This window comes from Callospermophilus lateralis, chromosome 8 (genome assembly GCF_048772815.1).
Source record: "Callospermophilus lateralis isolate mCalLat2 chromosome 8, mCalLat2.hap1, whole genome shotgun sequence".
NCBI classification, from domain to species: Eukaryota; Metazoa; Chordata; class Mammalia; order Rodentia; family Sciuridae; genus Callospermophilus; species Callospermophilus lateralis.
This window is the reverse complement of record NC_135312.1, coordinates 78245285-78317373: the sequence shown is the minus strand read 5'-3', so window position 1 is coordinate 78317373 and position 72089 is coordinate 78245285. Positions and strand designations below refer to the sequence as shown.

General features: G+C 31.9%; 2 pseudogenes; one reads left to right on the top strand and one right to left on the bottom strand.

The window, feature by feature from the left end:
* Positions 1–16117: 16117 nt before the first annotated feature.
* LOC143405729 (adiponectin receptor protein 1 pseudogene) lies at positions 16118–47793 on the bottom strand (annotated as a pseudogene).
* Positions 47794–54959: 7166 nt separating this feature from the next.
* LOC143642058 (swi5-dependent recombination DNA repair protein 1 homolog pseudogene) lies at positions 54960–55740 on the top strand (annotated as a pseudogene).
* The last annotated feature ends 16349 nt before the right edge of the window (positions 55741–72089 follow it).

The following is a 72089-nucleotide window of genomic DNA, read 5'->3' as shown; positions in this document are numbered from 1 at the left end:
TCAAATTGCTTGAATTGAAAACACCTTTGGATATGATTTACACACATTAATTCATGTTGCATGTAGCCCTATCTTTGCGGAATCATGACTAAGTAAGCTAATATGTACATGTTTAAATCATGATTCATATGTTTTAATGAAACATATATTTTCTTATAAATAAAGTAATTGACATGCTGAATCCATGAAAAATTAATTTGTCTTTTTTCTTTTTTTGTATTGGGGATTGAATCCAGGGGTACTTAACCACTAAGGCTACATCCCCAACCCTTTTGTGTTTTATTTAAACACAGGGTCTTGCTAAGTTGCTTAGGGCCTCTCTAAATTGCTGAGGCTGGCTTTGAACTATCAATCCTCCTGCCTCAACCTTCAGAACTTATAAAATTATAGGTTTACACCACTATGCCCGGATAATTTGTCTTTTTTTTCTAATAAAGGTAATACATGCTAAGTAAATTTTATTTTATGTTTTTTTTTGTAGCTGTCTATGAGAAAAAAAAAATCATGCATGTGACTTTACTAACCTTGAAATTATATGGTATTTAGAATTATAAGAACTATATTCAAAATTCAAATCTCCAACCAACTACTCATGACAATTTACATAATTTCTCTGAATTTTAGTTTGCACATTTGTAATATAAAGATAGATTAGTACAACTGTGCCAAAGCGAAAATATGAATCTCAATAGTATATTTGACAATGTTTTATAAATGTATGCATTTATGTAAATTTTACTAGTAATTGTTCAATTGGTGTGTTTCAATGCATTTGAGATCTCTATAAATATTTTTTATTGTCTGCATATGACTAAGCACTAAAATAATTGAAAGTAGACTGTAGTATAAATGATGATTGAAAAAGCCCATTTCCTACACAACATTTTGGGTGGGACTATAATATTTCTTTATCAGATTAGAAGTTTTAATGATATAAATTTGCTTTCTGACATGCTGTTGATCATATCCATCATCTTGTCAAAATCGTATTATTCCTAAATAATTCCTGGATTGTGACATTATTCCTAACGGAAAGTAAAGTATATTTTAATTTCATTTATTTTAAGGTTTTAGGAAATTCATCTTATTGAGAAAAAACCAAACTACCTGTTTTCTTGAAACAAAGAACAGTACCATAAGTTTTACCAAGAAATATGAATAATGTGAATATGACTGTGTAATACCATGATTCTCCATAGCTATCTCTAAACATCACTGAATTATAATTCTCAATTTATATTCACAGCATTCATTTCTGTCATTGACCTTTTTATAGAGAACAGGTTTTACTTTCACTCAATGTATCCAGAACACAAAATAATTTCTGTCAAATCATAGTCATTAGATACATAGATTGAAAGGATGCATGGATAAATTCCATGCATATTTGGGAATAATCAACTTTGCATGCTGAAATAATGAAAAAAAATAAAAAGCTATTGATGGTTTTTTGCTATTGGCAATTGAGGCAAATATCCAAATATGCATGGAAGATGACCTAAAAGAAGGTAGTCAAACTAGCAATAGATAAAAAGATGTATAAAGGAAGAGACTATTGAGATAAAGAAAAGAATCCCAGTTTTGGAACTATACTTATGCTATTTTCTAAATTTAGAGGAGACAAAATCTTTTTCTTGCCCTATCTAAAATATTTATATTGTATAAAGAGAAATTAAAAGTTTCCTTATTGTATTAAGATCTCTTCCCATACAAAGGTTACACCTATTGAAATGTTGATTTCATTTCTGGGTATACTTTCACTACTAAAAAAGAAATATTATAATTTTAGTATCTAAAGGCATTTTAAAGTGTCTAATGTGTGCCAGATAATTATTAAAATTCAAGTCATTGTTTTTCTGAATTTTTAACATTAAGCAAAATAAAATTATAAAAAATATCACTGAATATTAGTGGCCTTTGGCTTCTTATGCTTTTAGAAAATCTATTACTTAGCTTATCATCTAAAAACCTCAAATAATTAAAATATATATGCTCTACATCAAATGCAGGCTACAGTGACCAACTTGTTGATGGTAATATTGATGAAAAAATATATTTTAAAAGTTACATTTATTTGTGTTTTGTTTCAGATTTTGAATTTTTTTTTTAAAGAAAACTTTTCTAAGTTTCTGAGAGGCAACAGTAAAAAATATTTAAGCCCCATTGATTTACTAAGAAAAGTCATATCACCTAAGGTAAACAAAGGAAAACAAATAACCAGCAAAGTAGAAACAAATAATTATTGAATTTATTTCAGTTACCTTACATACCACACACGCTTGTTTTAGGTCCCTGAAATTCTATAATTCTTTCCTGGGGACACACACACAGAAACAGAATCTGTAATCAGTTGGAAATGTATGTTTCCACCAAACTTCCATCAAATTGTGGCCTACTGCACATGTTTAAGGAATTATATGTTGATAAAGTATTTTTAAATTAAGCAAGTTAGTAAATAAATATGAGAATTACAATTCACTGATTTTAATCAACTTTTTTTATAATTATCAGATTTGTGTTCTATTCTATGTAGACTACTGAAATTCATTTATGTAAAGAAATTTTCTCATTAAAGTGCTTTGAGATGAACTGCATATTCCAAACAACCCAATATTTAGAATTTGTTAGAGGAATCACCCAGTTGAAAAATTGGCCTGACTTTTTACTGTCACATAACTTCCTTTTTGCTATTTATCCACATGTTCATTAGTTGGGATATACTCCTATATACTTACTGTCCCGTTTCCCTCAGAAGTTCTTAAGCGTTGCCTAAATCTTACATGGTATTTGATGAAAACTTTTTAAAGAACCACAGCAACCATTAGCCAATATGAAATCTTGGAAGAAGGCCATATACTCCTTCATGGTCTGGGGATATACTTGTTTAGTGAGGCTGACAGGACCCTGCACTCAATCATTATCTGAAACCCTCACAACAGGACAAAAGCTTCAAATCCTGGAAATTAGATATGTAAAAAAATTGCTGTATGTCATAAAATGGTAGGTTTTATACAAGTGTACATTGTCTTAGTAAAAATAGAAAATACTTATTTTCACTGATACATAGAAAAACCAAGAACTATTAGAAATGCCAAATATAAGAATTATGTAATATAGACTTCATTTTTAATGTACCTTATTTTAACTTCACTCATAGAGGAAAGATTTATAAAAATATATGCTATTATGATTTGGATATGAGGTTCCCCCTTGGAGCTCTTGTGTTAATTCAGAAATGTTCTGACATATGAGTGGTAATTATAAATAGGTAAGGCATAACTGGAGGACGTAAGAGGAAGCATGACTTTGGGATTTATATTTTGCCCCTAGTGCCTCAGTCTGTCTCTAATTCCTGGCTGTCATGTAGTGAGAGGCTTTCTAATACCTCACTCCTTGGCCATAATCATCTGCCTCACCTTGGGCCCAGAGAAATGGAGCTGGCTGACCACTGACTGAAACTCTGAAACTGTAAACTCAATATAACTTTTTTTTCTTCTAAGTTGTTACTGTCAGGAATTTTGGTCACAGCAACAAAAACCTAAGTAACACAAAAACTGGTACCAAGAAGTGGGGTCATTGCTGATTAATCTTACCACATGGTTCATAAGTTTTTAGAATTGGTTTGTGAGAGAGGTTTGGCAATATTTGTAAATGAAAAGTATATGATAATGCTGAAAGGAGAACTTAATGGGCAGTTCTGGTGGGAACTCAGAAGAGCAGAATTCTGATAGGAATGTGAATAATAAAGACTGCACGTATAGTTTCAGAGGGAAATGGGAACTCTTGGGAATTACACTAGGGGCAATTCATTCTGTATTCTGGCAAAGAGTTTTCCCATGTCCTGAGGCTTTATATGAGTCTAAATTTAAAAATGATGGGCCAATTAATCTGACAGAAGAAATTTCAAAGCAGCCCAGAATTTAGGCAATGGCATCAATATTGCTATTGATTTTAGCCAAGTTTACAATGAGAATCTGAAGCAGTAGCAGAACACAGGGATTTTTGAAACTTGTAATTTGGCCCTAAATTTGTGAATAAAACTGAGGCCCAGGAAGGTACAGTTTTTGAAGAAATTATAGACACTAAAGAAACGTAAAGTACTTCACATAGAGACAATAGAAAAGATGAGGGTATCACAAGAATTAGTAACACCATAACCATTGCAGGCTCAAGGGTGTAAAAGTAAAAATTTCTTTAAGAAGAGACTGCGAGAACATGCTACCCACAGAGGGGGCCTAGGAAGGCCTTAGGTGTAAAGCCTCCTAAAACTTTAAAAATATATCCCAAAATATTGTCTCCTCTTTTCTCTGATATTCAGAAACTGTAAATAGAAAGTTAAAAAGTAAGACAATGAAACAATGCTTATCTGATGTACGTATGTGTAGTATTTACTTGAAAAATAATGATATACCCAGAAATTATGAGAAACCATGCACTGATAAAAATTTATTTGGATATATTTATTTATTTTAATCTTTATTTTATTTTATGTGGAGCTGAGGATCGAACCCAGTGCCCCACGCATGCCAGGCGAGCGCGTTACCGCTTGAGTCACATTTCCAGCCCTGGATATAGTTATTACATCCAAATAAGAACAACTGAAAAGATCACTCAGGAAAAGGTAAATATGGTGGATTAGTAGTGAAAAAAGAAAGAGAAAGAGAACTAAAATGTGTCTATGGGGATGTAAAATATACTGGAAACACCAGAATAAGATATGCAATCTTTTTAAAATCATATATTAAGCTTAATTCTATGAATCTACATTCTTGTACCTATATTTAGGAAATGTGTAGGAATCTCAGATAAGATATAAAAGAGAGATAAGCATGTTACTTGTTATAAGGTTGGTTGAAATTATATTTAATTCTTGTCATTGTTCTTTAAAGAAAATGAAGCCAAAAATATTTAAATTGGCATTACTAATTTATTCTAAATAATAATAAATAAAAATAACATATAGCAAATGTCTAAACATATTAAAACTAACAAATGAAAGTAGAAATAATAAAAGTAGATGACAAAAATAATATTAATAGGATTAAGCCACCTGTAAAATGTCACACTACTGACAGGTATGCTTAGAGACTTCAGATATGCAAAGTAAACAGAATGTGAGGTCATATCCAAGATTTATGGAAGTTTTACAGAAGCTCATAAATTAATCTTGAAAATATCTAAAACATGGGCCACAAGAAAATACAATGAAATAAATGATGTTTTCAAAAAATTATTTAGTTTTTTGGAAATTTAAAATTATTATTTTCTTTCTTCATAATCCTTTGATTTGTTAACATTTGTTTACCATTGTTTATATATAGTATAGTGTGAGTAGGAGGGGAAAAGGTTCACCTTTAAATTAAATAAAGATGAAAATGTTTAATTCAAAGCATTTACTATTCTTCCTCATATGGATTTCAATGTAAAATTAAATGTATGCCTGTTTATAGGGAGAAAATAGCTCAAATTTTCTTAACTCCAAATGATATGAAAAAAATTAAAATAAATTTGATTTTTTTAAAGAAGTAGTAAAATTTTATTCTAAAAGTGAAACTAGAAGAATTTCACCATTTTAATTCTAAGCTTATATTGTCACTAACACTTGTTAATGTTGTTCTCAATTTTTATTTCATGTTTCATATTTTGTGGTATTTTCTGCAATAAAATACTGTACTGATAATATTTTAATGAAATAATATATTTTTTACACTTAGACATAAGATCATTTTTTTCTCATTTTAAAAAGGTAAACCTCATAGGGATTCTTTGGTATAAACATTTAATATCAATGTTACAAGTAAAGAGCACAACCCTCAAAAAATTAAACAACATTTATCAGAAATACCGTGCATCAATCTTCCAGGGCATAGTTATGACATAAAGTTAAATGCCCTAGAATTCTACTTTGACTTGATCACTTACTGGCTATTTGACTTTGGGAAGTTATTTAAAATTTGGTTCTTTTATATGTTAAAAAAAAAAAAAAAAAGGCTTAATAGTGTGTTAGTCAACTTTGTATCACTATGACCAAAATACTTGAAAATACTAACTTAGAGTAAGACAAATTTGTTTTGGGCTCAAAATTTCAGAGGCTGAATCCATGGTCAGCCAACCCCATTGCTCTGGGCCCAGGAATGAGGCATCACATCATGGAAGAAGGTAATGACAGAGGAAATCTTAGCTCATAGCAGGCAGGAAACAGAAAAAGGAAGAAGTCTTAGGAAAGACAAACCCTTCCAGAACATGATTCCAGTGACATACCTCCTTCAACCTTGCCCCAACCTATCTACAGTGACCTCCGATTATTACATCCAAATCAGGAGGAATTAATTAGGTTATAGCTTTTATAAACTAATCATTTTATTTCTGACCATTCCAACATCAATAAATTACAATAGTAATAGTTAAAACTTTAGTGTTGACACGCTTTTGAATTCTAACAGGCAGGCAAAGTACAGTACAGGTTATTACTGCCCAGTATCCAAAACTGCTCATTTGATTCATTTACTTAGTCATTCATTCATTTACAAAAGATTTTCTTAACCCCTTCTTCCATGTATGAAAGTGTTTCATGAGTTTTGAATACACTGATAAATAGAAAACAATTTCTGTCCTCTGGGAGTTTATATTTCGTGATTTTTCTGGCTAAAATTATAAAAGCCTCTGAATACATCTAGTATCTCAGTGGGAAAAAACCACATATGTTTATAGATTCTAAGTGTCCTTTTCGACTGAATAAAACATTTCTTCAATAATCAAATTAGATTATTTCTAACAGTAGATTTTAAGTAAAGGTTGAATATATAAGTATTTATTTTCATTTATTAAATATCTCATTAAATTCTGTGAATCTGCTTTTATTATTTTTGACCCTTTTAAAAAGGTTTTTTACTTCTTTCTTTGATCCTCTGACTTGTTAGTGTACACAGATTAAATGATCAAAAATTTAAATAATTCATAGGACAGCTAATGTTTTAAGAATTATAGTAGTTTTGACAATGTACAATGACTAATAACTGTTTTATTCTAACCATTTGTATTTTTCATCAAACTTACTACCTATTGAGCTGAAAAGAAAGAACAGGGAGAAGATAAATCTAACATTTGATTTTTAAATTCCTACTGTCTTCCTGATAACATAATGTCCTGCAATTTACACACACACACACACACAAAAAAAAAAAAAAAAAAAAAAAAAAAAAACAGAGCAGATACATTAATTAAAGAGGAAAAATTAAGAGTAATTTGGATATCAGAGAAAGGTCTTTACTCATCATCTGTCTGACAGAATAGTTGATTATTTTATTACAAAAATTTGATTATGGACAATTACTAGAGAAAATCAGTGTTTTCATTGTATGTATGAGCCATAAAAATGAAAGAGAAATTAAAACATAAATATAACTGATATACTTGTAGGAGTAACTAAGATTTACATTTAGTTAAACCTAGTTTTCAGTCAGTTATGGAACTCCTATTTCGTGTAGTTAAACACTATGCCAGGCTAAGCACTTTGATTGTATGATCTTTATTTACCTATGGATTGAGAATGTAAAAATTATTTAAATCTAACTGACCAGAAAAAAAGTCATGATATCAATTCAGAAGCAATGATTTTCTGCTAAAAAGTACTTGTTTTCTAATATGTGCTTCTTTATCCATCGGGATATTGACCAATGATTTTCATACAACTTTCCATTGCCCTTTTGTCCAAATACCAAAGAAATCAAGATCCTAAACAGTCTTAAGCATCAGCCTCATCAATCATTTTGACAGCCATTGGCTGGATCAGGGACCCATAAAACCTTGCAATATGGATGAAAAAACAACTCAGTAGAAAACTGTTGAAACTGAAAAGTTACCATCATTCTTACAATGTCTACCTACTTGAATTTTCATGCTTGAACAGAAAAGAGAGAAAGAAATCAGATCATACAATGACAGGTAAGAAATGAATACCTAACTTTAAAAATGATTTTCCTTTCTCAAATATGTTTTGAGAATGTTTAATTTTTTCTTCATTATTTGGATGCTTACATAATATGTTCTTTAATTTCTTACTCGAGTTCTTCTGCAATGATGAATGACAAGCAATTCTTTCAAAACAACTTTCATTTCATTACCTCCTAATGAAACTTCTCTTTGAGGTTTACAAACTGCATAACTAAAAAGTAATTTTAACTCATAAAACATAAAGAAACTACCTCGGCTCTTTTGTTTGTACATGTATACTTATATGTATGTATTATTTGGGGGGGGTTGCTTTTGTTTTTGTTATTTGAATGATTGATTTGATTTATAAAGAAACAGGACCTTTTAAATAAATGGATGTAATAAACATTTGGTATTTGAATAATTATGTGTTTTAAAAGTTTGTCTTTTGTAACTGACCTATGAACCAGACTACTTGTGAGATAATGTTGGCCTTGTATACCTGATATAAAAGTCAACTGAAATGGTGAAATTATCAGAAGAAGATACATTTGTCTAAACCAATAACAAAAAACTTAAAAAAAGAAAAAAAAAACTATTTTTGGTTTCCTGGAAAATTTTGTACCCATTATCTCTTAAAAATTTACTTAATTTATTATTTCAAATGAGGAAAATTTTAGATTGCATTTCTCTCAACAATTATTGTATTATAATTATTTGTGACAAAACATCTAAAGCATTTTTTCCACTTAATATTTTTTTATAGTCTAAAACTATTTTTTAGCTGACATTAGTTGTGACATTTTTTCATAGAAAAAAATAATCTACTTAAAATATCAAAACTTATAGTCACTTTGAGATCACTTTAAGGTGATCAATTTTAATAATTATCCAACTTATTAAATTTATCTGCAATATCAGACCAAGCTCTGTATTGGGAGCTATTTTTAGTTTATGAATAAGATTTTGCTGGAGAAATTCTGATTTTTTTATGTTCATGCTACATAATGTTTAACTCTGCAGCAAGTAATTTTGCTTTAAAAATCTCATGAAAGAGTTTGAAATCATATATTTTAACAATGAGAAAATATATTAAATATTCTGGTAAGGTAAGGAAAGATTGTGAAAGTTTTTAAAATGATAATTTCCTAGCATACAATTTTTAAAAATATCCAAGAATAAAAATAGGACAAAATAATACGTTTAACTGTCATAGTAGAGGAAGAAATTTTGGTTTGGGTGCTTATTTTAATTAAGGTTTCTTTGATATTACTGAAATTATAAAATTGATATTTTTTGTGGGAGACACACAATACTTTCTAGGTTCAGTCATTGCTTATGATCTTTTTCTCTCCTTTTTTAAATATTTAATTTTTAGTTGTAGTATTACAGGAAGGCATTGCACCTTTATTTTTTTATGTATTCTTATGTGGTTCCGAGGATCAAACCCAGGGCCTCCCCGTGTTAGGCAAGCGCTCTACCGCTGAGCCACAACCCCAGCCTCTGATCTTTTTCTCTTATATGTCCTACCAAGCTCTGACTCTCTCGAAAATATTGATCTGAAAAGAGACTTCTCAAGGACAGTGACCTCATAAACTACAAAATATCCTCCAAATAATTAAACACTTTTGCTTTTGTACAAATGAAAACTTTAATCTGTCAGCTGAATTAGATACTGTTATATAAACAAAAGAAACATTGGATTCCTCAAAGAAGTTCACCACAACTATGCATTTTCCACTTACAATAAAAACACATAATACCTTTTATTTCTGTAGCTTTATTTTCCAAAAATCTTCACTTGTAGTTATATTTGAACCAGAATAATATTAGAGTATGACACTTCTTTGGTGAATGCTTAATGAAAATTCAGGCTCAGTAAAAGATTTAAAATTTAGGAGCACATAAAGAAATTCAATTCATAAATAAGTTGAAAGGTATGCTGCAGTTACAAAAGGTAAAAATTATTCTAGAGTCACCCTTGAATATAATTAGTATATCTAATTTTTGAACAGAATGGACTATACTATTCTGAAACCCTACTCACACATAGGTTTTCAGCTCTGTGAAAAACACACCATTGGATATATAAATCTTAACTGAAAGCATAAATATTTAAGAAAAGAGTAATGTAGAATTGTTTTATATACTTCAATGTTAAAGTAATTCACTTGGTTTTTATTTACTTCGTAAGTGATCACATAATCACTTTCTACTTAATTTTGATATGATACTTAACAATATAAACAACCAAATTAGCTCATTTATGTCCATGATTTCAATTATTAAGTAGAATTGATTTGCAAGCACTTATGAGTTTAGGGAAATCTTAAAGCATTTGACCAGCTTACAAAATACTAGAAACTGAGTGTTACTTTTTTTATTTATTATTATCTGGATTTATTATTTGACTGATTAATATTTATCTTTTTTTAACAAAGAAGCATTAAAAACTCACACAAATGACACTTTTTGATTTTTTTAAAATTGTTTTTAGTTGTAGATGGACACGATACCTTTATTTTATTTATTTTATTTATTTGTTTCCTCACATGTGCTAGGCAAGCACTCTATCACTGAGCTAAAACACCAGCCCCTGTGATTCTTGTATATAATAATGAATTACCTCAAGAAAGAATATTTAAATATAGACACTATTGTTGATGAATTCATCTGTTTATTCATTTAAAATAATTTTCCATGTACTTAAAATGAGTTACTGTGACCACCAAAATTCCTTATTTCCTTGTGGAATTCGATGTTTAACAAAAATATACAGAACCACTTAAATGGGATATATATGCATTGAGATGTTTGTGTTCATCTGAATTGGTTATTTCAACACATGATAGGCATTTGAAACACTGAAGAAGAAACATAGCCCTGTTAATTAGAAACCCTGTACACAGGACTTGAATTCTGGTCCTCATGCTCATGAATTGTTTGAACTTTGGACAAAGTACTTGACCCACTTACATTTTTGTTTCAAAATACAGTTTTTTTTCATATTAAATAATTTTTAAAGGAAAGCTCACATTTAAGCATGTGGGTTTTTCTCTTTAAACTTTTGATTCTGTTCCTGTCATCAAATGCAGGATAATTTTATTACCCTCAGTGTGTTAAAACCACAAGCTTAGAAACAATTACTGAACCATTTTACAAGTGAAAAATAAGAAAATTTCTTCTGGCTGATTCTACTCCTGAAGAGACCCAGATATGGTTTTCTGATTTCCACTCAGCAATCACATTAAATTCTTTGAACACAGGAGTCTCCACAAAGACTTGGAATTATTCTTTTTTTCACTAAATTAATTCCATTTGACCATTTTCCTTTGAGTTTCAGACCCAAAATGTGAGTAAAATGCAACATATTAAAGTAATATTAATAAAATTGTGCTTTAAATAAGTTAAAAATATATAATGTGGAGCAATTTGAAGTACTGTCTTATAGGTTTAAAAAGTATTTCAAAAATATTTTTTAAATGACCAGAATTTAACCAGTTTCCTAGGAAATTTTCTATAAAACTTACATGGTCTAAATGCTGATGCAGATGATGAAATGAACAGAAAAGAATGCTTCATGAAATTAGCCAGATCATTGGAAAGGTACAGAGAAATATAGTAATTTAAAATAGGACAAAGTGACTTCACTAAGAAGATTTAGCATTATCTAGCACAAGAAAAAGCCAAATTTCTACTGTTCTATTTTAGACTGCCTGATTATACTCAAATTGCCCATTTATTGTGGTTAAATATTGAAATGCAAAGAAAACATCTTTAAAAAATTGAATAATGTCTGTTTTTCCTATTCAGTATAATAAAAAAAGAATCCAGAAAATTTGAATGAGAAAAATATATTACCGCAATCGTGAAAAATATTTATTTAAAATTTTAAACTTCTCTCAATTAAAAATGAAATTTTTTTTAATCTTTACCACTTTCCCCAGCTCTGTGATTTGCAAGGTAGATGGTCCCTTTCCTACCATCACCTGAATGTGATAAAGGTAGATGCAATAAACAAGGGTATTTAGGAAAGAATATGTCCCTATAAAATTAATATCAGGTTAAATATAGATAGAACAGACATTTCTACATTTCTTGTACTTATACTTATGTCAAATTAATCCTAATGTTATGTACAACTAATATGTAACAATAAGAAATGAAAAAATGGAAACAGGTTAAAAATAATGTCTCATATTTGAGAACCAGTCAGAAGTATCTAAAATGTAGTTCTAATGTATTTTACAATATTTAATTCATGAGCAAACAAGAAACACTAAAGAACATGATTTTAATGTTAGATAAAACTAGGTTCTCTTTAGAAAGATTACTTTGGTATAATTTTTTTTGTTCATATGAAAAATAGCATTTCTTCAGAGCTTTTAAGTATATTTAAGTATGTATTTTTGGTGTACACTACAATATTCATTTTTAAATTTTAATTTTTTTAGATATACATGATGATAGAGTGTATTTTAACATATTATACATATATGGAGTAAAACTTATCCTAATTAGGATCCAATTCTTCTGGTTGTACATGATGTGGAGGTTCACTGGTCATGTACTCATATGTGAACATAGAAAAGTTATGTCAGGTTCAATACATATATACAATGTGTAATTATCAAATCAAGGTTTTGAATACAACTATTACCACAGATACACATGATTTTGGGGGGTTGGGAATATTCAAAATCCTCTCTACCAGCTATTTTGAAATATTCTATTAATTTTTATGAACAATAAGTATCCTATTGTGCTATAAAGCATTAGAAGATACTTTTCCTATCCAACTGCCCTTTTGTTAAATATTCTCTCTTCATCCGGCCTTCTCCAATACCAAAGTACATTTGAAGACAATCTGCTAAGTAATATTCTGACTGAAGATTTTTTTGTGAATATTTTTATGATAAAAATATTATGAATGGTGTTGAAAAGAAGGGTACTTTTATTTAAGTGTGTATTTTAAATGGCAGTTAGTTCAACAGTCTTGTTTATTACTCAAGAGTTATCACTTAAGATTGTTGTCATGATATCCTAATCTTGTTTAATAGGCTTTTCAAGACAAGATAAATAAAAGTGCTTATTTGTATTATTTATGAATTTCCATTCCATAAATAAAACTATATGGTCAGTTTTGAGCTAGCTGTATCATGTCAGTGGAGCTGTGATAAGTCAGCCATCTTAATTGGATTCTAGTTTTGCAGTGCAAATGGACTCCAGCAACTTATTTGTGAAAACTGGAAACTAGAATTTAGCACAGATTTAAACATTGAGAAGCAATGTGATTTTGTTTAGAATTTTTAATTTTCACAAAAGGAAACATTGATCCCAGTGTGGTGGTGCACCTGTAATCCCAAGGGCTCTGGTGGCTGAGGCAGGAGGATCATGAGTTCAAAGGCAGCCTCAGCAAAGGACAGGTGCTAAGCAACTCAGTGAGATCCTGTCTCTAAATAAAATACAAAATAGGGCTGGGAATGTGGCTCAGTGGTCGAGTGCCCTGAGTTCAATTCATACTATCCCCCCAAAAAGAAACATTTATTTGTCAATGTCAGGAGAAAACGGATACTCATGGGGAAATGATTATAGTTCATATCAACTATATATCTCAAGAAATTAACACACACTTAGAAAATAGTCTGCTGTGCTCTCTAAGCAACACATCTAACATTATTTCAGAAAGGGCTTTTTCTTTCAAAGCTTTGGTACACATTTGGCATCTTTAGATATGTCATTGTTAATATTCTTATTTTTTCCCAGTATTTCTAATAACTGGGAAAAATTGTAATTTCTATTATCTCCTTCCCAAAATTGAGGATGTCCAATTTCCTAATTACACAGTTTCCATAATGATATTAAATTTCCCATCATGGAACTGGTGAACTTACTTCCTGTTTTAATTTGACCACGTACTGCAAAAAAAAAACAAACAAACAAACAAACAAAAAACCATTAATAGAAGTGGGAATTTGAAGCTTATTTGGCATGCATATCATTTATGTTTATGCATGCTCCCTGACTTATTTATGTCCTGTCATTCTCCTTATTTATTGTACTGCTCTGTCAATATCTTGTTCTTCTCAATTTATTTGTTTTCAAACAGTAAATTCTCTGTTTTATTTTTGTCTTTATAAAAGCTAAAGCTAGATGAGAACTAAATGAAGTTAGTTCTGCATCTATCATTTCATTTTACTTCCAAATTGATTTTATTGGTAATATAATTTTATGATGTCATTATTTTTTTTACTGTGTTGAAGGCAAATTAATTCTCTAAATTATTTTAGGGATTTTTTTATACTTTGGAAATCTTACTGCTAACTATTTAGGTTTTTTTTGGCATTTGATAAGATCTCAATAAGATCTCATTATTTAAATGAAGAAATATATACCCCTTTTTCAGGTCAGGGATATTTGAGTATGCCATATTTTTCACTATAATTCCTCCTTAAAATCATTGTTTTCTGGAACTCTAACTATATATGTAATATCTACTTTCCATTTGTAGATTTTATTTTAAAAAATTTTAGTTTTATCTATGTTTCTTTTATGTCCTCAGAGGTTTCCTTATCTTGATTTCCCAGAAAATTAGGTTCTCAACAATAATAGAGGCTTTATCTACCTCTTTTCTAGTATTCAGCACTTTAATTAAGCACTTTGTTTCTCAATGAACTTATTTAAAAATTTTCTCTATGTATTTTTCTTTGTCTGCTTATTCTTTGTTTTTAGTGATCCACTCTTAAAATATATAGAAATATACTGTCAACTCTATTTAAGGCTACTGATTATTAGCTTTAAATTTATACTTGCTTTGGCTCATTTTCTATATTTCCTAATAGTATGCATTCACATATCGTGCCATAGACATTCCATTTAATGAATTAATTTGACCTCATTTCTACTCTTATTTTTGTGATTTCATAGAACTGTTATCAGGGATAACTCTGAAGTCCACAGTTAACTCCTCATGTGGTACATGTTCCAATCACCTCTCCCAAAGTTTGGTGTATTAATATAGTAACTTGTTCAATTCACAGTGCCATTTTTTGAAATAATCTACTCTCCTCCATTCTAATTTCCTAGAGCAATTATTCTTCCTTTCTGAAGTTATTCTGATATGTAGCTACTCTCCTTGCTCCAATTTCTTACCTGGCAACAATAGTCTTCACATTGCCACTGGTGGCTTTCCCTGCATGGGTTTGATTATGTCTCTTAGATGATTAAAACTTATTTTTTTCCCTCTTTCCATGTTATAATGCAATTTTATTCACTGCAGAACTTAAGACCGTTTATAATGCAGTCCACGCAAAATTCCCTGAACTTATAGCAATCATGGGCTTCCTCCATGCTAGGTTCCAACTACACCATGCAGCTTTACTCATCAATATCTCATCAATACCATACTCCACATGTATGTATACAATTTACATCTTTTTTTGCTGTACTTTCTTTTATTATCATCATAATCTTTGCATCAAGATACATAGCAATGATAGCAGGTTTCTTTTTAAAGTTTAGTATTAAATATTAAATATCTTTCCCCAGTTTAATTTTACATTACTCTGCCAAGAAAAAAAAATTAAAACTCAAGTTATTTGAAGCCTGGACACACTTCCATGATTAGCTGGGCTATGTAAAAGTTGGTGTCTTATTCTTCCTGCTACATAAGCAGATCTAGGCCCTAGAAAGATGGGACCAGTGTGCTACAAAAATGAATGGCCTGTTATAAGCCAGGTTACAACGTAAGGACAGGGGTATGAGAGGGACATGTTCTTTCAGGAAAAAAAAAGAAAAAAGAAAAAGAAAGAAAAGAAAAGAAAACAATTTCTGAAGAGTCCCAGTCCATAATTTTTTCCTAAAATGGTTGAAGGAACAGGTAAGATCTCAAAATGAGCTTCAAATACTGTCTCTGTGAATGAATGGTGGTTGTCTTGCTGAGGAGGGTGACTGTTGAGGAGGGGGATGACTGTGTTGACCATCCACACCCTCCCCAGCTAGGGGAATGGGAATGGAAAGTTTATTGCCCAGTGGCTGTGAACGCGAGCTGAAGCTTAACTGGTACTGAATTCTCTAAGAAGTTTCTTCTAGAAACAGACAATTCAGACTCTTTCTCTCACTTCAGCAAAGAAGTTATTTTTAAAAGCACTTGGGAAGTTCCTCCTCCACCTCAAGGTGGGAAGGTTCAGAGAAGGAAGTCATCAGTACAGCCACCTTCTAGGCCATAATGGAATTCCTGAAGGTTGGAGACCCCCTAGAAGTGGACAACGGCTGCGGCCACCACCAGGATGTGGAAATTCTGATGGGACTGGAACCATGTGTCAGACTTTCCCGGAAAGAAGCACTCAGGAATCTGAGCAGCATAAAGGCCAGCTCCGGTGATGTACATCACAGCCATGAGGAAGAGCCAGCCCATCTGGCCCACTGTGGTGGCCTTGATGAAGCCCTCAGCAATAGTAAAGTGCATGCTGGGCACAACACCACTCAAGCCAAGTCCTAGGAACACTCCTGCTCTTGTTTGCTGGTGCTTAGGAGTGGCAAACCAGTCCCACTGTGCCACAATGATGTCAGAGATGCCCAGGACACGGATGATGGAGAGGTAGATGAGCCGAGGCTGTGGGGAGCAGTAGAAGGAGTAATAGAGCCAGGGGACAAAGCTCCCCATAATCAGTAGAGCAATCCCTGAATAGTTCAGTTTGGAAAAAGTCTAGGAGACTTTCTCTGAATGACAGTAAATGGTATGGAAGAGCCAGGAGAAGCTGAGGCAGAGCACTGTACCCAAAAATCACATGCCAAAAACCACTTTCTCCTGAAGAAGGGCATGAAGTACATATTTGGTCTAACCATGGTCAAGATTCCCAAAAAGAGAAATAGCACGAAACCAAGCAAATGGGTCCAGATGTTGCCATTTTCTGTGTGGATGCGGAAGATGCTCTTGAAGCAAGCACAAAAGGAGGGTATGGGTGGTCTGTGGCCATGTAGCAGATAGTCACTTTCCTTCAGCCAGTCAGGAAGTACATCATATGGGATGACCCTTCAACACCCCTCCCAGACCTTATATATGAACTCCTCCATCTTCTCCATGGCATGGTGGGCCTGCAGGGGAAGTGTTAGTACCCATAGCTCATTTTTACTTTTTTATTATATGTTTTGTTCATTATTTATCCAAGAAATAGTAAAAAAAATCATGCTTTTTAATGAAAACTTTTCCCATATTAATTGTACTTACTCCTCTTCTTTTTAGAGATGTAAGTTTCTTCATGTAAAATCCAATTGTGATGTTCCTCTAAAGTTGCAAGTATACTAGAAAGAACATCAGTGTATTGAAAATTACTTATAACTTAATTTCAATCCCACTCCTCTTTTCCAGTTATGTGACCTTGGAAAAGACCTTTAACAACTTAGGAAATTAATATTTTCTTTCGCATATAGAAGTATTTATTGTTTTTAAATACTAAGTCACCATTGAACACATTTTTTTTTCTGATTAAAAGAATTTCTGGCATATCAAGATCCATAGTAATCATTTTGTGTGTGTGTGTCTGTGTGTGTGTGTGTGTGTAGTGCTAGAGGGTTGAACCCAGGGTCTTGTACATGAGAGGCAAGCACTCTACCAACTGAGCTATATCCCCAGCCCATCATAGTAATTAATTATAATTTTAAAAGATGAATATTAAATGTATGTATGAAGTAGAAAAAATCAGTTTAACTTTTTTTTTTTTTGGCTAAGAGTAATTTTGCAGAATAAACCATTAACTCCATAATTCAAAAGAGAAATTGAAGGGATTATAAATTAAGTTTTTTATTAAGCTGTTAGGAGCAGATAATAAAATGCAATGTATTTCTTGGTGTTGTATCAAAGAACTATGTATAGGCACAATGAGAATGTAAACGTGGAAATTCATGCATTCTTTGCTAGTTATTTCTTTCGGCAACTATATTCCCAACTGTAATACTTCAAAAATTAAATACCCTATGGCAAATCAAACTAAGAAGGATCATCTGTTTCCTTGGGGAGCGTAGGTGTCTATATTACCTGATGTTCTGTTTCATCCTCCCCATATAAAAGAAAAGGTATGGCACTTATTGACTCTATTTTAAATGGATTCAGGATGTAGAATTATATTAAAGGCCAAGAACACACACAAAGCAGTGATTGAAGCACAGAGTGCATTTATTGCTTTATGGAAACAGACTGTAGGTAGAAAGTAGTCAAACTCAGTTATAGTCATCATGTCATATGATAAGCTGTCCTTTCTGTAATATTCTATTAAGTCTGATAATATTCTATCAAAAATAGTTTTAGAGCATTTGACATTATTCATTGTGAACTTCTTTATTTAGGGACATATGAACATGAAAATGTAAAGCCATACACAAGGTCACTGTATTCCTTGTATAAAATGTCACTAGTAGCCTGTTTTTTCAGCATCTATTATGGAAATCTGTGCATCAGTATGTCTAGAAACCTAAGAGGAAAACAGAACTTGTTCTCTACTATGGAGATTATAGATAAGCATAAATGGGTCAAAACAGTCACATACCCCCCGCCCCGGGTTTATATTTACTCCCTTTCTAGCATTACAAAATCATCATCCTTAGTTATAGTTATTACCCTAAAGAGCAGACTGTACATGATATGTTTTACATAGACAGAATTCAAATTAAACTTTTTTAGGAAATGAGGTTTTGATATTTCATTTTCTGTAACAGGAGACAGTAATAAAGCATCTTCCCGGAAGTTCCCTAAACAAAATTCATCAAAGAAAACTGTGAGTGGCTATCTCAAAGAAATATCTAAAAAACAACCTGTAAGTCTCTTCTGTTCTTTACCCATTAGTAAATTAGATTCATTAGACTCAATTAGATTCATTGGATTGATAATTACTGCTTTGAAAACTACAGTTTGGCCTTGAGTAATTATAGCTTTAGAGCAAAGATTAGTGATGACTGGCGGTTGGGAAGGGAGGACATCAGAATAAGTTTAGGGAACTGACAACATGTGGCCAAGTCTTGCATAAAAAGTAACTGGCATAGCTGCCAAAGTGAGCAAAAACTGAGGCATGTGGGCGGAATGAAAGAGACCAAAGTTGAAAGATAGCTAGGATTAATATTTGCTCAATTTAATTTTTTATACCTTTATTTTATTTATGTTTTCTTCCTTCTTTCCTTCCTTCCTTCCTTCCTTTCTTTCTTTCTTTCTTTCTTTCTTTCTTTCTTTCTTTCTTTCTTTCTTTCTTTCTTTCATGGTGCTGAATATTGAACCCAGTGTCTTGCACATGCTAAGGGAGTGCTCTACTGTTGAGCCACAACCCCAGCCCCTTTTAATTTTTGACTAGAAATACTGAATGGAATTTGTTTTAAATTTTGATTGAGAGGTCCACTCTCAATATCTACCTTTTATTTTTTTAACTCAAAATAATGCTCACTTATGGATTTTTGTATCCACTGAACTAGTTTATATACAATTTTATCCACTATAAACACATGGGAATCTATCCATTCAAATGAAATTTGAATTTGAATGAAATTGAATTCAAATGAAATTTGGCTGCACATTAAATATAGATAAAGTAGGAGAAGGTTTTACAACTAATACATTTCATGAAACAGTAGATCTCTTAGGAAAAACAATGAAAAACTTTGTGAAGATTAATACATAAGGCAAAAATAAGACAATAAAAAAAATTCATGAAAGAAAGACTGATAGTAAAATTGTTTCTTATATCTAGATGTCTCAGAATTCTGGTGAGTACCTGAAAACTTTTAGGGGAAACATTCTTGTGTAATATGAACTAAAGTTGCTATACTTATCACTAAATTAATTTTATTTTTTAAAAATCTGTATAACTTTCAAGTAAGGCCTTTTGAGTTCTGATTGAATTCTTTTCCCCATCAAGTTTTTTATTAAAGAACTGAAGCACCAGACTCACTTTATAGTTGCTGGGAAGAATCATTGTCAACAGGAAGAATTTATAGTCTGTTCTTGTTTGACCTAAAGAATATTAGTTTGCAATTATTTTTATAACTATGTAGACATTGTAAATACATTTTGTCTTCAAGATCCTATCTCCTACTGTGATAATCACTACGATTGTACCAGATATATGGAGAAATTGTACCATATATATGGAGAAACTTTTATATTACTAATAGTAGTTGGACATTCAATATCTATTCCAAAAACCATTTTAGTGAATGGGTATACCCCACATGCAATATAGGTAAGTCTATGTCCAAATCTTTACAACACTAATATCAAATGTCACCATATATACAAATACTTAATTTTCAGTATATTGATCATATATTCTCCATACAAAAGTACTTGTGGTGCTTATTCATGATGATTGAAAATGTAGTAGGATAACAATAGAAAGCTAATTCAGGCTGGCATTATATGTCAGGATAAAGGCAACATTATATGGGGATTTAAACTCTTGTCTGGGGTATCATTTCAAGCTGCCAGTTGAGGCAGGTGCATATATATAAGACACAGTATAGAAATGACTTCCAATCAAGTTCCTAAGGGGCTAATATTATAGCCATTGAACTTGGCCATGATTTTACTTTGGATGTTATCTGAAAAATAGATTGGTTTATGTCCCTTACAACTAAAGAGGAGCCATCCACAAAGCCAATAACTAGAGAAATGAAAACAGTATATTCACCTTTAATTCAGAGAGGAAATTCAAGTGAAACCAACAATATGACAGACACTAAAGGGACAGAGAGAGACAGACAGACAGAAACACACAGGGAGAAAAAAGGGAGAGAATAATAACTCTTATTTACCAAATTTTGTTTTATCTGCTAAACTGCAGAACTAGGGTGTACTTTTAAATACTAACTCTACGAATCCTCAGATCATCATCATTTCTACTGTTAGCATGATAAAAACAAGGCACAGGTAATTTAATAGCTACCCAAGGTCACTGTGCTAATAAGTGACTGAACCAGGAAATAACAAGAGGCCATCTGATTCCAAATGCCTTCCCTGTATCAGCCAGGCTACAATATATGTGTTTAATGACATTTATCCAAAATATTCCTTTTTATTTTTCCCAAAGCAAATATAAAAAGAAGAAAAATAAAACATTTTCTGCACTCATTCTCTTTTGTTGTAAGTTTATTTTTCACAATATAGTTAAAATTTGGTTTTAAATACAATTCTTTAAAATTTAAATTTCTTTTATTTTCATATACAGCTAACAAATAATACAAATTACATAGTGTTTATAAACACAGATAAGGTCAGAGTCTAATAAAAGAAATATAATGTTTAGTTATTTTTTTCTCAATACTTAAAAGTAGTAATAAAATCCTATGGTAATTATGATATAGAAGAGAAGATAGAGTGAATGCTTTACAGTTAATGAGTGATTGAGTTCAATATGGCTGAAGAATGAATCCCATACATCTCTTATTTGTGAAAGTGTCTGAAACAGAGATTACATTTACAACAGACACTGCTGTGTCACCCAGAGTCTTAATTGTAACAGTATAATGATCTGGTTATTCCATCCATTTGTAGTTTCAAATTGCTGAATTTAAATAATTCATGAAGCAAATATTACCTGAATATGTGCAAGGTGAAAAAAATCACATTCTAACTGTATAGCAAAGAAAAAAGGAAAAAGAAGAAATTTAAGTTCTCAAAGCAATTGCAGTTTTCAGGAGGAAATTAATATTTAGTTAATGAATAAATGGACACAAGAAACTTAGAATGGTTCAATATTTCCTCTGAAGATAGTATGTTAAATATGTGCAGGGTATAGATTCCATGGTTAATATTTTGCAAATGTGAAATATGTTTTATTCCCATTTCCATGGAGATTTCAGGTTCTATAGATTTCAAACCCAATTTTGCAAAATGTGAAAGAGGTTCAAAGAAAAATGAAGGACTCTTGTATATAGTAATCCAGTTACACCAGTTACAAGAACTACATGTCTTCATCATATTTTTTATGGTAAATTTTACAGTTCAGTTTTCTCAGGAAATAAACTCTAAAGATTAGTATAAAGCACACAATTATTGAATATTCTCAGGGTTAATTTCTATGATTAATTTTAAAAGAACCAGTGATGGTAAATCTATTTTTTACAGAGAAACATTCTTGTGAAACATGAACTGTAAATAAGTTTTTATACTTGTCTGTACATTAATTATATAATAAGATTGAATAATTTTCTAATCAAGTCATCTGATTATCATTGAATAATTTTTCCTCAAATATGTCTGTTAAAGAACTGAATATCTCTTACCTCACAGTTTTTGGGAAGAACAACTCTGGAGAAACTTTCAGGTCTTTGTCTACATGATCCTAGGTTGTGCCTACCTTGAAGGAAGAACCAGTCTAATGAGAAGAGGCTGACCCAACATGTGGAATTTAGGGCCTTGAAGCTATATTGTCCCAAATATCTAATTTCTAACTCAAATTAAAATTAAAGCTCATCTAAGATTCCATATTAAAGAATATTTTTAAATAATAGTTTTCTTTTTAAAGGGATCTATAAGCTTGAATAGAATGCTATGATTATTAATCATACAAGTTTCTTAGAAACTGGAAACATTTGGCAAAAATTTAAAATAACTTTAAAATTTAAAAATTCAAAAAGTTATAATAACTCTGATAGTAAGTATTGTTCCATTGAATGGAAGAGGATGATCAGCTCTGAGGGGTATAAATGTCTACTGTCTAATTTACACTTAGCAGAATTTTCTGGTGGAAAAGGCAGTAAAAAATGTCTATCAGTAGCCAGAAATCATCTTATTCCTCACTTGACAAAGTGGCTGGTTCATTTATTTAAGAGCATTCTGTTGCTTTCAACAAAGGTATCCCTCTGTAAGAATCCGATGTCCCTAAATTTCTCAGAGTGAAACTAAGTTATTATTAGAAACATTCCAATAATTACCAGAAAATAAAAACCTTAGAAGCAGGGTCACTAACATTATCTTAGTCCTAATAAATATTCTTGTCAAAATGAATATTTTAATAAACTTTGTTTCATCTTAAGAATTATCATTAAAGATGGATGTATATGCCTATTTTTTGAGCATATGAACAGAAATTGAACTAGTGCTGCAATAATGATTTTCATCTTTACTTTTTCCATGACTCAGCAAATCATCTTAGTTTTATCACTAGCACATATCTGCTAAGCTTACAGTAATCCTTTTTTTATAATGAGTGTTCCCATGGGGTAATTACTGCATAATGCTTTCTTATTATAGTGTTGATTCTAATCTCACAGTAACCTTAGAAATTCAGTCCCATGATAATAAGGGATTTCATTTCACTCTTTGGTTGTTAACTTTCCTCTCAGTAAATGCCTTTCTCCTTTCAGCTATATACATTTAATTTAAAATATTGATATGAAATTTTTCTGAAGACGTTTGAGAAAAGGAAAAAATCTTTTTACAAATCCATGTCTTCAAAATTCAAGACAACTGACTATGCTATATTACTATTGCACATGCATTGCCAGATAACTGTGATGTATTCCATCAATGGGAATGGTATATAATTTAATTTAATAGTATATTGAATTTCTTCTATTTAAAAGTCTTCAAATCACACACTTCTGTATTTTTTTTTGCTTTTTATTTTTTATGATGTATGGACATTTTTTTTCTTTTTTTTATTGGTTGTTCAAAACATTACAAAGCTCTTGACATATCATATTTCATACATTAGATTCAAGTGGGTTATGAACTCCCATTTTTACCCCAAATACAGATTGCAGAATCACATTGGTTACACATCCACAATTTTACATAATGCCCTATTAGTAACTGTTGTATTCTGCTACCTTTCCTATCCTCTACTATCCCCCCTCCTCTCCCCTCCCATCTTCTCTCTCTAGCCCATCTACTGTAATTCATTTCTCTCCTTGTTTATTTTCCCATTTCCCTCACAACCTCTTATATGTAATTTTGTATAGCAATGAGGGTCTCCCTCCATTTCCATGCAATTTCCCTTTTCTCTCCCTTTCCCTCCCACCTCATGTCTCTGTTTAATGTAAATCTTTTCTTCCTGCTCTTCCTCCCTGCTCTGTTCTTAGTTGCTCTCATTATAACAAAGAAGACATTTGGCATTTGTTTTTTAGGGATTGGCTAGCTTCACTAAGCATAATCTGCTCTAGTGCCATCCATTTCCCTGCAAATTCCATGATTTTGTCATTTTTTAGTGCTGCGTAATACTCCATGGTGTATAAATGCCACATTTTTTTTTTTTATCCATTCATCTATTGAAGGGCATCTGGGTTGGTTCCACAGTCTAGCTATTGTGAATTGTGCTGCTATGAACACCGATGTGGCAGTATCCTTGTAGTAAGCTCTTTTAAGGTCTTCAGGGAATAGTCCGAGAAGGGCAATAGCTGTGTCAAATGGTGGTTCCATTCCCAGCTTTCCCAGGAATCTCCATACTGCTTTCCAAATTGGCTGCACCAATTTGCAATCCCACCAGCAATGTACAAGAGTACTCTTTTCCCCACATCCTTGCCAGCACTTATTGTTGTTTGACTTCATAATGGCTGCTGAAAAAATGCTCACCATCTCTAGCAGTCAGAAAGATACCATCTCACTTCTATATTTTTAAAGGCACTAAGAGAAGAAAAGCTTCATTGTTTCTGGAAATAGGCAACATAGCCATGAGTTGCCTTACCTATTTTCAGAGGATTGTGAAACTAGTTTAATATGTTTTAAGTCACCAAGAACCTGGGGATGCTTGATATATTAGCCAATTCCATTTCCTTTTTCCCTTTATGTGTATAGGATCCGGGAATCATGAGGAAAAAAAATAAAATTAGTCTTTTTAGATATATTAAATAATATAGTAGGCAATACATCATTTTAAAAATAATCCTTTGATGACATGAAGTAAGACTGTTTCATTAAGCAGTATTTAAAAAATATATTTCCAATTGTTTTGTGTATCTAAAGTTATCCCTCTTAATTGCCATAACAGTAAATGTTTTTACCCATCACTGACACATTAAAATTTTAGGGTTTATACATAACATTACCTTTTTCATTTCTTTCATATTACATGTCTTAAGAAATGTTTTAAAACAGTTTAAAAGAAATGACAGACTACTAAATTAGACTATTAAAACATAATTAGAAATAAAAAGAATATCAAAGCTAAAAATACAATTTTAGTAAGAGTCAAAATCTTTATCATATTTAATATTTAATTTGACTCTTAATTTTCTAGTAAGACAAAGAAGATGAGAGGAACAAAGGTAAATCACAAAGATATTGTGAAATTTATATATATATATAATAGCTCTCACTGAGAATCAGATGATTCCTAATGTTGCAGTTCAAAATAGTTCATTATGAGACATGGAATAAATAAAAGGAAGTATCCACATTGTCATCTTTTGTTTCTGTTTTTATAATAAATGTAAAAAAATGTTGCATCTGATACTTAATTGAAAGTAACTTTTGACAAATTCATTTCACTAAATGCTATTCAGGAAAGATTTTTTTTATTAATTTTTATTGTTGGTTGTTCAAAACATTACATAGTTCTTGATATATCATATTTCACACTTTGATTCAAGTGGGATATGAACTCCCATTTTTACCCCGTATACAGATTGCAGAATCACATCAGTTACACATCCATTGATTTACATATTGCCATACTAGTGTCTGTTGTATTCTGCTGCCTTTCCTATCCTCTACTATCCTTCCTCCCCCCCCTTCTCTCTCTACCCCCTCTACTGTAATTCATTTCTCCCCCTTATATTTTTTTCCCTTTCCCCTCGCTTCCTCTTGTATGTAATTTTGTATAACCCTGAGGGTCTCCTTCCATTTCCATGCAATTAAGATTTTTTAATATATGTTTTTATTCTTCACCAAGGCTGGTTGTATTAGTCAGAGTTCTACAGAGGAACAGAATCAACAGGAAGTATGATTATTAAAAAAGGGATGTATTAGATAAGCTTATACTACCAGAAGCTGGAGAGTCCACAATGGTTATCTGCAGGTTGGAGCTGGCAGAACAAGAAGATGAAGTCTAGAACAAGAGGGCTCAATGGTGCTACCCTTTAGAGACCAAAGTCTTCTGGAAACTCCCTGGAGAATCACTGGCAGAGTCTGTTTTGGAAGAATGAAGGCGTGTGAATCAGATATCCTCAGGCGATAGAAGGAGCAATCAAGAGTCTATTCAAGATGAATTGAGTTTGCATCTTCTGCTGCTTCCTTATTCTTCCAACTTTTATTCCATCCAACCCACCATCTTACTAGACAGTGCTTTCCATGCTTAGTGAGGGTCTTCACTTCAGTTTGCCATCCCACATGTCAATCATCCTAGACACACCTTCATTGAAACACTCAGAAGCCTCTTAATCTTTGACATCTCTTAATTCAAATATCTTTGCAATTCAAATTAACCATTATGCTGGTAGTATAATGATTCTTCTGCATCATCTCAGAAATGCTTGTGGAAATGATGAGAACTCTAGGGATACACACTTCAAACTAATCCTTGGAAAGTTTCCTGATAAAAGATAAGACATGAGGAAATACAAGTAGATCCATTGGTTCATACAAAATCCTTTTTGATCTTTTCCTTTATTTGGATTCTGAGCATGCTGTAAATCAACCACCAGTATAATCTAACATAAAAAGAACAGTCCATACTCTTCCTGCTCAGATAACAAAATTCACAACTTGGGAACAGATGAAAAGACACATTAAGAATATTGCTACAATACAAATACATCATAGCACAATATTACCCCTCAGCAGGGGCCTCTCAATTCCACACACCATGAAATTATCTTGAAATTTATAAAGTTACTTTTTGAGGTATGATAACCTATTGATGAGCTTCTAGGCTACAAAGTAACTATATAGACTCTAAAAGAGGTAAGTCAATGTGGAGACTGAGCATGATGTATGAAATACCCATGTGAAATGTCAGTAACTGAGACATTAAACTACTTGAATGTGCAATTGCATGAATCAGTTCAATTGCATTTAAAAATATCTTAAAGCCTCTCATAGTATCTGTACTAACTTCGGTTTTGACTGGTCATATGACTTGTAGAAATTCTTAAGTTAACTCCAATAAGGTACATAGGAAGAACACAGATATTTTGTCCAATATGGCAACCTTTGTTTGAATGATGACTCTTTCTCAATAATGTCCCTTAGTGACATTTTAATTTTCTAGTTTCAAAAAGCAGATTGTGTATGTATGTGTGTGCATGTGCATGTGTGTGTGTGCATGTGGTGTGTGTGTGTGTGTGTGTGTGTGTGTGTGTGTGTATGAAAGAGAGAGAGAGACTTATGATATAAATTGTAAATTGTTGTTAAAATAATTGCTTCCTTCTCTGCAAAAATCTATATATTGTAGAAATAAGACAATAGGTAGCTTATACTTTGAAAGGCAGATGTTTAGAAATAGCATCTCTTTTGCATTAAGTCTTTAGGCACAGTTCCTAAAAATTCTCTGGAAATGCTCACATTTTAGTTTCTAACTGTCATAGACATGTCAAAACTATCCATAGAAATTCCAGAAGCTTAAATCCCTAGAACCTAATGAAAATCTAAGTAATTTAGAGGCTGCCATTGATGCCCAGGACTTCTACATCAAAGAAACATTTGAATATGGTGGCAGGAACTGCTTAGCTATTGTGATTCTCTTCATTTTATGGATCACAATTTAAGAAAATCCATACAAGTTCACAAAAACTCCAATGTAGAGATTTACATAATGTTTAAGTAGCCTGGGTGAGAACTTCATAGCTCAAGTCCATGAAGTACATCTCACATAGAGAATCACTTACATATCCTCCCCCAAGTAATTCAATGTACTGTATCATTCCATACTGATAAAATCAACAAAACAAAACAAAAATAAAAACAAATAAACAAAAACATCCAACAACAGAAAAGCAACAAACACAAAAAACATGTAGACCCTCTGAGGGAATAAAATATAAACAGAACACTGAAAAGCAGTCACATCTTAAAGTTAGGCAAAGCAGGGTGAATTTAGTTCCAAAAAAAAAAAAAGTGCAATTCTTCACAACCAACCCAACATACACACGGAGCTAAAGAGATTATTTTATCTGCCAGTGGGGAAGTATCTCCTCACACTATCAAACCTTGTCTTATAAATTCAGCCTCCATGTGGGACTTAGACTAGGATAGTCAAAAACTGTCTTTAGCTCTAATAAGGTCTCAAGTTGACAAAAACTGATACCAGAAGTCAATAAATCAACAAATCTATGAATAAACTCTTGGAGCTTTATGTGACTGGCAGCTAGAATATGTGAGAATAAGGATGGACCATATTTGGTCTTTGTGTTTGCAGCATAAGGGGGAAAACAGATCAAGAATAAAATATGTTGCTAGCATTCTGATAAAAGTATAATCATATGCAGTAAAGGCACAGTGAGAGAGTAATTGATTTCACCTGGCCTGGACATAAGTGCAGTTACCAATGAATATTTTATGTCTACTATGAAAGATGAAAAGTTTGTGAATTTTGAAGTGCAGTGCAGTGATTATGCTATCACTCTTGAGTAGATTTCCTAGATAAGAGGCTGTCTCTGTCCCTCACTGATTGTGACCTTGAACAACTAGATTAAGGGTGTTATTGCTCATTTTACTCTCTATATATGAAGATTACGATAGAACGTTGTTTCAGGGGTACTATGAGTATGTAATAAGGCAATAAAAATAAAAGTTTCGTAAGATTCCTCAGCCCATAGTAAGTCCAGTGTTTTAGAATTCTATTATATGCATTCAGAATGTATATCATCAAATATTATTATTATTATGAGAAAGAAGAAACCAATAATAGAAGTTAAGGAAAAGGAGGGGGACAGAAATAAGAAATTCAGTGGAATGTTTATTATAAAACTTTCTTATATACATCTATGAATACACCACTGGATTACACTCTGCTATCATGCATAACTAAAAAAGAACAAAGGAAAAAAAACAGAAAGAAAAAAATCAATAGGATCACTCTGACATTTCAATAAATCTGCCCCTTGGTCTTAATATTTTAGAAATGTTACCTGGCAGATCTCTAAGTGTAGTCTACTTATATCTAAGTATTCCAAAACGGATTTTGTTATTTACTTCCTAAGTTATAGTTCATCAAAAAATAGAACACATAATCATTTTTAATCAATCAAAAATTGGTAAGTTAAATCATTGTAATCAATATGCTTTATCCTAGTGATTTTAAGTTTAAAATCACAAAAGTCGTTAACTAACTTAGATATAATCATAATTTAAAAGTGAAAAGAAAAAATAATTTTTATTTGAAATCTAAAAGTATTTTATTAATCTAAAGGCCTTAAGAAATTTTCTTTAATAAATAGCATGTTAACACACACTAACAAATTACCACTTTAGGTTTGTCACGATTAAAGTTAGACTCACAGATACACTGAATCTTCAGCATTGGTCAATGAGGGACTCCACTTACTTAGAATAAGTACTATACTTCTCCAATTGATCAGATGTCAGTCACTTTCTTGAGGACAAGTGCCCTCTGATGTTTTGGTTTTGTTTTTCTACCTTTCTTAGTTACAATCAAGAGGAGAACTCATCTCCTATACTTCCGACCACTTCAAACATCTGACTTGCCAGTACACAAGTTTAATAAATTTCCAGGGGAAGACAGGCAGCAACTCATTGAGGGGGCAGGGGGGGAGGGGGGGTTGGGTTCTTCTGCCCAGAGGAGTCCAAGCCACCCTAAATCTTAATATTCAAATAATTAACAAATAATACTCAGAAATACATCTACAAAAGCGAAGCCCTTGATAGATCTAGTTCACATGGATTCTTGAACCAGACAAAGACAAAATGGCTCCAGTGGTTTATTAAAGGGGGTACCTCAAAGGCAGGAGTAAAGTTTCAAGGGTGAAGTCTTACTTTGTGATGTCTTGCAATCAGCAGGTTGACTGACATCTTGGCAGGTCATACCCATCTCAGGTGCTCTGTGGGATATTAGGCAGAACTTGAAGGGGAAATTCACCTGCATCAGGCAGCTCAAACCCTCTGGGGAGTACCCCAGGGAATTCCCAGTGCCAGACTTATCTCCTCAGGAAGCTACTATGCTGAACATATTCTACACCCAGCCCACAAAAGCTTGTGAACAACTAAAGGCATTGTTCTACTATAATTTCTATCAATCACTGAAAAAAATTCTAGTACCTCAGCAGTTTGCCCTTAATTTTCCACACACGGATTTCCAAGGAATATAAATTATTTTTTCTTTATTTAAGCAAACTTTACCTCTAAGAGTTTTTCCTTTAAACCCTCTGGAATTTATGTTCCATCACAAAGAAAATCTCTTGCATCTATAGCCTCACCTCTGAGCATCCCTTTCTATTTGATTCTCCTCTGGTGACATGAAGGGCTCCAGTGAGGAGAGTTTATTTTCTCCCACAGCTATTTTACCACAAGATCTGCAATGAGGAATATTTTTTAATTCTCAGAATCTTTGTGTCCATAAGGTTAAGTTTGAACCTATGGAAATCTAAACATGTAACTAACTTAATAAGAAATATATTCATAGGGTTAGAGTTAACCACAATTACTTAAGGCATAGTGCATAAACATTATGCATTTTAATGTACTTCATGCCAAAGAGTTCTGACAAATGTTTCAGAAAACACTTAGGAAATCAAATCAGCAATTTAAGGGCAGGTGCAGAAGCCCTAGCACTTTGGATAGCAAACAGTGAACACTTAATAAATACTTGTCAGATATAATTTGTTTTGGGAAATTTGCTTTGGTTTTACAAGCTATGGTGTCATGTTTATAATTCAACAAGTATAAAATTAAATACCTTGCAAATGGGATTTACATTTACAACTACAAGACAGTCAAAGACATCTTGATTTGGAATAGCTTATGTGCTAGGCAGATTAATGAACTCTAAAGATATTCAGGTCCTAATCCCAGAAGCTGTAAATATTTTGCCTTAAATGGTAGAAAGGTCCACGCACCTTTAAGGTTTACTATCTTCAGATAAGATTCAGACTGGATAATTCCTGGTGACATGACATAATCACATTGTAAGAGTCAGTTTCACAACAGTATGATGGTCCATGTAGGAGTAGGAGTAAAGTGACTATGAACTAAGAAATTCTGGCAGCCTCTAGAAGCTGGAATCTTTTAGAACAGATTGACTCCTAGAGTCACTAAAGGGAACATATCTCTGGTGGCTGCTTGATTTTACATTCACTTAAGATTTCTAACTTCAAGAACTGTAAGATAATCAATTGGCTTTGTTTGAAATCACAAAGTTTATGATTTTTATTTTCTTAGAAGGAACATTAGGGCAGGATGGGACAATTAGGAAACTAATGAAGATCTGAACTACTTTTTATAAATGGAAATGTGTAAATAATGTGCTCATCATATGTAAATTTATCAGTGACACATAATTAAAATTGAATAAGAGAAAATTGAAGCAATCAAAATATCTAGAAAAGATAAATAGTAAATTAACATTTACAAAGGCATAATTTGAAGTACTATGCTGATTTTCAGAAGTTACTTTTGGTAGAATTTTATTAAAAGTAATCCATATAAAAATGCATTAGTACAAAAATGCTTAAGTCAAAATTTTCATAAAAATAAGCAATTGACTCTCTCAGGTATTGATAACTGGCCAAAAATATATCAAAAAAGATAAATCACAGCCTTCATTAAACAATTCTGTACTAAACTCTTAATATCATTTTATTTTTAATATATTTTTAAATTCTTTTTTTTAGTTGTTGATGGACATTTATTTTATTCATTTATCTACATGCAATGCTGAGAATTGAACCCAGTGCCTCACACATGCAAGGCAGGTGCTCAACCACTGAACCACAACCCCAGCCCTCTTTAATATCTTTTATGTTTCCAAATTTAATAGTAGCTGCAAAGAAAAAAAAAATTGCATGTATATATATACATATAATATGTGTGTGTGTATACATATATATATTTACACACACACACATATATATAAATCTATGCATAGATAATATATATACATATATATAATTTCAGATCTGTATTTACCACTAACCTGTTTAAAATAGATGTCCAAATGTGTGTGTGTGTGTGTGTGTGTGTGTGTGTGTTTTGTGTATGTGTGTGTGTTGAAACACATGGTCATATAAAGATAATGCCCTGAAAAATATGTTTATATTTAGGTCATCAAAGATGAGTTTAGAAAGGCTGTTAGTTACACAAGAGAAACAGACATAACTATGAGGTAATGACGGACGTACCTTTCTTTGAAAAACTGTGTCTACACCATGACATTAATTCTTCTTAGTGCTTTTGAGTAAGAATCACCTAGGCTCACTTCGTACCACAGAATGGCCAAATAACTTAAGTCAGGCCAATCAGCCTAATTCAATATCTAACAGGGCAATTGGCTTAATGGCTGTTATATTATTAAAGATAGCAAGTCAAGTTCCCCCTGGAAATTTTGAGAGTGCTCTGGAGATAAAACATTTTTGTTTCCCTGGAAATAAATCAGCCTAGATACAAAAAAAAAGTATCCCTTTCAATAAATTCAGGTATAATAAGAGAATAAATAAATGGGAAAGAGAGAGAAAAGAGTGAATACAGGTGGTATGGTTTAGATATCAGGTGACCCAAAAAAAACTCATTTGTGAGATAATGAGAGAAATTTCAGAAAGTGAACTGATTGGATTTGAGAGCCTTAACCTAATCAGTACATTAATCAAATGATAGGGATTAGCTGGGTTAAATTGTAGGCAGGTAGGGTGTGACTGGAGAAGGTAGGTATCAGGGGCCGCCAGTGTCTCTCTCTGCTTTCTGATGTCCATGTCCTGATCTGCTTTCTTCCACCACATTCTTCTACCATGATGTTCTGCCTTAGAACATTCTGGCACAGAGTGTCCTCTGTGAACTGAGACTTCTAAAACTGGTGAGCACCAAATAAAACTTTTTCTCTTCTAAAATTGTTCTTCTCAAGACTTTTGGTCATGGTGCTGAAAAAGCTGACTAATATAACAGGAGGGCACAAAACTTGATGTTATCATTTAAAATTCTTCCTTTAGCTTTTCTTAGGTTCCTCAACCCAGTTTATGGTGTAGGATCTGTGAGAGGCTTTTTTTTTTTTTTTTTTTTTTTGAGTTATAATAATCCTGGGCAAATGGTGATGGTTTATTTTGTTTTATGCCATGATATATCTGTTTTGAAGGTTAGAGGAAAAAAAGAAATGTAGTTCCACTACTATAAAATTAAATGATTGATGGAATTGAAAGATGACCTATATTTTAAAAATTTTAAATAGAACCACATTTGTTGAAAATACAAGAAAACTTGAAATTAAAGCTCAAATACAAAGCACTAAGACTAATCTTATGCAAAATCATGATTTCACAGGAAATTCAAGCAAAACCAGTAACAAATTATTTCACAGAAATTCTGTTTGAAGCTTTAAAAATTGAGCATCACTGTCTAAAATATCGGTACATCATTACATTATCTTGAAAATGACTGATAAGCCTTGACTTTGAACTGTTTGTAATGTAGTTTTATGGATTGTAAACAGTGGAAACATTTAATGTAGGGGGATTTTAATTTAAGATCAAAGTGACTTGTTAGTATTTGAATAGTATTCAGTGTGGATAATCAATTACTGATTAAAAAAAAAAAAACTTTCCAGGTCTAAAGACTGCATATATCTTAAATATTCTTATTTCTTATATTGTCACATAGAAAAGAAAACCTCCTTTATTGAAGGAAAATAGACTTCTCAATACACCCTCCATTTCTGTCTTTTCATGGAGGCAAAAATAGTGGCTCATTAACTACCATTTTAGAATTCATTCTCTAGCCATCTCATTCTGTCAGATTCTGTAGGAGTTTAATTGTCCCCAGCTTTCACTGCCTCTTCTAATGTAAAAGGAATGTAAACAGCACCAAGAATGACATTTACAGTTTCCTCTATAATTAATGCATTTTCAGTAATCTGTAAGACAGAAGTATAGATGATGCCTAGAGCAAGCAGAGTATACATTTAGATTTTAATTTGAACCAAAATAGTCATATATTAACAATGGTGATATTGTTGCTTAATTATAATCAAAAGATGACACTGTTCAAAAATTCTATTCTCATCATAAAATAGTTTACAATTCTTAATCAAAAATGTGTAAAGCAATTGATGCTTAAACATCATTTATAGAGGGGAAATTCCTAACCTTATATAAAATCTATTAAAAGTTCCCTACAATTAGCATCAAATTTAAAAGCAAGAAACTTGTAGCTTGCCCCTTAAGATCAGGAATAAAACAAGAATCTTCCCTCTGACTATTTCCATTGAATACCACACTATCTGTTCAATCTAGGGAAATGCAAGAGAAGTGAAGTGAAAGTTGTACTTATTTTTTTTATTTTTATTTTTTGCAGTTAAAGAGATTGATCCCAGGGTTTAATACTTGCTCTCAAGTCCTCTACCACTGAGTTGCATCCCCAGCCCAGTTGTGCAGATTGAGAATGAAGAAATAAAACTGCCTTTGTTTACAGATAATAAGATTATTGTTTAAAAAGTTTGAAATAATTCACAAAAGAAAACACAAGGAACTTATGTGTAATTATGTAAGTTCTCAGGATCCAAGGTAAATATACAAAAATCCATAATTATTTTATATACCAATAATAAACAATAAGAATTTTGAAAATTAAAATACAATTTCACTTACAATAGCACCACAATCTGAAATATTTACGTATAAATATAGCAAAATGTACTCAATATATATGTAAGCCTACAAAACTCTGCTGAAAGAAAATAAAGATCTATATAAATAAAAAATATTCCATATTCATGCATAGAAAGACAATTATACCTTACTTGATCTATAGATTCAAAGCTATCTCAAAGAAAATTTCAGCAATTTTGTGGATATTGACAAAATAATTCTAATTTATATGGAACAGCAAAGGAAACACAATCAATAATACAATATGAAAAAAGAACAAAGAAGACTGGCATTACTTTATTTCAAGACTTACTGTTAAGTGATCATAATCAAGGCAAAATGAAATTGGTAAAAAACCATACACATAGATCAATGAAGCAGAACAGAAAGCCTAGAAAAAGATCCACATGAATATAGTTAGCTGATATTTGACAAAGGAATAGAGGCAACTTAGTAGAAAGGGTAGGGTTTTCTACAACTACATGTCCATACACACAACCAATGAAAATCTAGGTACATTTCTTAGATATTTAAAAAAATATTAAATTAAAGGAAATCACAGCCCTAAAGGTATAACACAATCTTATGCAATTTCTAGAAGATACCACAGCAGAGATTTAGACTTTAGGTACAACACCAAAGCATGATCCATGAACGAGAAAAACTGAGTCTATTGGACTTTATTACTATTAAATATGTCTGCACTGTGAAATATAATTAGAGCAAATACTATTGGGATTTCAATCTGATTCTTAAATAATGATGCTACTGCATACTTTTTTAAAATTTATTTTTAAATTTAAAGCAGTACTTGCTCAGAACTCACTAGAGACCATTCAAAATAAGTAATTAAAAAGACCAGTGTTTTAATTGTTTCTCCACTGGGAGAAAAAATTTTAAAAATAAAAAATATAAATAACTGAATTAATTATGTCAATTATTTGGAAATGGTCAGATCATAAGCAATCTTGCATATTTTTTGCATGATTGCAGAGATTTTGTTTAACCGGTCATTGTAAAGATATAATAAAGTAGAAATTGTCTATATGAATTTCAGCCTTTTTTTTTCTTGTTTATAACAGTCTATGGTTAGTCCAAAATGAGTGGGGAGGCACCATGTAGAAAAATAATAAAGCAAAGTTAGAAGCCTGTTTTGACCATTTACTAAAAGTAGAGGGGAAAAAAACCACTTTCTCCTATGAAATCACATACTTTATGACCTTCTGTTAACATATTATAAAAGGTATACTCATAAAAATATTGTAGTATTGTAAAAACTACCTAAAATATAGTATTACTAATGGTATTATTGATAATACATGTTCTTTAAATAGCCAATTTGAGCACCTTTCATTAATAGAATGTTTTATTTAGATAATTTTGATGCAAAGTTTAAATGGCATTAAAATAAATAAATGCATGCATAAATTTATAGTTTAATCTGAGGCAAAGATATAAAATGAAGATAACACAGAAAAGTACAAAGTTGATAATATTTAAATATAATAATGTAAATTTTAATAAAATTAATATAATTTGTGATATGCAATTAGAATAAATTATAGTATGATATGCCATAACAATTGAGTTTCATTATATAATCCAGTTATACTTCAATAAGAGTATTTAATTTTAAAGCAGTACTTGCTGTTTTAATAATACAATATGAAAAAAGAACAAAGAAGACTGGCATTACTTTATTTCAAGACTTACTGTTAAGTGATCATAATCAAGGCAAAATGAAATTGGTAAAAAACCATACACATAGATCAATGAAGGTAGTAACAGACAAGAAAAAGCATATTGAGGTAGTAACAGACAAGAAAAAGCATGAGCAATATTTAAATGAAGGTAACAAAAATAAGGAAAACAGCATATTACAGATGACTGTACTAAGAGATTTAAACTATGCCATGAGAAAGAACACAGAACTAAGAGTCATAACTTTTTGACAAGGAAACAAAATACTTGTGATTTACGTACTATATTAATAACCTAAAAATTTCAAATAAAATATGAAGAAAAATAACTACTATTATAGCTTAAATTTGCTTTCAAGCTAAATATTAAAAAAAATACAGCTTTTCTAAAGTAAATTGAAACTTTTCTTAAATTAATAATACTAAAAGATGAAAATATGACTATGTAAGCATTATTGGGTAATATGTGAAGATATTATGTATTTATTGGTGGTATGTTTGCTAGTTTGTTTTTTGTTTTGATAATGACATATATGATTTTTTTTCATATATGTTTCCAAATATGGAGGAGTTATGGTCCTCCTTTGATTAATCAAATGTACCTCAGTATTTAGTTTATGAAAATAACTGGAAATATTTATTAAAATAAGCACAAAGATTGAATTATATTTAATCCTTACATATGCAGTTTGACAAAATATTGTGAACATTTACCTCAAAAGGAAAGTTTTGGTTAAATAAATTATGTATAGACATCATGAGTTATTATACCCCTATACATCATATTGCATTTTTACTGATTTTGAAAAATAGCAGATTATTGTTATAAAAAAGCGTAATTACTTAAGGATTGTGGGGGAAACTTTTCAAATTCCATATCCATTAATATAAAAAAATTACACACACACACACACACATATTAAATATATCTGCATATATATATGCAGACATATTTATATATGTTTATATAATTGTGAAATATATATATTTCACAATTAAAAGAAATTGCTTCATCCTGATAAAGGGCATTAAATATATTTTACAAAATCTTATACATAGCCAAAGACAACAGAAATCAAAGTAAATATTAGCTACTTGAGACTTACATTTCAGGTTCAAGGAAGAGTCATTTTATTCTTTGTAGATTAATGGAAATTGCCAGAAATTCAATGTTCAAAACAAATAGACCTGAAAAATACAAATAAAATTTAATCCTACAAATAAAGTTTGACTTCATTTATGATGAAAGATAACATATTGTCTTAGTCCATAAGAGATGCTACTACATAACACTATAAACTAGGTAGCTCGTGAATAAAAGAAACATTTTTCATAGTTTCACAGTCTGAGAAGTTCAGGATCCAGGCACCAGCAGTTTCAGTATTGGGGGGAGGGGCCTGCTTTCTCATTGGTGACAACTTCTTACTATGTCTACATGGAGAAAGGATAAGCAAGCTCCTTGAGACTTCTTTTACAAGGGCACTTGCCACATTCATAAAAGTCTCCCTGTGTCTCTACTCTTAAGGCCCTTTCTTCAATGTCAAGATTTTAGTATATGAATTGGAGTGTAGGAACTAAGCACAAATATCAGACCATAGAGTATATCAAATAAAAAATATGTTGAGATACCATTTTAACTACAACTGTCTCTTTCAGATATTTATGTCATTATGTTTTAACCCATATCCAAATACACACACACACACACACACACACACACACACACACACACATATATATATATATATATATATATCACAAATTTTTTAAAAGGCCCAGTATATGTCTATTTCTAAGCTATGTATATTTTGGACCTTTTACTCACTTCTTAACCCACAGCAATCCAGCACCTATTGCTTTCATTTTATCCAAAAATAACGACTAGCTATTTAATGGCTAATTGTTATCTACCAATTTCAATTCATACTTTCTAGCTGCTATCTTCAAACACGGAAATGGGTTAACTAATATGCTACTCAAAACTCACCCATGCTACAAATTCAAAGGGCTTCTTTCCTTGGTTTTCTTGTGTCTCTTTACATACTGTTCTGATTTATTTCCTGCTGTCTGTTGGAACATTGATGGTGTTTACTCAGAATCCACACTTGGTCCTTCTCTGCTTTCATTCCATGGACTTTGTAAGGTAAGAAAATTAATTCTCAAGGTTTTGTCTACTATCATGATGAAGAAAATGTAGATTTTCACACCTGAAGCTCAGACAAGATAGGTCTTTTCAGTCCCCAAGTAGTGAACCCAGTTGCATACTGAACATCTCTGCATTAATATCTTACAAATAGTAAGGTAGTACCAAGCTATACTTATTTTCTCCCCCTCCCTAGAGGGAAAAATACAGGAAAAACACATATGCATTTGCCACAATCTGTGCCCTGTTTTTAACAGGGTCATGAAGTACAACACTTCCTTATTACCTGCCAAACTGAATATCTAGAAATTATTCTAGAACATTCCCTCACTAAAAGTATTCTGTTAGTTGCAAATTTTGGAAAATTTTAATATATTCCTCTCAGTTCATGTTCATTGGCACTATCATTCTTCAGCTTAGAAAAAATATTCCAAATTTGTCTTTCTAAATTTAGCCTAACTCTATTGCCTTCTATGTTAATAAGATAATGTAATTCATGACCCTGATAATGTTGGATGGGTGAAATTCAAACATTTTAGGGTGGCATAATAGAATCTTTTCGTTTGATCCAAGTGCAGTGGTGCATGCTTGTAATCCCAGTGACTCCAGGAGTTGAGGAGGAGGATTGCATGTATGACACCAGAATCAGCAATTTAGGGAGACCCTTGGCAAATTAGCTAGACTCTGTCTCAAAATAAAAATTAAAAAGGACTGGTGATGTAGCTTAGTGGTAAAGCACCTCTATGTTCAATCCCTAGTACAGGGGAAAAAATGACTTTTCAAGGATTTTTATATTTGAGATTTTTCTCATCTCTTTTTTCTTTCATATCATTTAAAGATGAATGCAATGATATATTAATTCCCCTATAATTCAAAAGTATATCCTGATATCTTCAGGTATATTCAGTTGTGCATGCAGACTTTACATGGGTCTTTCCTTTTGCATCCAATCACTCTAATTCTGTCTCTGTCATCTATTTTTTCACTCTTCAAATTTGGCTCAGATGTCACACTTATAGGAGGTATCTGGAATGCAGGTTGAGTAAATCCTTCCCCTGGACAAGTATGCATATGGGAGCACTTACCACACAAGTTTGTATCTTTTATTGACTTTCTTCATCACTCTGATCCTTTGAAGTCTACCTTGTTTTCATTCCTATGATTACTAAAAAGCTAGAATTATCTTAAGAAATATTTATTAGCATCTAAGAGAATGAGAGAGGATTTATACAAAAAAGAGGACAAAGCAGCATTTATTTTAAATGTAAAATATTGTGTTTTATGATTTATGAAGAACAAGGAAAAGAAAGTTGCATGAGATTTTTAGAAGTTCAGAAAAAATAAAAGTATTGCCAAATATTATAGACAGAGGGAAAAAAAAAAAACATTTAGAGACTCTGCACCTTTCTCAAGTAGAGGTCACTGGTGACCTTGATGAGAACAAGTCTACAAGATTTATGGAGTCAAAAGTCTGAGTTCAGAAGAGGGAAGTCATCAGGAGTAGGACATGAAGGACTTGCTACTGTTTCTAAAAGCTCAACTTTGTGCGGGCAATTGTGAGGAAGGGGTGGCATCTCTGGGGTTAAGGGACCAATTAAAATAGGCTTCAGAAAGGAATTTCAGGGACAGGGATGGGCAATAGGACTCTAGGGAAAGGAAGTAAGAGAGAGATAGTAGAAGCTGAAAAATAATTTGGAGTAGATACAATTGAAAGGTGGAAATGAAAAGTTATGATTGCCCAGGGAATCCTCTTTCCCACTCAGATCACAGGTCTGTGAACAGGCTCTCTCATCATTCTGTCTTCAAGGACATCCAGACACATGTCACATAGAAAAGATTTTCCATCTCAAAAATGTATTTTGCCAGTAACAAGTTTCAAATAATAAACCAAACGATGATACATGTATTGTAAATATATCAATAATAAAACAAATGGCAGGCCTCCCCTTCAGGTTGGATAATGCTATTTCCAAAGAAGAGATGATAGGGATACAAATTTGTCTAAAATATTTATTTTATTTGATTACATGACTAAAAAAAAATTTAAAAAGTGTGTTTATAGCTTCAAAATGTCATTGTGTTAAAGTGACAAAAATGGGTAGAAGGAAATATGTCTGTATTTTTTTTTCATCAACTTGCAAATAAACTAACAGAAGACAATTTAAAGTAGGATGTAATTATCTGATTAGATAAATTAGCTCTGAAACTAAGATGTAAAATCACTTTCTCTAATACTCAAAACTATATATTTGCAGACTTGTGTGTATATAATGCCTATGCTCACATAATAAAGTTAGTTCTTTAACTGACATGGAAAACATGAATTTATGTTCTTATTTGCTACAAATTCTAAGTACACAGTCACTTGATACAAAGCATTGCATCATTATTTAGTACTGCTTAGTACTAAATTTTCATTAACTTTTGCAGTTTATGGAAAAGCATACATTTCTCACATTTTCACTGTTTTTTTTCCCTGGAGTAGTGGATGAGTTCTATTTTTTAAAATAAGGGTGGAAAGGTTTATTCAGTTCTTTGAATTGCACACAAAAAAGTAAATCAACGTTGTTATTTTCTTAATGAGATTATTTTTTTTATTTTTTAAATTTTTAAATAATTTTCGTTACACAGATTTTTAAAGATAACCCCTCAATTTTCTATATAATTTCACACAACTATCCTTAATATTAAATGCCTACATAATTTATTAAAACTAAAAAACTAGTATAACTATAATAATGTTTATTGAACTACAAATTTCATCTAATCTTGTAGAGTTTTTCTACTAATGACATTTTTTATATTCTAGGGTGATGTCTAATCAAACTCATTTTGAAGGTGAGGTCTAATCAAACTCACCTGGAAGAAGGAACATCTAGGATATTTTCAAGCTATGTAATTACACATTCTGACCTCAGAGTTTCATCCACTGCTTCAAACATTCATCTTTAGATGTGTCTTGCTGCAGCCATTATTATGGAGAATCTTAATGGAATTTTTAATTACTTTATCACCTCTATATTTATCACTTGGGATTTTTCTGTTAGGAAGATTTGTATATTCTTTTTCCCCTTTACTTATTCATTCCTGTATTCCTTCATATAAGAATCAAGTTGATAAGTGTGATAAGTGTCTTATTCTTTGAGTTATTGTTTATATTATTGTTATTTGCTTTCTTACTCAAATTATTAAAAGTTTCTCCATTCTGAGCTTTTTTTTTTTTTTTTTTTTTTTTGATACTGGGGATTGAACCCAAGATCATGATCAGGCTAAGCATGCATTCTACCATTGAACTACATACAACCCAAGCCTCAAGTTAATTTCTTTCACATGCTCCTTCTTTTCAAAATATATAACACTTAAATATATAGTATTATATATATATAATATATATATATATATATCATATATAAATATATAACACTTCCATGCTTTCTTTCTTGCTCTACTCCTTGAATAGCTACTTTTTCAGAAATCTCAATTTCTTTTTGTAAAAGAAGAGTGTACAGCACATAAAATTTAGCTATGAAATTATGCTTTTTTCTACTGATGTATCACTATCTCTAGGACTCTTTCTTATTGTATTGTTGTTTTGAAAAAAGTACCATGCAATAAAATAAAGCTTAAATAACAGAAATAACAAAAGTAGTAAAGAAATTACAGTCCTCCAAATGAACAGCTAACATAATTCTTGATATGTTTCTAATATTATTTTTCCTTTTCTGCCTCAAATATTATTTTTACCTTTTTTATAGATTTCCTATAGAGTTGAGGCAAATGATGAACTGAGTTCAAAAGGAGGTTTTATGGTATAGTTTTATATCATAAAGAATGTAAAACTCTGATTATCAATTGGTATATCACATATTAAACATCAGACATTTTCTGTGGAATAAATTATTTTACAGAATACTTTATTTAGCTTAATATATGTAAATATAAATATATAACATGTTAGCTACATTTTTATCTGTGATGAAGTATCCTTCATTGACTGAATATCAGAATAAATTTATATGTGAATAAATTAATTGAAAACTTTGTAAAAGATCTCTTCATGTAAAAATTATTATACAATATCAAACAAGTATAAGTTGTAATATAAAGTAATCCTAGTAGGTTTCTTATTTTGTTTACCTTGCTTTCTGTGCACTCCCCACAGATTTCTCAATTTGAAAGACAATGAAAACATTAAGAGGATGAATTTTAAGACAAATGTTACCTTTTATGAGGCAGTATGTAGAGTTGTCTAAGAATCCAAATTCTTGACTTTTTTCATTATGCATCTTCCAGTTTTTGTGCAATGCTTGTTAAATTGTTGTGACCTGAATTTTCTTTTTTAGCTTTGGATAGTTTTAAAATTTTGCTCTCATGATGTAAAGTTTTCTCACTGTTGGCAATATTATAAATAAAATATAGTTTTTTGGGGATCAAAAAATGAGAGAACTATAGAAAGAATCATTATGAAGAGCATCTTTAAACTTTCTCTGACAGCATCCAGTGCACAATGGAAATAAAGCAATAATTCTCTTCCCTTAGAGAATTAGGCTGATATTGAAGAATTCCAAGGCCAAATTCTCATAGAGCTTTGCAGAAATAATATAAAAACATTGAAATTACAAGTATACTTGAGTTTTTCCACTTTCATCTTGTCGAGAAATTTAAAATATAGTCAGAGGGTTGGGGATTCAGACCAGTGGTAAAGTGCCAGCTTAGCATGTATGCAGACTTGGATTTTATCCCTAACACTAAAGAAAAAAAAAAAAAAACATATAATCACAGAAAAGACATAATAAGTCTAAAACATATGAAAGGGTTTGGGAAACTTACACAATAAGGTTATGGAAACCAAAGGAAAAATATTGACAGTTTTCTGAGTATAATCATGTCAAATAAAATTTTGCTTAAAGGAAACTATTGTTTTTGATGACCCTTTTGTGGAAATATAAAAGGAGATTTGACCAAGATAAAGGTTAACAGTTGAGGGATATTATTAAACATGAATATCTGTATTTGAATTTGAAATGACAGTAATAACATTTAAAAAATGTGTAATCCCATACCTATACAGAACACTAAAGGGGCATCACATGAGTAATGTCAGCACATTTTCTGAAGAACGGAAGATTTACAAGGTTTAAATGACTTACACTGCAGAGAAACCTAAGAGTTAAATGCCCACAATGGATGGTGGCCAGAAGCAGCAAGTTGCTGTGGTTTAGAAACCACCACTGGAACGTTTCCTGACAAGGATGCCCCTCCAGGAGGCAGGCTTAATGGCTGGTGCTTAGCAGTCCACTGAAGGAGGGCTTATTGTACAAGGACCTTCCCCAAACCAAAATAGATATCTTAATATCCCTTCCTGACAAAGTAATAAATGGTTGTTATTCCCAGGAAAAATTGAGTCAAAGTTATGGTAGTTTCAGGAAGACCAGTGTAAATTGAATGAGAGTGAAAAACTGTCCTGAAAAGCAAATTGAAGTAAACTTCAACTGGGTATTTCTCATCTTATTTCTTCAGAGTTATCAATATCAGAGTAGCCAGATATGTACTCTTAGGTAAGATATTTTACAATATATTTCTGAGAAACCAACTGAGCTAAAATGATTAAAATAAGCAAACAAAAAATAATCTCTCTCTCTCTCTCTCTCTCTCTCTCTCTCTCTCTCTCTCTCTCTCTCTCTCTTCCCTCCCTCCCTCCCTCCCTCCCTCACACACACACACACACACACACATACACACATACACATACACACACTCACAAATACAAACCTACAGATATAAACAATTGTAGGCAAAAGATCTTCATTAACAAAATGACTTTTCCATATAAACACACAAACATAAAGCCTTAGTAGAATTCTAATATCTTAATGTAAATGAAGATTAAACAGTCAAAGATGAAATGACATTTTATAAAACCCTGTAACCTAATGATGTTGGGACTATCATCCAGAAATTAGAGGGGAAAAGAGAGAGAGGGGAAACAAAAATGAAAAACTGAATATTACAGTAGAAGTTCGAATTTGCAACTAATATGTGATTTATAAAGAGTGCACAGAGAAGTTGGGCATGGTAGCGCGCGCCTGCAATCCCAGAAGCTTGGGAGACTGAAGTAGGAAGATCTCCAGCGATGCCAGCCTCAGAAAAAGTGAAGTACTAAGCAACTCAGAGAGACTCTGTCTCTAAGTAAAATACAAACAGGGCTGGGGGTATAGTGGAATGCCCCTGAGTTCAATCCTGAGTACCCCCCTCAAAAAAACCAAACAAACAAACCAAAAAAAAAAAAAAAAAAAAACAAGAGTGCACAGAGAAAAAAATAGAAAATATTTTTAAAATGTACTTCTATCCAGTTTTTAAAAATTCCACCAGTTGTTCATCATCAAAAAATAAAAAGTGATTATTTCACTGACTATTCTTCTAAATATTCAGACTAAAAGGAATAAAGATAAGAAATCCTAAAGGTAACAAAATATCAAAGGCAAAATTACATATAATACAATGGAATAAGATTGTCCTCAATACTCAACAGTAATATTGAGACACTGAATGCAGTATTGTTATATGATAGATTAGATGTAAATACATTTGTATCCTTAAAGTATGTGGATAAAATGAATTTGAATGAAAGGGAATATAAATAATTGGGTCAGGATCTAAATTATACAGAAGAAAATTGGCTCAATATCATGGTAGATTTATGCCATATGATACCATTTGCCTTTAACTAAATGTTTATATTATGCCAGTCACAAAATAGCTTATTCTATCATTACAATAACTTTATGAAACATTCATCAATATTCTGAGTTTACAATATGAAACCTGAGTTTCAGAACCTAGGTGGTAGAGCAAGAACTGAAGTATCTTAATTTTAAATCTGCAAAGTCAAGTCCATTTCCAAATTCATTATCCATAAAATCCCAGTAAAATGTGAAAAATAATAATATCCCCTTCATTGAATTATTTTAAAGATGATTTAAAATATGTAAAAACCTCTTCTCTCACTAGGAATGAATAGTCAAAATTAGTTTATTTTTATTATTATTATTCTTTTCAATATCCATATCCCAAATTCTTATTTTCAAATGAACAAAGAAAAACTAAATCTGGTAAATTAAAAGTGAACTTGAAACTTTAATAATATTTTTTTACTTAGCTGAAATATAATTTCCAGGACAGGTAATTACTTTAAAATTATACAAAAAAAAAAAAAAAAATCAAGTGATATCTAGTTCAGTAAAAACAAAGAAAAAAAGAAGTACATACAAACTTCTTTAAATCAGAAAATGATGTAAGTATCTTAAGCAAACACTTATAATTTTGAACATTTGCTAAATAACATCAAATTTCTATAAAGGCAATTATGAGCTGAGAAAAGGGATCTCCAAAATGTGACAATTTAAAATTAATATACACATTTAGCATTAGTACAAAATAATGATGTAGGTGTGAGTGTGTAATGTAAATATACAAGAAAGATATACAAAAAATCCTAGTCTGATGGATATCAGTATAATTTTCAAATGTTAATTAGAACTAGGTGTCCATGAAACAAGAAGACAAAGAAAAACACTAGGCTGACAATATAATTCTTTCAAGGACAAAATTAAACCTTCAATATTGAAGTACTATTTCTTTTCTCATGAGTTCAAGTTATAGAAACCAGTATAACAGTAAAAATTTACTATCATAAATGCAGTAATAAAAATTAGAATGAACACCCAGAAAAGTAAATGACAACATTGCTCTGTACTCCCTTGGAATTTATATGACATACTTTCATTAATACCTTTGAAATGATATTATGAAACTCTAATAAAATAATGTGTGTTTAATGTCCCTTCATCTTTTAATTTCTTTCTTAGATGTCAGTTTAGTAAAGCTTTCATGATTAAGACATGTATTTGAGGACATAGTTCATAGATAAATTTATCCTGATTAAAACATTACCCAGTTTATACATGTATGGGAATATTACATGAGGTCTCATAAATATTTCAATTTTTATATTTTATGTAATAGTCAAAACCTAAATATAAATAAGAATTGAAAAGAATAAACAACCCATCAGAGACTTAAGCTAAATAAAACATTACTACATTATCAATGTTACATGATGTATACTATCAGCTGCTTCATTGTCTATAATTCATTGGCTATGTAGATTGTGTCCGCTTTCTATTAATATATGATATGATAACTTTGAACTGTGCTTAGGTAGACAAAACCTGCTGAATCATAGAATCCAAACTACTTGATTACATGTATATTAATATATATGTGTAGTTAAAAATTCAATTTTTTCAGTTAATGAAATGTTCTTTAATTGCAAATAATAAATTAGTTATATTGATAAAACACAAAATTTGATTTTGGCTTGTCATTTCAATTAAATATTTTAAATAGCTATTTTCAAATTCTTTCTAAGACAGTGTGATATATTAGTTATTCAATTAAAGTACAAGCTGTCAGTTTCACTTTAAATAAATTGTTTTAAATTCTTTGATGCATAGCAACTTATGTCACTGTCACAAAAATTAATATCAAAGAGTCTTATGCTTATGAAGCCCAGTTCATTTGGAATCCAAATCATACCATTTATCAGGCAATGACATTTGGCTTAAGATTTGAATCCTCAAAATAAAATTAGAAATGTCTATAGACGATTTGTCCAAATAGTAGTTATATTTGGATTTAAAAGTTTACATTCTACTTTTGCAAAGAATATCTCCCTTACGAAGCTGAGCACCCATTCTGAGTAATAACATAAAAAATCAATAACCTCACAGAGAACTTGAAATCAGCTAAACTCTGGACTTATGAAAAAGAGTATTGGTTCAAAGTTTATAGAAATTGGCACTATGGTTTGGATATAAAGTGTTGCCCCAAATTACCTATGTTAATGCATAATATACATGGTCAGAATCCCTGAGGGCTGCAGCTGGGAGGTTTATGCTTGAAGCTGTGAAGGTAAAGCCAAAGCTGAAATGGAGATCCCAAGAATTAAGAGATGACAGTAATAAGGACTATTTGCAAAGATATGCTGATGACTATAGAAAGAGCCAGGATTATAAAGAGGCCATGTATGCTAAAACTAGAAAGGACAAAGGGGCGGGTTGAGGATGCTCTTTGGGGAAAAAAATATATTTTGCCACCATATATTCTAATGCTATACATGGAGTTATATAGGTCATGTTACCCGAACTGGATTGCAGTCTTGTTTTGGTCCCATTCCTTCTTCTTATTCCTCTGTTCCTCCCTTTTGGAATGAGAATGCTTACTCTGTGCCATTGTGTACTAAATATATGTAACTTTTGATTTTGCAGGGTCTCATAATCAAGAGTTTGCTTTGGGTCTCAGAGGAGACTTTGGAATTGAATTTTGGGCAATGCAGGAATTGTTAAGACTATGGAGTCCTTGCAATTAGACTAAACACATTTTATAATGTGAGATTGATATGATTTTTGTGGGGTCATGGATGGAATTTTATAGTTCAAATAGGAAATGACCCCACAAACTCCCATATTGATGCAGAAATATTCAGAGGTGAAATGATTAGATTATGAAAACTATAACCTCACAGTTCATCCTAGTTTGAATGGACTGACTGGGTGGTCACTGTAGGCAGATGGAATGTAGCTGAAAGAGGTGGGTTATAGGAAGCATGCCATGAAAGGGTTTATCTACACCTTCCCCTCTCTCTGCTTCCTGTCTAATGTGAATAGAGCAGTGCTCCTCCACCAAGTCCTTCAGCCATGATTGTTCTGCCTCACTGTGGGCCTATAGCAAGGGAATTGGCTGACCATAGACTAAGCCTCTGGAACCAGAGGCAAAATAAAATTTCTCCTTTATGTAGCTCTTTTTGAGTGTTTTGGTAGTGGTGAATAAAAGTTGACTAATACAATGGACTTTTTCTTAGAAATCAAAACATTATTATATTTTTCTTCATATTCTGAAGGAGATGAGAGATGTGTAGGTGCCAGACATTTGAGATGGCCATTATTTAGCCAAAAGTTGGTATATCAAAACAGTAGTTTGTTCACCTAAAGTGAAACAATGAACTACAGCTTGAGCTGTCATTGGGATGATTGTATCTATTGTATCCCTACACTGTTGAAAATAAAGGTTAGGTTTCATGCCAGGTTTCTGTTCTCTCAACTAAAAGGCTCAGGGGTCACTCCAGTTGAACTGGGCTGAATTGGGCTGTGCAAAATAACCACACAAGAGACACAAATACCTTTTTCTTTGGGGTTGCTGTGACAGCTCCTCTGACCTTAAGGGTCCGCAGAAAGAGAGAGTGAGAGCACGTGCTGACCCCTTTTATTGAGGAGAAGCTATTCAAATGAAGCAAGGGGTCAGGTTTCAGGGGGCTGAGTCTATTTTCATGATGTCCACTGTCAGCAGGTTGACTGACACCTGAGTAGGCCACACCCAAGGGCACAGTAAGAGAAGGGTACACAAACAAGGCACTTCCATGGAAGATTCTATCCTAAACAGGGCAACGGGTTATATTACAAAGGAACAGGTGAGTGTAGCTTCACCCATGGGGCTATAGCAAGACACACTTATGCACAAGACACTGACCCTCGCACCCAAGAAGGGTGGGGAAAGCTCTGCCACATTTCTGCAACTGAGCGCCTCAGCACCCATCTGGGGAGTGTGACTCAGTCACGCTTAAGGTTGGTCTCCCACAGTTACATCATTAAGACTAGTGTTTGTACTCAGGGTTTTCATCATTAATACCTCTCTCTCTCTCTCTCTCCCCCTCCCTGCATCCTTCTCTCTCTGTGAAATATAAGTTTACCTCCAAAGTTGTCAAAAAATTTGTTATGTGTTCTAGCAAAAGGAAAATGGCTGTGGTCATGCACAATAATAAAGCAGAAAATGATGTTTATAGAAACACAATCTGTATAATATTTTTAAAAATAATTTATAAAGTTCTTTAATTTCCTGGAATGAATGAGGATAAATAATTTGTATATGAGATATTTCCAAACTTCATCTTATTCAATTATCCCTTCCTTTCAAAGTTTAATTTTTATTTAGAACCTGATATGAGCAATTATATGTTTCTAAAACACCAAAAATTCTCAAGGATATGTCTGAAATCTCTCATTTATTGAAGCTATGAATGTACAATGGTATAGCTACCTTGGAAGACATTTAAGCAGTTACAAAATAACTTATAAAAAAAAACCTACAAAAATAATCATACTCCATCCATATCATCCAGCAATCACACGACTTGATTTTACCCTAATAAATTGAAAACTTATGTCCACACAAAAATCAGCACAAAGATGTTTATGGCAGGATTATTGATAATAGTCCAGACTTGGTAGAAAACAGTATGTCCTTTAGTAGATTAATGAATAAATGAACCATGATACACTTTTGACAATAAAATATTATTTAGTGCTAAAAAGAAATGAACTATGAAAATAGAGAAAAATTTAAGCATATTACTAATTAAAGAAAACATTTCTTAAAGCTTATCTAAAATCAAACAAGATGTATCTACCAACATACTATAGAATTCCAACAATATGACATTCTGGAAAAGCCAATACTCTGGAGACAGTGCAAAATCAGTGATTGCCAGAGATTATTAGAAAGGGAGTGATGAATAGGTAAAATATGGAAAATTTTTATAATAATGAACTTATTCTATGTACCATTATACTGGTTGGTACATGTCATTATGTATTTATTGAAATTTGTAGAATGCAAAAACCAAAAGTGAACCCATAGATAAACTACAAAATTTGGGTAACAATGTGTTATGTACAGTCATCAATTATAAGAAATATACCACTACACTGCAGAATGATCAGAGTTATGAGATTGTGTATTTGTAGGGTTGTGTCTAGAAGTCTGTAATTTCCCCTCAATTTGTTATGAATCTAAAACTGCTATAAAAATTAAACTTACTTTTCTAAAAAAGTGACTAGATTAGTAATTATAACTTTTTGTGTGTATTCATTGTCCTTTAAATGAATTATATTTGATGCTTCTTTTACACAAACAAGGATATTTTTTACTTACACGTTTCATTTAAAGGAATATGCACATATACTACTCATTAGAACAATTTTACTTACTGTAACTCAGATACTATTATCTTCCTTATGAAAATATGGAAACCATAACTGAGAGGTTAAATCCAGGATAAAATAGCTAATATTCCATAATGCTTATATTCAGAATCTTAAAAATAGATATTGACCAAAATCTTAACACAGCTGCTTTTATTATTCTTAACCACAACAAAATAATATTTTAATATGAATTCAACTTTAGAAATTCTAAATTTTAGTAAAGATGTTCCACTGGAAATTGGCAAAATGTTTTTTGGAAACAGATGAGTGACCATGTATTAAAATGTAGATTTTACATCTTCTTAACCATCCTCCCACTCATTGTAATAAGTTTCTTCCCCAGTTAACTCTTATATAAATTAGAACTGTTAAGGAAAGATATATAAATTTTATTATGCAGTAAAGGATAGATGAAATGGTTTGGATCTTATTTCACATTTGAAACTCAGATTAACTTACTTAGAAAAAAATTCTAAAGGAAAGATCTACCACCTATATCTCTTATAAATAAAAAAGTTGAAAGAGAAGTAAAAAGGGACACATGAAAATGCAGAAATTATATAAATGATGTGCACAATCCTTGCTTATCCAGTAGTTTTGTTCACCTAAAATGAAACAATGAACTGCAGCTTGAGCTATCATTTGGGATGATTCTTTCTATTGCATCCCTATGCTGTTGAAAATTAAGGGTAAGTCTTTCAATTTGTGGTGTATAAATTCTCTGAACATCAGAAATAGTCAGTTTTAGCATTAGCACATAATTATGTTCCAATTTCCTCATTTTTTTCATATCATTCTTACTTTCTATTGCCGTACTTAAAATCAGAAACTGATTGCATCTTTAACGAATTTTTATGGAAGTGCGGTTTTCTGTATATCACTATAATGGTTGATAAATCATTTCAATCATTATTTTTCATGTCACTTGATTTTTATTTAAATTATTACTAAAAGCATTCTATCAAAATATCATCATATTTCATACCTTACTTTCAACAGGTCCCCCAAACTAAATCATCAATAAATTATATAGCTAAATATTGACACTAAAGAGGCACTGCAAATAGGTCCTTTTAATGGAAAAGTTGGTTTCCTATATTTTTATATGTAGCATAATTAAAATAAATAGCATCTGGTTTTCTTAGGAAATAATTGTCAGTTTGGAGAGACTGCTATAGTTTGTAAAGTTAAATCTTCAGCCAGTAAATTCTGATCTGATAAACCAGGGTTATGACCTTGATTCAGAATTAATTAGGAGATGCAGTGAGATCTGAAAGTAAAGTCTGACATTCTGCTCCACTAATCTAATTTTACGAACTGCAGTACTTGAGTTATGGAATTTTTTTTTTACAATCACACCTCATAGGAATTTGAAAAGAATAAAAAAATGAGGAAAGAAGATGAAACCCACTACTTTAAGCAAAACTGCTTTGTGAGAAGATCACATTATAATACCCACCAAATCCTGGAACTTGGTCCCAAAAGAATAGCTATAAGGAAGATATGGGGAAAATGTAGAATATCTAAATGCAGCATATTTATGTCAAGAAAATACAGAAATCTATCCGAAGGTCAGTTGTGACAAAGTCATAAGATCTGTGGTCTAAATAACAACAGAAATGAAATGTGTTCATTTGAAAAATTGCTAGAAGGGTCAAAACAACAAACAAGTGATCCTAAGCAAACAGTGTCCACGTGACTTACTAAGATTTCTGCAGCATAATAATTTTCATTTAAGTAACTTTAAAACATCAGTGGTGTTTTTAAAAGAAGTAATTTTCCTTATCAGTAGTCTATTTAAAACACTTAGTATGTATTTCAAAGAAAGAAAAAGCTATACATAAGATCAGATAGTTTAGCTGTATTAGTTTAACAGAAATAACTATGTTTTACTGTAAACTTACACAGAAATAAACAGATAAATTTTAACTTATTAAGATATATGAGATAACTCAGGAAGAAAATAGTAAAAAAAAAAAACTTTAAAAAGTGTTCTTGTGCTAATAAAGCAAAACGAAGTGAAAATCAAATTGTTGATTTTTATGGCATTTTTTAAAAAAATGAAGATACGAGTAAACCCTTGAAATTTTTATTGGTTCCAAGTTTAATGCCCATTTTCCTAACAAACTCTTCTGAAAGTAGTGACATTTTCTATTACCAGAAATTGTCAAATATTTGTGTGTAAACACTTGAGTAGTTTTTCAAAATTGGTATTAGGGAATAGCAAAGGAGCAATGTTCTTGAGATTGTCTTAGGAATAATGTCAGACAGCATTTAAAATAGAAAATTCAATGAAATATCAATTCATTATTTAGAGATGAAATTAAGATGTATCATATTTTGATGTGTAATATGAAAATAACTTAGTCCTAACCTGAAGCAAACATAGTGTTCAAGCATAATAAGGGTATACACATAAAACTTGTTATTCCAATAGCTGAAAACTGTTAAAAAAAATCTAAATATACATTCCAAGAATCAATCATTTATTATTGTGAGAATGTCAACTACTATAAAAAAGCATCCATAGACTTTACCCATTTGCAATGATATCCTATTGAAATCAAGATAAAGAAGACATTTGCTTCCCATGTTATAAGGTAACAAAGAAATTCCAACAGGGATCCCTGAGCAGAAGGTGAATGAGACACTATTCTGACATTCTCCACCACTCCTGTAAGGCCTCACAATGCCTAGCATAATGAACCACCCTATAGGAGAGTCCCTGGGATTTGATTCAATCACCATTTTTCTTTTGTAAAGTTTCACTGACTACACAAGAAGAATGCTGTTTTTCTTCTTTTCATGCTACTATTTTCAACTTGTATTTGTTGACCTTTATATTCAGTTCTCTTATATTATCAGGGATATTTCTGTGGAGAAAGGGCAGAAGAAAAACACGTTAACAAATTTACATTAGTACATTGAACATACTTTTTAAAGCAAAAATCCTCATTTTTAGTCAAGAGCTTAAATAAAATATAAAAATTGATATTCTAAAATAAACACATAATAATATAATAACATAAACACTGGCTGACAATTGTCGTAATATTTAGAGGCTTTTATTTTCAGCAAAAACGTATAAATACTTTTGAAAACCTAAGCTAAAAATTATTCTCATTGGACTTCCTAGTGCCTCACTGTATACTTTTAATCTAATTTTCCTAAACTGTATCTGGGACATTAGTAAATGGAAAATTTTATTTAAACAAAGATGTAATAAAATCATTTATACAAAATGATAATTATTGAAGTAGCTAAAGTCATGTAATCTCCATAAAGTCGCAGAAAGCATTGAAGTCTAAAAGAAATGTAGAATGCTCACACTCCTAATATGTAATTACTACTATGTTTAAAACTTAAATTCTATATATTATGTCAAAAGTAAATAAAACCATATGAACTCAAATAAAGAAATTTTGTTTAGTATTAATGAGAAATTTCCTTTACAAATATCCATGTTTATGAAAAAATCTATATATTGCATGGTCATACTGGTAATTTCCTTTATCTGCATAGTTCACTTACTATATAGTTCAAACTTCAAAATTTACTTAAGTTGAAAACCAGAAATAACTGCAAAGAGAGCAATATACATATAATATCTTTTTTTTGAAAATTTCAGTATTGCACTAAAGAATCCTTCATCTGTCAATCCTCACTATTAGATACATGGTCACTGGAGTATGCAGATTTAGATGCATTACACATTGAGCTCCAAGGATAGGACAGCAAAGTGAATTGTCTTTTAAGTTACATCACAACCCCTGGTACATGAATATTTGCTCCTGAGCAAATTCATGTTCATATAAATTCAAACAGTAGGAAGAAACACTAACATAAACTCAATTTTCAAAATATTTTTAAAAATCACAGAGATTGATTAAGAGACAATGCTATGAAAGTAAAATTAACCACATTTTCCCTTTCTAGCACTCTTTGATAGACAGAAACTTTGTCTTCATCTGTTTTACTATCCAATATCAGAGAGAATAGTTGACATGGTTATGGATTTACTCCTTTTTATAAACGTTCACTTTCAAATTTTCAGATATCCAGCCATTTGCACTCCATCAAAAGTTAGCATTTGGGGCTCATTCTCCTTCCGGTACTGCGCCACAGCAAGTTCCGTTGTCTTCATTTTAGCTGGCATTTGGCTAACTGGTTGGAACCCATCACTGCTCTTTGGCGGTCTCTGCCCTTTGGAGCGTTTGTGAGCTGTTCAATTCGGGTCCCGCCATGTCTGAGGAAAGCAAATACTAGGGTGAGCGCCCAGACAAGCCCAAAATCAACCGGGAGGACGGTGCTGGGGACACAAACAAGGATGCAGAAGAGGGTAAAGATCTCATTTCCACAATGCAAAGTTCACCAGATAAAGCTAGGACTCCACAAGACTCTGTGGATCCACCATCTCCTGATTCGGATAGTTCACAAAAAGAACCTACAAGTGCAACACTTAAAGACAAAGTAGACAAGGATTTCATCTAAATCTTGCAGTGTGATAAAACGTCTTAAAGTGGAGAAGAAAGAAAATGATCAGAATTTTTCGGAGAAACCGGCATCTTCAACAGTAGAAAACAGTTTGGAATCTCAAAGTTCTAAACACAAAGGCAGTGAATCTGAAGAAAATGCACAATTGAAAAATACAGTCAAGAATGTCAGTGCATGCAAATCTGAGTCCGTGGATTCTGTGATTGAGAAACCTAAACAAGGATTAAATGAAGAAAAAGCACTATTGGTGAAGCAGGTTCGTGACAAAGAAGAGCTGCTTCGGAGGCTAAAACTAGTCAAAATGTATAGATCAAAGAATAACCTGTCTCAGTTAGAGATATTAATATCAAAGTGGAGAAACTGTAGCCAGCTGTTGCTTTATGAGCTGCAGTCACTCATGTCGGAAGAGAAGAAAATAACCCTTACTCAATTGATAGACCTCTATGGGTTGGATGATACACTGCTGCATTTTAATAGAAGTGAAGAAGAATTTGCAGGCAATAGAGCAGAGACCCTGCGCCTATTGGAAGGAAAAGTAGGCACAGATCTCTACCATATCGGCTTAGGAACTGAATACCTTGGCAAGACTCACAGAATAAAAGAAATAAGATCAAAAGTCAATAAATGGGATGGACTCAAACTTTAAAAAGCTTCTTCACAGCAAAGGAAACAATGTGAAGAGAGAGCCTACAGAATGGGAAAAATTTATCACATTCAACTCAGAGCATTAATCTCCAGGATACATAAAGAATTCAAAAAATTTAGCACCAAAAAAAAAAAAACCAAATAACTCTATCAATAAATGGGCTAAGGAATTGAACAGACACTTCACAGAAGAAGAAATACAATCAACAAATATGGAAAAAATATTCTAACTTCCTAGCAATTAGAGAAAAACAAAACTACACTGAGATTACATCTCATCCAGTAAGAATGGCAATCATCAAGAATACTAGCAACAATAAATGTTGGCAAGGTACACTCAAATATTGCTGGTGGGACTGTAAATGGGTGCAACTACTATGGAAAGCAGTATGGCCATATCTCAGAGAACTTGGAATGGAACCACCATTTGACCCAGTTACCCCACTCCTAGGTTTATACCCAAAAGACTTAAAATCAGCAGCCTACTACAGCGACGCAGCCACATCAGTGTTTGTAGCAGCTAAACTATGGAATCAACCTAGGTACCTTTCAACAGATAAAGAAATTGGTATGTATACACAATGGAATATTCCTTAGTCTTAAAGAAGAATGAAATTATGGCATTTGCCAATATATGGATGCAACTGGAGAATATTCTGCCAAGTAAAATAAGCTGATCCCAAAGAGCCAAAGGTTGATACTAATTCACAACAAGGGGGTGGTGGGGGAGAATAGTGGTATTCAGGAGTGAAGGGAGGAGAGGGGGCATGGGGTTGGAATGATAGTAGAAAGAATCTGACATTATTACCCTATGTGCATAAATGATTTACGTGACTTGTGTAACTCTATATCATGTACAACCAGACAAATGAGAAGTTATACTCATATGTATGATGTGCTAAAATGCATTCTCATGTATTCTCATGTATAAGTAATTAGAGTAAATTTACAAAATGTGCTCTTTAGTATAGAGATTTTCAACCCAATGCTAGGATTGAAAGGGATTCAGATGGATGGGTTTGCACAGATTTGAACAGCCAGTAGGCATTTTCCCCATGAGCACTGCCACCTGAGACAGCTCAAGACTGAATAGGTAAACCTGAATGAGAGGTTCGCATTACAGGAGGAGTTCATGGAACACTTTTTCAATCTCGCGCTGCACATGTTCATCATTCTCAACTCTCTTCCGGAGGAAAGCCATCATTTCAACTAAGCCAGCTGCCTTCTGCTTCACCTGAAGAAACCCAACAGCAAACTTTGACTTCAGAAAACAAAAACATCTTTAATTTTGTTTTAAAAAAATCACCAAATCTTAACAAGCCCATCTTTCTAAGATTAAAAAGAATTTAAATTCCTGCCATTATGTAATAAAAGGTGTGTAAAACTTGGCGGGGCACATTCCATGGAAATTTTGAAGTGTATAGAATTGGCTTCTTGCTGAAAATCAAGTATGCAAGCAACTAGAATTTTCTTATATCTTTTTGACATTTGTTCCCTTAGATAAAATTGTCAGATCATAGATACTTCAACAAAAATAAGCCAGCCTGATTATGTGGCACTAAGGTAGGAATCTGGGGAGGGGAGGAGGAAGCCCCTTGAGCATCAGCAAGAGAAAGGATTCTTTCCCCGGATTCGTACTCTCAATTTCCACCCTTTGCTACATCTTTTCTATTCTAGAAAAACTAATTTCTGCCCTTTGCTACGTCTTTTCTAGAAAAACTATATAAAGTTGGTCTAGTGAGCTTAATATAACTCTAGTCTGCAAAACAGGGTCATCTGTAACAGTGTTGTCCAACAGAAATGTGAGCCATAGCCATTTAATTAAAAGTGAAATGAAACAGATGAACTTAAATCTGTATGAAAAACATTAATGAGACATTTCTCCTTTTTCCCCCCATAACTAAATCTTATAAATGTGTGTATTTTCCACCTTCAGCACATCTCAATTAGAACTGGCCACATTTATTTCAAGTGCACAATAACCGCACATCACTAGTGGCCCAGTTTTGGATAGTGTGGATCTATAAACAGACCTGCTTGAGGCCCTTGATGGCATCAAAGTTAATATTTTACTTCATTATTTTATTGTTAATATCTAAATCGTTAGTTTTTCTGTATGCATTGGTCAATGATACTATATAGTTGATATTAGTATATTAAGAATAAAATGAAATAAAAAATGATATTACATAAAAAAAAAAGTTAGCATTTGGTAACTGCTTGTATTGGAGGTCAAACCAATACCTGTAATGATTAAGGGATGAAGGATAATTTCTATAAAGTCATACAGAAGGGAAACTTAACTAAGGGAAGTGGGAGAACTTAGAAAGACAAAGAAAGGGGCTGAAGATATAGCTCAGTTGGTAGAATGCTTGCATGCACAAGGCCCAGGGTTCTACTCCCTAGCACCACCAAAAAAAAAAAAAAAGTGAATTACAACTCACAAGAGCAATCTTATAGCTCAAATACAAAAAAACTCATATTGTGAAAGAACTTTTAACGTCCTTATTTGTGTTTAGGAAAGTGAACTTAGCCTAGGTAGGCAAAATTTGATAAGTTTATTTTCTCTTAAAATAATACTCTCTCACTTATTGGGAAATCCTGGACTCAATCAAATCCTAATATTATACTAAAGTTCTAAGATAAATTTTATAGCAGTTAGCTTAGCTCAATAGCCAGAATAATTATATCTAATTTAAACATTGAGAAAAAATTATAAATGACTCATATAAGACAGAAGAGAGAATAATCCATCAAATTTTCTTGGGAAATGAGATAGAAGAATTAACTTTAAAAAAAATAATGCAATGAAAAGAAGTAATCTGTAGTATATCTTGTATGAACTTGTTTGTCTAGTTCATTTTATTATAGTTGGCACAAATAAATACATTTTTAGAATTTAGAAAACAAAATCTCAACTAACTTTTCCATAAATACCTCTTTCTAGAATTCAATAAGAATATATGAGAAATTCTTCCGTTATTGTGTATGAATTTATAATTATTTGTGCTATCATACAAATAAAGCTGACATATTTCTAATATTGAGCTAACTCTGAAAGAATTTTTTAAAGTACACTTAGTAATACTCTGTATATAAATTTGTCATGTGCATATTTCAGAAGATATTCAAAATTTGTTGTCATTAAGATAACTTTCCAAGTTTCTGAAAGAATCAAGTCTGTGAAATCAGTTTCAAATGACAAGTTAATATTTCTTTAAGATCTTGAATTTTAGATCATAAAAATTGGAGGCATTATATTACACAGTATTTGCCTTCTCTAGTAAAGAATATAAAAAATTATTCATAGTTTCATTTTTCTAGATGTAATAAGAGAAACATTGTTTATATAGGAATCCTCAATCATTTATTTTGCTACTGATTTCATTCATATGACTGAGACATAGTTGAGTCTATCTCTGGATATTATCAAAAGAAGAATTATAATTAATCACTCTTGTATTAATTCTAGATCCACTTTTTTTAAACTCTTTTTAGTTATGCTACAACACTAAGGTACACCTTGACATAATCACAAGAACATGGAAACCAATCTGCTCTGATTCAGTCCCCAGCACTTCCCACCCACACCCTACTTCCCTCCACTCGATTTGTAAAGTATCTTTCCTTTGTTATTTTGTGTTGTTAACAAAATTAGCATGTTGTTTTATCAAAGAATTAATAAAATTGTGTTTTACTTTATTGTACAAAATTTTGAGTACTGTGGTGAAATAATAAAAAAGACATAGTGTAATTTAGACAAAAAAAAGCAAATATATGTATTGTGAAAGAGTCAATATTTAGACAAATTTTATCTGGTATCAAATGAATCAGTGACTTTGATCAAAGATAAAGTCATAGTCATTAAATCCAATTTGAGGATAAATAATTAATCTGAATCAGCCTATACAATTCTTAGCTTGCTTATTTATTTATTTGTTTGTTTGTTTTGTGACAGGGTTAAACCCAGAACCTGGCACATACTAGGGCCTAGTGTCAGGAGCCATGAATGAATTTTGGGTTTGATGAGCCACCTCAAGGCAGGGGCATTGCTCTTCTGAGAACTCTTAGTGCTATCTCACAGATTTGACACTGCTCAGTTTATGCTGACACTCTGCTCAGAGAGAATTCTGTCTTCCACAGAATTTATTGATTCAAACAGCCCTAGATTCAAATGCAGCTGCCAAGGGATGCAAGAGATGTCACTGTGCCCAAGAAGCCTTGAGGTGCCAGCTGCATGGAGAAGTAAGAAATATTGCACAAGTTGATAAGCTCCCAATTATACTGTGCTCCCCACTGCCTCACTTTTCTTTATTTTATAGAAGTTTCTCTTACAGTAACTCCCTGTGATGTGTTTGAATATAAAAGAAAGCACAGAAACATCACTCTTTGTTAGAGATCAGACTCCACCGGGGCTGATTCACCCACCAAGCCCTGCTATTTATCTATTAATTGAGTCCTTGTCTTTATTTTTATGTTTCTTATTTCTAATCTCCTCATCAGTCCAAGTTTGGGGAAATTGAGTAAACAACTCATAGGTCATAATAGCCTAGCAAATGTTAGAAGTTTTTAATGTGATAAAACTCTTAAAACAATATGTGTGTCAAAGTCATGTAATTACTCTTACAGTAGAATATTTGCAAATATTTTAAGAAATGTTCATACATGCTGTATGTCAATAAGTAAATGTAGATAAAATATATGTACTTTTATACAAAGGTTTACACATTAAATATGCATTAATGTGCATGCAAAGTACAAAAAATTGTCTTTGATTTTTTCATATTTTCTCTTTTACATGTATAATATAAATATATTTTTAAGAAATATATGATCTAGTAAGTGTAAATTCTACACCATTTTACAAGGTCATTGAATTAGTTGAATCTGCTTCTAGAGGAAGTACTGTATTTTACTAGATACACTGCAGATCTTTATTGTTTTACACTTTTCCTAACTGATATATCTAAGTATCACCTATAAGGCGATAAATGGCAAGAATTTATAAAAATCATACTGATTGCCACAGAAGTTAACAAAAAAAAAAAAAAAGGATTGCTTGAGCTAATAGGTTACTGAGTATGTTACAAGGTGTGGTTTCTGAATGTTAATAAATCTTTCATTATAAAACTTCAAGATTTTATTTGTATTCTTCTGTTTTAAATGTTACCATTTATAAAATAAAAAAAAACTCTTGGGCAAGAAACAATTAAATCTTTTTCTCATTCAACCTCACATTTTGTAATTATTCTTTGTGAACTTGACAGATCATCAGAAAAAAAATTAAACTTTACTCCATGTTAGTTTTATATTTAGGAAGAAGCTTTGATTCCCTGAGGGTTTGCTGTTATTATGTTCATTTCCTTGCATCTTTCATTGTTCTTAGAAAGCTGCACTGAGGAAAGTAATATGACTTTTACTTTTAATTGGAAAACTAATTAAAGTTAGATATAGCATTATTATAACTTTCTAAATATCTCCTTTTTGAGCTGCTGATTAGTGTTGTAGCTACTTATCAATCACAAATCATGTATTAAACACCCATTATGTAAGTCGTAGAAAACCTAGTGCAAAAATGAAACCTATTATAAGATACTTGAATAATGAACAATTCTGAGATTCAAGGGACATTAGAGCATAAGAGAGAAAAAAAGAGCGAGAGAGAGCATACATACTGACAAACTTTCAGTAAGTACTAAAAAAGTTGAAACAGTTTTTTTCATATAAATAATGAGCTTTAAAAGTTCAGGGATTTTTTTTAATTCTTTGTCTTTTAGATACATGTTTAACTTTTAAATTTTGTATTTCCAAAGGCTTATTAATTTACTGTTTTGAACATATAAACATACAGTACTACAAAGAAATTAAATGGAGCTTAATTATAACATTGTTATAGGCAGAATTATGGCCCCTCAAAGATTTTCCCAGATCTTATAAATAGTTCACTTTACACGGCGAAAGAGAAACAAGATTGAAAATTAAATTTAGCCTATTAATCCAAGGATGTTAAAATGAAGAGATCATTTTGGATTATTTGATTGGGTATTTATTTCAAGGGTCCTTGAAAGTAGAAGAGGAGATGATGACATATGAGAATAACTCATATGGAGGAACTATTCTCCCCCACAACCACAAGGAGGGCAGACAGCACTGCTAATACCTAAATGTTAGCCCCACCTCCCCTTCAAGCTGGACATATAAACTATAAAATTATAGAATAATAAGTTTATATAATTTTAAGGGATTAAGATAGTGGTAATATTGTTGTAGCAAAAATAAAAACAGCACTGATTTTGGCACTAGCATTGTTGAGCTACTGTAAAGAACACATAAAAATGAGGGAGTGTTTTGAGAATATGGCAGTGGAGATAGGAAGAATTTTGGGTGCATAATAAAAACAGGTTAGAATGCTTTGAACAGATTGTAAGTGTAAAATATGGACATAAACATCTGTATAATTGACAACATAGAAGAAAGTGAGGAGCATGACAAAAACAATCTAAATCCGTACAGAAAGCACCTATATTACTGTGAACAGACTGTTACTAGAAAAATGACACTAAATATCCTACTGCTGCTGCAACTGCTACTCATGAGGGCTCAGAAATAAAGTCTTGATATACAACTCTACTCTAAAGGAAAGTGAGAATCTTTTATTTTGAGTCAAAAATGTGTGACTGAGGAACACAGAGTGTCATATTCTACTGCAGGAGAAATTACACAAACTTTTATAGTCAAAAAACAAACAAAAAAAGAGACTTAAACTAATATATTACCAATTGGTAGGAGCATGAGGTAGATAGGCTACAGTCAAATGTGAAAATCTCTTCAATAGATACAGATGCTATCACATTCAATGTTTAATGTTAGTAGAGGCTGGGAGTCTGCTAAAGTTAGGCATATATTCCAAGAGTTTTATCTGGAGGTCATGAGGAAGTTAGGTAAGATACAGATGTTACTAGTAAATGGCTATTATAATGTGCTAAAGATGGCCCAAGATAACTTTGGCTCTTGATCTATAACATTCCATCTCCTCACAATCATGAAGTTTTAGTCATTCAAGGCCCAACTGGATACAAGATTTTTAACATAGATGTGGCTGGTTTAGAGAACTTCAGTTCACAGAACAAGGAACATCAAATTGTAAACTGGAGGAGGAAAGGCAATCCTTGTGTTGGGAGTATTTTATCACAATATTTTTAAAATAAATAAATAAATACACAAATAAAAGAAAACTTGTCAGTGTTGTTTCCTGCAGTTATGTAGGAAGATTTTTAAAGAGAAATTTAGGTACTTAGCTAAGGAGATTTCCAAAAACTTTGTTGAATGTTCTTCAGTTTCTTCTTGTGGCTTATGGTAAAAAAGTAAGAGGAAACAGATAAATTGATAATGAAACTGATAAGCAAAAAAGGAACCAGTATTTGATGATTTGGGGAATTTTCAGATTATTCAGATTGCAAGAGATGCTAAAATTAGGAGGTTTACTGTTAAGAGAATCGACATTTTGATTGATGTATGTATATTCCATGTATGTATTTTATGTCAAAATACATTCTGCTGTCATGTATGACTAAAAAATAAAAATAAATCGTATTGTTGAAAAAAAAAGAAAATATGTTCTAGAGAAAAGAGTGAGCATTGATTCTATAAGGTTTGTCAATATCTACATAGATCAAATGTTTATATTATTTAGTCCCATAATATTCTTTGAAAAGATAAAGCATGTAACTCATACATATCTGCCATCTCTGCAGAGCTAAAAATATACAGGTGGGGTTATTAAGGAAAGGTATGTGAAGGAGCCTCTTATCTAATGGAGTACATATCCATGATATTAATAGGAGTTCCAAGGAGTTCTTAAGAATTTGCATCAACAAAAACTTGACTTAAACATTATTAACTTGACTTAAAACAATGAATAGTGTGTGAACTGAAGGAGTTCAGGGACCTTCAAAAATATGAAGCTAGAAGCTAATAACACTAATTATGTATAAACAAATGCTACATTTCACAGAAAAAGAAAGCTGAACCAATAGGAGACCCATCAAAGCTATTAAGTAGAGTAGTATTTCCCCTAGATTTGAAATCCCAATTCTTTGCCTGGCTAAATATCAAAATCACTTAGTATCAGTGATTCCTTTTATTCCTTCCATTTTCTTCAGTTGGGTCTGAAGTATGTGAATTGTTATCTTTGCCTGCCCCACCGCTGCTTTTTTTGAGCAAATAACATTTTCTGGTTTCACAGGTTCTCAGAGGGAGGAAGATTTTGTTCTGGATAACTTATACAAAGAGCTTTGCCTATACTAATTTAGACAGTATAGATAGGGAAATTTAGGACTTCTGAAGTGAGGAGATTAAGATGAGATTTTGGACTTTGAGAGTGTGTTATAATAAGATAAGTCCTTTGGAAACTTGGGGCTTGGTTAAATAAGTTATACTTGTGAAAAAAGTGTTTATCTTGAAGGACTAGAAGGTGAAAAAGATGATGGTTCCACACAGATTTGGAATGTATTAAATTCATGTAGTTCCTGCAGCTTTATATGTTAAATAGTGATTAAAGTTGCAGGTAGAATTTAATTTCCAAGTCAACTGATTTTGACATGGGAGATTACCTTGGAGTATCTAGGTAGGTACAATATAATCACTTGGAGAATGGAGGTGGCAAGAAAAGGTCCACTTAATCCACAATTGCTGGCTTTGAGGATGAAGGAAAAAACCAAGGGTCTGAACAATGAATACAGGTGGTATCCAGGATCAGAAAAAGGCAAGGGAATGGATTCTCCTCTAGGTCCTCAATAAAGCAACACAGTCCAGCTGACACTTTAATTTGAGTTAACTGCGAGAAACTTCAGACATACAGAATTATATGTTATATTTGTGTGGTTTTATGCTACGAAGTTTGTGTTTTTTTTTTTTTTTGTAGTAATGATAGAAAACAAAATTAACTAAAGACTTGGATCTCACATTTCTTTTATTTTAAAACATATTTAATAGATAAGTTCAAAGTTACAAATAATTTATAAAAATTGTACCCAGGAACTCTGTGGACACAACTTCAGAAATTCAACATTAGCCACACTTTCTTTTTTTATATCCTCATTCTCATTCTCATGCTCTCTTTGTACCCCTCTGTCACTCAGATCATTTGAGTTTATGTTGTTATAACTAACATTGTTATAACTTTGTTTTTAGTGTATACCCAAAGCAAAAACATATTTTAATATAACCACAGTAAACTCTATAATGTAAAAAAAATCTTACCGAGTAATAAATTAAAAAAATAAATAAATCTTTGTCTCAAAACTTGATGAAGATTAGTTACAGAAATGCCAATATTTTCACTGTACCTGAAACTTTTGTTTGCAGGTGCAAGTCCTGAGTAGTGGTTCTCAAAATATGCTTCCTGAAACAGCATTTTCAGCACAGCCTGGGTATGTACTAGTAATGTGCACTCTCACCTTCCCCACTGCCTCATTTACCCCTATTCAGTCATAAACTGGACTACTTGGGTCCAAAACTCTGATTTAAATAAGCCTGAAAAGTCATTCTAATATATGTTAAATTTTGAGAATCTCAGATCCACGGACTACATGCCCTAAATTTTTTTATATAAGAGGAGGAAACAAATAGGCCAAAAAAAATTATTAAAGTGCTAGCTTACATTGCCAACTTCTTTAAAAAAGAAAACCTAAAAATCACTTATGTTTCTACATCACTCTTTAGTAAAATATTCAGTTACACTAGTAAGTACACTTTGTTGACAGGGCTGTGAAGAATGATAGAGAATGGCAGCATTTTTGGGACTTAGTACTCACTTTTCATCATCAGGATGGTTCACTCTGCATCTTCTATAGTAAAAGTACCAGCCATTTTAGGTGATCTTAACATTGAAATTATGGATTTCGGGAGTAGCATCTATCTCTCCATTTCTTTTCTTCACCACTTTATGATGTAAATCTTCAGAAGGGCTTTACAAAGCATCACAGTAACATACTTTCTATGAAATCCTATAATTTCAGGAGCTGAGAAAAACTGAGATACTCAGCAGGCTATATTTTGAACTTGAATTATTGTACATACCAAGGCCCCACACTCATTCATCCTAAATAAAATGCAAGGCGGCTACAATTAGATTATAAAAACATAACAACAAACACCAATCTAATCCTCTAAAAATTTTTCATTAAATAATCAAATCTTGCAGGATAAATATTACAAAATGTGTATAAGCTTTTTCTCTACATACAAAATTCATTTGCTTAAAGGGTTCTAGTAAGGTGAGAAGGAATGTTATAGTAACACACATGCTAAATAATACCTTCAGAAAAAAGAAGCATCCATGTCTGAGGTGCTTGCTAAAATGTTTGTGGGTGAAACAAGATGTTACTGGGGTTTTCCTTATAATATTCCAGGAAAAAAGGAAAAAAAAATCAGGGAAAGTAAATTATTTCAAGAAAGTGATAGAATCACTTGTAAAGCTGAGAGGTAATTACACTATTGTCACTATTTTTCTAACATTTTTCACAATAAAAAGTAAAACATAAAACAATATAAGACAAAAAAAGAACCAGAACATTGGGAAAAACAGCCTATTTTTTTAACTTTGAACTTTATTTAAATGACTAATATTCCCAGACACAAATGTCCTTCAGAGGAAAGTCAAGAATAAACCCATGATATACTGAAGAAATTGATAAAGTTTGTAAAAATGGAGATTTTTTTTTTATAAAGGCACAAAGAGATACCTTATAGATAGGCATTTCAAAAGAAGAAAAAAGAAAGTATACAGTAGTTAAGTCTCAAAATATTAATCTATGTTATATTTGTTTATGTTTTGTTCATTTATTTCCCATATGGAGAGCCCGATAACAAATCTGGTCTGCACCAAAGCAAAATCAAACATGTACACAGAAAAGCATCCATACATTCTATAAAACAGATATGAATCTGATGTACTTGGAAAGGCATTGTTTCCCTTCAAAGGTATACTAACACCAGTCAGGATGGAGATAAAGAGGTTTTGGAAGACCATTTAAGATGAGAACAGAAAAAGGTGTGAAGGGAACATAGACTTGAACACCAGAGAGGCAGACAGCAGCACCTCCAAGAAATGTCCTCCAGCTTTTCACTGACAATAGATGCCACCGTTCCAGAAGAGGTGTGAAGGACAGCAGAAAGAGTGCTTGATTCCTCATGCACGTTCAAGAAAGGAAAACTTCAGCCACAAATAGAGGAATTTAACAAGCCTAATACAAGAACTCTCTTTTAGTGCCTTATTTATAATTAAATGGTTTGTTGTATAAACTGTTGTTCCAAATCTTCATTAAACATTAGTCAAGTTAATGTTAGAGATCAAAAATGGTAGTCAAAATGACTATAGGACTTCTATTCTGCCTATTGTGGCATTTTATGATTTTTTAATACACAACAATGTGAAAAATCAGAAAAATTATTACTGCCTTCTTCAAAAATACATTACCAATTGGTTTGAAATTTAATTTTAGAAACAATCATTTTTTTAAAAAAATTAGTTTGATATTGAAGGCAAGAATCAGAAACAGTGATGTCATTTTAACTCATAAAAGGAAGATGTATTTAAGAGTAATGAAATAATACTTAATTCTTCTCAGTAGTGTTATGTCAAATAGCTCTGCTTTCAGATTAAATGTGTAGTCTCAGAATTCAAAAATATTGAAAAACAAAACCTATTCTATAACATACATTTTGATATTACTAGCAAAATTGTTTCTGTTTACTTATAGTAACACCAAACTTAGCATGTCCTCCACTCATTCTTTTTCATTTTTTTTAAAACTGGGTTGGAGAGGGTACTGAGGATTTAACCTAGGGACTTTCTCAGGCAGTTACATTCCCAACCCTTAAAAGAAAAAAAAAAAAAAAAAAAAAAAAAAAATATATATATATATATATATATATATATATATATATAGAGAGAGAGAGAGAGAGAGAGAGAGAGAGAGGGATAGATGTGTGTGTCTTGCTAAGTGGCTTAGATACTCACGGAGTGACTGAAACTGGCCTGCAACATGTAATCCTCCTGTCTCTAGCCTCCCTGGTAACAGCCTTATGCCATCACAACTGGCTTATGATCACTTTTTAAAATGCTGTTTCCAATATACAATTCTTCAAAAGATTAAGAAAAGAAGAAAAAAGAAATCAGTGGTACCATATTATTGTATTCCATTACCTGCCAAAAATAGAAATAATAAAAAATTAAAAAGACTATTCTCCTATATGCTTCAATTTGCAGAGCATGTCACTCAGCTTAGGGACAACACCCAAACTACCATGATGTGATATCATTCTCTCATTTTCAGAGATACTTCTAAATATTCTTCAGTTCTCTGCCAATAATGTGAGGTGGTGTGATATGAAGGGAAAAATTCATTGGTATTTTCACAACTGCCTGATTCCCCATTTCCTTAATCAAAGAGAAGTACTAAGGCAAATACTCAGAAGTCTAGGATGTACCTCTTCTTTCAGCCTCTTCTTTTTCACTCTTAAATAGAAAAAAAAAAAAAGAACAGCAGAAACTTGCAAAATCTTGTAGAGAAGAATAATATTACAAGAACATCCACTTGTGATTACATCTGATGTGATACTTAAACTTAACCTGTAAAGAACAGAATATTCATCATGTGGATCTATTATGAAGAAAGGAAGAAAAATTGCCTTTGCATTTAAATAGGATTGAGTTTGAATTCCAATCATCATAATCTCCAAAATAAAAGCATTGATCAAAAAAAGGACTTTTAAATTATTAGATCTATGCTTGTTATATACTTTCAATAAGTTAACATTGATTCCTTATAAATTTGAACAAAACATAATCCCAGAATAGTTTGGTAAGATTAAAACATAGTTTATCAAACATATGATAGGTACCACTTAAATAAAGTAGGGATTTAAAATATTACAAACATTATGTTCAGAAATTTATTGATGTTTAAAAATAATTGAACATTGAAAATAATACTTCCAAATGAAGACAACTGAGATCAGTAAGATAATTTCCTAGACAGTAATTCTTTCTCAAGGTGTTTTCAAAAATATACTTTTAAAAATAGACACTGCATTTTGGGGGGCTTCTTTTAGCCTGTGTTTTAAGTGGTGAATACTGGAATGAAATTTACACTCCTGAAATTCAGAATATATGAGAAACAAAAAAAAAAAAAAAGAAAAGAAAAGAAGGGAAGAAAGATGCCGCAGTCTAGCTGGGCACAAAATCACGAGCCACTCACAGCTTTGTAGATTCAAACAGCAATTCTTTATTCCCGAACTTACACCGGCCCTCTCCAAACACGTTCTGGGGAAATCCACGTTCTCTGCCCAAATACTCTCTGAATCCCGGGAGAACTCAAGGGGAACTCAGGCAGCAGGATACGCCCTATTCCCAGCAGGAATAATCTTAAACCTGGAACCGCCCTAAACCCGGATTGTCCTAAACCGGGAATGCCCTAAATCCAAGGAGAGCCTAAAACCCTGATCCGCCCTAAACCCGGATCCACCCTGGTCCTTGAGCAAGGTCACCTTACATGCAATGTCACTGCAAAATGTCTAAGGCAAGTTCATTTTACCCCATTTAAGCAACATGGGGTACGCTGGCAAGGAAATTGTCATACCTACTTGGCTAATGGCTCTCAGCAGAAAGAAGAAAAACTCACAAAACCAAAACACCAAATAAAATTAATTTCTCATGGGCATCTACTTTTAAAAATAATGAGTTTTGAAAACAATATGTTGTGTACAATAATACTGCAAATGTTGATTAGCATTCTATAATGCTTGGAATCAATATGTCTGCTATGAAATTAAAGAGATTCACATTCTGCTATGGTGAAAAAACTCTTGAGTTCAAAATCACATTAGAATAAGAAAGTGAACTTTTAATGGAACTTTTATAACTTGCATGCATATATTGTGTTTATCTGTATTTTGTGTGAAGATTTAATCAGAGATGCCTGAATAAAAGAACAGATGGAGGCTTTATTTAAATTTAGAGAGAATGAATACCACATGCTGAGCTCAATAAAGTAATTTAAATAAGTTTCCCATCTTATATAAATTTTATTTAATTATGTATTCAACTTAGGAATTCTAAAATGGCAAAAACAAACTATAAAAAATGAATGCTACCTATGTTTCCACTTGTATACAAGCATAAATATATGCTTTAAGAATATAGAAAATTTTAAGGTATCATCAAAAGAATATTAAGATTTTACTATTGATTAGATTTACCATTAAAAAAAAACAACAATAACAGTTTTTGTGGGCTCTAGTAGAGTGGGGTATTTGAATGTTCATATTCTCTTTAATTAGTGTTTTTTCTTTTTCTTTCTTTTTTTTTTTATTCTTAGTTATTGTGTGTCCTGGTTTAATTTTAGGATATAAACAAAGAATTATTTTCCTTTACCTTTTCTTTTTCATATTATAAAGATAAATTTTATAAAAATGATTATTTCTCTTTCAATTGTTTTATTTAGTAGTTTAATACATATGGCTGTATGATATAACAGAAATGAAAAAAAGATAAAATGTTTCTAAAATGAAGTAGTATGAAGTAATATTAATCATTATTACTATTAATGTTAACAGTTTGAAGGTCGACGTACAGCATACATCCAAAAAAAAAAAAAATTTACTCTGAGCAATAGTTAAGTATTTGAGGATATAGGAAAGTGGTAAAATAAAGTTGAAACCTGCAAGAAAGGTCTTCTCAAGGACTTGGGGGGGGGGGAATTCCATATGTCTAAACAAAAAAGGATGGGCATCCTCTTAAGAAGATGTCCCTAGTCAAGGTATTGGAGCCTATGTGATGCAAAAAAATTTTCTTCTTATTATAGTCTTAGGATGTCACAGCTTCAATGTGAAGAGGTAAATAATGTTCCTCTTTTGAACATATTTTCAAAGAAAAGTGAGAAACAAAAAATAAATTTTTGTTCTGATCATATTCTGTGAGTCATGCTTGTTCAATGTCCCAGTTAAATATATTCTTGTTAGTCAAGTCTTACCAACTCTATTTAAAGAATTGAGGAAAATGGGGTTCAGACAAGAAAGCAACTTTCCTAAAATCATGCTGAAAAAAGAGCCAGGATTAGAGTTTTTTTTCTCATGAATCATAGTGCAATACCCATTTCACTATTACCATGCTATGCTTTAAGATTAACTTTCCAAACACTAATTATAAAATAACTTGGTGATGAGAGGGGACAGAGAAATGTGGGTGGATGGAACACAAGGTTAAAGAATTAATTCTTTAAAATGAGCCCACTGTGCAGACCCCCACATGCTTTCTTTTTTCAAGAAACAGTTTACCTGCAGCCCTATCTGGCTTAAGTGTACAGGATATTTCACAGTCCTCAGCAAACTACTTGCTATCTGTAGCAAAAATGCATGCCGAAAATAATGCCAATAAAAGAAAACTAAGTTAACCTGAAGAAGGAGATTTTGAGACCTTTTCACAGACCAGATACAGAAACTCAGGGAGATAAGGACAATTCCTTCTAATCATAAAATGGGTAAGAATTTGTGGTTAAGAATCCAATTAAATTAGGTCCCATGGGTCAAAGTGACCCAGAGTTGTCATGGCAGTGGGGAATTGATAGTCTGATGTCATCTTGTTGTCAATCAAAAGTGAAAAGGTGAACTTGGTGAACTCTGGAAACTTCTATTGGATCCCCAATAAAACTGAAGTGCAGAAGAGACATGTGGTTCTTTCCCTCTCTGAAAAGATGCACTCTCTCCCTCAAAAGTGTCCCCTTCTCCCCTTTCCTATCTCTTTAATAAACTTTTGCTTGTAACTTTAAGTGACATGTTCAATATCTTTATGAGTTGATCACAAGAATCAAGGATTACAGGTGGGTCTTTGTACTGCTTTAGTTTCCCAGAAGACCCTATTCCTATAACAATATTAGTATAAGTGCTTACTGTTTTTTAAAAATTTAGGTTGTATATATTGACTTTATGTTCTTGAATGTAATGCTATTGATTACATTCAATTATCCATTGAAAATTAAAACAAAACAAAACAAAACAAAAATTTGGCATACGTCTCTATAGAATTCAAATTTTTATGTGCATTATCAAATGAGTGAAAATTAGAAGATCAAATAAATTTTTGTTGTATTTTTACTAGAGAAATGCTGAATTTAAGTAGAAAAGGATTTATACTCTTTTTATCTTGTGACTTATATACAAGAATAGTCAGCTAGTTGAGAGAAATTTTTTAGCAGGTATCTAGATCAACCTGTTCAAAATATATGAGGGCTGCAATGGTAAAGCATGTGTATTTTAAAACCACAAAAATGTTGGTTAATTTACAGATCT